This window comes from Semicossyphus pulcher, unplaced genomic scaffold (assembly GCF_022749685.1).
Source record: "Semicossyphus pulcher isolate SPU_LCO1_2020_fin unplaced genomic scaffold, fSemPul1.0.p SCAF_1, whole genome shotgun sequence".
In the NCBI taxonomy this organism is placed as follows: Eukaryota; Metazoa; Chordata; class Actinopteri; order Labriformes; family Labridae; genus Semicossyphus; species Semicossyphus pulcher.
In genome coordinates this window covers 3184532-3241071 of record NW_027211603.1, presented here as the reverse complement: position 1 = coordinate 3241071, position 56540 = coordinate 3184532, and the positions used below count along the sequence as shown (strand labels likewise).

General features: G+C 39.9%; 3 protein-coding genes and 1 pseudogene across 3 annotated transcripts in view; 3 read left to right on the top strand and 1 right to left on the bottom strand.

Annotated features, from left to right (window-relative positions):
• LOC138583493 (V-type proton ATPase subunit d 1) overlaps nucleotides 1–4142 on the bottom strand; it is a 6074-nt gene extending 1932 nt beyond the window's left edge. Inside the window, exons 1-7 of the mRNA XM_069655403.1 lie at nucleotides 3974–4142; nucleotides 2841–3012; nucleotides 2178–2356; nucleotides 1940–2019; nucleotides 1131–1208; nucleotides 641–817; nucleotides 382–459 (exon numbers count right to left, since the gene is read on the bottom strand). Of these exons, the coding sequence (XP_069511504.1) occupies nucleotides 382–459; nucleotides 641–817; nucleotides 1131–1208; nucleotides 1940–2019; nucleotides 2178–2356; nucleotides 2841–3012; nucleotides 3974–4100 (891 nt within the window). The 5' untranslated portion in view covers nucleotides 4101–4142. The remainder of the gene's footprint in view (nucleotides 1–381; nucleotides 460–640; nucleotides 818–1130; nucleotides 1209–1939; nucleotides 2020–2177; nucleotides 2357–2840; nucleotides 3013–3973) is intronic.
• Nucleotides 4143–7023: 2881 nt separating this feature from the next.
• Nucleotides 7024–15880, top strand: LOC138583333 (NLR family CARD domain-containing protein 3-like). The gene is made up of 11 exons (XM_069655390.1): nucleotides 7024–7112; nucleotides 7229–7322; nucleotides 7399–7503; nucleotides 7993–8103; nucleotides 9078–9156; nucleotides 9914–10133; nucleotides 10838–12641; nucleotides 12742–12915; nucleotides 13064–13237; nucleotides 13334–13380; nucleotides 14096–15880. The coding sequence occupies exons 2-11, from the start codon at nucleotides 7243–7245 to the stop codon at nucleotides 14677–14679; spliced, it is 3378 nt and encodes a 1125-aa protein (XP_069511491.1). The 5' UTR covers nucleotides 7024–7112; nucleotides 7229–7242; the 3' UTR covers nucleotides 14680–15880.
• A 5296-nt stretch (nucleotides 15881–21176) lies between these two features.
• On the top strand, nucleotides 21177–38376 carry LOC138589092 (uncharacterized). Its single transcript, XM_069659346.1, has 14 exons — nucleotides 21177–21230; nucleotides 21487–21517; nucleotides 21654–21701; nucleotides 22466–22597; nucleotides 24574–24694; nucleotides 26600–26778; nucleotides 27260–27341; nucleotides 27565–27723; nucleotides 34195–34277; nucleotides 34375–34464; nucleotides 36761–36887; nucleotides 37050–37228; nucleotides 37950–38031; nucleotides 38229–38376. The coding sequence occupies exons 1-14, from the start codon at nucleotides 21177–21179 to the stop codon at nucleotides 38374–38376; spliced, it is 1515 nt and encodes a 504-aa protein (XP_069515447.1).
• A 10138-nt stretch (nucleotides 38377–48514) lies between these two features.
• Nucleotides 48515–56127, top strand: LOC138589076 (hatching enzyme 1.2-like; annotated as a pseudogene).
• The last annotated feature ends 413 nt before the right edge of the window (nucleotides 56128–56540 follow it).

Genomic DNA, 56540 nt, shown 5'->3' with positions numbered 1-56540 from the left:
CCGGTAGCTGGCAGGATTGCAAACTCAACATAATGAAAACAGATGTTAGGCTGTAATTTGTTTGTTCTGAATGTGTTTTAAATGAAAATAAATCGAAATGGTGTTGAAATAGAAATAAACAGCTACAGAAAACCTTTTTCTCTCTGGGATACCCCCAAAATTACATTCCTTATATTCCAGAGTGACTTATATTCTGGACTTTACGGTGGGTGTTTGGTGAAGTGCTAAGCTAAAAATAAATCTAATCATCAAATAGGCTGAAAACGTTTTTTATTCTTGTAAAAAATAAAATAATGATTTTATAAGTTGCCTTTGTGTAGTCGGATACTGAGTCTTAAGACAGCTTGGGAGTTAGTGTGTGTGTGATCACGTGTGTGTCACCTCATGTTCGAAGAAACGGTCCTCCAGTGTTTTGTCTCCTGGGTTGCTTCCGGCACCTTCGAACAGCAGCTTGTACTCCTGAAGAGAGAACACACACCAGCAGGACAGTAGGGTGAACAACAGACAACCATCATTCAGTCATTCAGACATTCACAATCACAGGGATATGTCCAAACATGGACTGGTTAACATGTTGATGCTTACAATCCATATATTAATGCTGACGTGATCTAAGCGAGCCACCGGCTTTTGGACTTACAGGATAGAAATCAGCGACGGCCTTGACCTGCTCGTAGTCGTCTGCACGGGCCAGCTGAGCAAGGCCTTCTGGGTAAAGCTTTCCGCAATGGGGGAAAAGCTTAGCGCGGTCCTCCTTGGACAGCTCTGTGCCGAACGAGTTGATGGTGATGATGAAGGCTCGCCTGTCTGCCTCGAACTGCAGCAGAGAGAGGAGGAACAAAGAGTGAGCGGCTGAGCGGATACTTGATCCACGGTGAAAAACACTGAGCCTGTTTATATACATGCAAATTAACCAACCTCAACACATCAGCGTAATCATGCACAAACGTTTACCTCAATAGACCCACTTCAAGTCATTATAACTATTTAATAAATTACTTTAAGTCAGTACAATATACCAGGGTTTGCATTGTGGCAACATTTTCTGAAGCAGGGAAACAGAAGTGAAACTCCACATGTGGCCTGTAGCAGAACTTCCACCTTCTGTGTGTATAGAAATAGTGACTCACCTCCAGAATAGGACACATGGTGTCAGCTGTGGTTCCTCCGAGGTTGGAGCAGAACTTATAGAAAGCCTCCAGGTAAGCCTAATGAATAAAGAATAAATTTACAAATCATGACTTTAATGTCTTAAATTAAAAAAACAGAAACTAATTTCATAACATAAAACTAATCTCAGTGTATATTATCTTGCAATGTATACAACCACAATATCAAACATTTTTGTATTTATATTTTCTTCTTTTTTTAGTTCTTTTAGGATTTAAATGTTCTGCCTTCTTTACTAATTTCTCTCTGTTAAATTTACTTTGGTTTATCACTTCCAGATGTTTGATTTCCATCTTTATTCTGTCACACTCACTTTGTTAGATGATCATTACTGTCATGCATGGTCGTCAAAGCACTTTGTAAACTCTTGTTTTTAAAAAGGTGCTATACAAATAAAGTTATCTTTATTATTATTATTATTGTTATTGTTATTACAATCCATTACATTAAGGCACACTTTTATATTGCCTGAACACTGCACTGTTCTTTAATGTTATACTGTTAGCTTTTAGCACTCACCATTATCCTGCACATCTGTACAGTTTTTAATTACACTTGGTGTACATATTTTATGTTATATGTATTGTTTTTTATATTTTGATTCTTACTGCCTATGTTTTTATCTTATTCTATTTAAGTCTTTTCCTTCTTTCATTCTAGTTCTGTAATTATTGTTCTGCACCAAAACACCAAGTCAAAGTCCTTATATGTGTAAACCTACTTGGCAATAAACCCTGATTCTGATTCTGATCACTATAATATGCTTTACCTTGTAAAGTGTGTTACGAATGATTTCAATGTTCATCTCATCCAAGTCCTGTTCAGAAATGCAGTCCTGGAAGAAAGCAGCTGAAAGGAGAAGAGAAAGAACTAAGATCAAACCAACAGAAACAAATGTTCAATGTTTTCATCAGCTGTGGCGCCATCTTGTGTTCTTTAACAGGCATTACTGCACAATTTTCGCATCATTCTTCATTGGAATAGCTGTTTATGAAAGAGATACCCACCGAGGGGTGTGTCCACCAGGATGGCGTTGTAGAGCTCGGCGGGGGTCTGGGCAATGTTGACCGCCTCCATCTGCTCAAAGCTGCCGAGCGGATGGCACTTTGGCACCAGCTCAGAGATGGCCCGCTGGTGCAGGGTGCCCGTGATAAGCAGGATGACGTTATCAATCATGTAGCTGTACCTGAGAGTAGCAAGGCAGGCAAAGAGAGGTTATCATGACAAAGCAGAGAAAATAATCCATCTCTAAGTAATCGATCTCATAATGTTACCACTCTGTGAGAAGCCTTTAACTTTAAACCCCTTTGGTTTTTTAGGCAAATATGATCATATATGTCTTGAAGCAAGTGTAAGCCAACCATTTTGACAATCCATTAATTGTTTAATTCTCCTTTTCCAAGAGGAATGAAAAACATTTGCTTCTTGAAAGTGGATTTGATGCTATCCTTTGTCATTTATGGTATGAACAGTCGTTGGGTTTTAGACTGAGGGTTGGTCAAAGGATTTAATCAATAAATCCTGACAATAATCAGATTAATCCATAATGAAAATAATTGTTATTTGCAGTCTTAACAGTATATTTTCCATGGCAGGTAGACAGGGAATCTTTTGTTAGTTCAAAAGCATGCATTAAAACACAGATTTGAACAGAAGAGCTTTTTGCTTACGTGATGAAATCCATGAAGCTGGCAAGCGGCTCGTATGACTGGTTCCTCATGTGGCGGAACTCCACCACCATCTTCTCCTTCAGCTTGTCGTCAATAACGGACACGGTGAGAGGAGACGCCTCGTTTGCCAGGAAGCTGCCATAGTCTGTGCTCTGCAGGTGGAGCTTTAGATCTGTAGGGAAGACAGATGGACAGAGGGAGACCGCTTATTAGAAACTCATCAACACACTCTTGTGTCTGAGAACATCACTCAGCAGGACGATGCCACATCGTTTGTATGTTATAGTCAACTTTTTACAATTGTGTACTCGTTACAGAGCAGCTGAGCTTTCTCCAAAGGATGCAGCCTTTCAATGGATGATAACCTTTTCTACCCAGTTTACAGAAAAAAAAATCTCCGGAGTCCTTTTCATAGGTTTAATAAGATAAGGTAATCCTTTCCTGATCCCCAGGGGGGAAATTCGTGAGGGAAATATGGGGGGTTCATGCTGCCCCCCAATTTCCCGGACCCTCTGTGCAGATATTCCAGACGTATAGATAGATAGATAGATAGATAGACAGACATACGTCGTCAAAGACTCTTCACAACTATTACATTTCTGTTTGGCTGTTCAATCCAACAAGGTGCGTTTATTGCTATACAAACAGTTATATTGATGTTAAACGTTAAACCTGAAAATGGCTGAATCAGTCAGTTTAAACGCTACACAATTTGCCATTTTGTCAAAACAGTAGCTTTATATCTAATGTAACAGTGTAAAACCTCTTCCTACTGTAATTTCACTTCCTCTAAAAAGTCCATCATTGATCAATAGACGTCAAAACACGACAATTTGCTGGGCTTATGTTGGCTAGCTAGCTAGCTAGCTTAGACTAGGAGGGTATGAAGCTAAATTGACCAATTCTCGTATGAAATTTCACTTAAATCTTAGTACATTATATTGCGAAGTTTAACGATTAGACCTATTAGACAGTGATTATAAGCAAAGGGTTGGTACGCACGTTTATAAGCATCATTATCGTTGACGTACCCGAGCTTACTAGCTTTTAGACTGACAGCTTACTGCGTTAGCTAGTGACATTAGCCCTGTCAGCTAACCATTAGCCGTTAGCTAGCTCTGCTTGTTTCTCACCTTCCAGGGTCTCACACTGAACAAGGTTTAAATAATCCGCCTGGGACAGAATTCCAGCTTTAAATCCTCTGACCAGCCCCTCCAGGTAGCCATTATCAACGTTAAAATACAGCTCTGAGAAAGGCATCCTGTCTGACCGTCAGCTCCGTCTCTACAGCAGGAGAACCGTCCGTCCGGCTGGTTAGCGTTAGCATCAGCTGACCGAACCATGTGACCGTCATCTGATCAGTCATCTGCTCGTGCATGAGCGTGCGAGCTCACCGTTTGATAGTCCTGATGTCACTTCTCCTTCTACTTTCACAAAACTAAATATATATGAATGACTGTTTCTGCATCACATCACGCGCTTCTACTATTTAAAGTACGAGAACATAATATTTTAGTTTGAAAACTTTATATAGAGAGCAAGCACAAGAAGATAGCCTAGAGTATACAGTAAAATTACAGAACAAAAAAGAGAAAATGAAAGTGTGAGTTTCTTTTACATTGCTTAAAGGTAAAGATAGGGAATCTAAAACATACTGCTTATACTATTTATCCACCTACCTCATGTATGTTTACAATAATCAGAATCAGTTTTAATAACAATACACATATAAAGGAATATCAATTATTATTATAATTTTTCATTTTTATTTGTCATTTGTCAAGACAAGAAACTGGAGGAGCAGGTGGGGGGTGACATGCAGCCAAAAGGCCGAAGGCTGGCTTTAAACCGGGGCTGCTGCAGCAAGGACTATAGTCCCTGCCCATGGGGCCCACCCCCCAACAACTGAGCTAACCCATCACCATGGACGTCTTTCTGAGGCAAGCGAGAGCAGAGGGAAAATGTTAAGAGGCTGGTAAAACCCTGAATGTTTATGAGAAATACTCATTGTTCAGTGTTTTATACAGTATATGCAGCTAAAAGAATATGGCGTAAGCTGTCGTAAGGGATGAAATGGCAACACATTTGTTGTGTCCTGAAGGAATGCCAGGGGGGTCAAAACGTAGCCCTGGGGTGCTCCTGTGTTGAGGATAAGTATGAAATTCATGATTTCTATTGTTTGACAAAGTGAATACAGCACAGACTTAGTGAATCCACTGATATCGTCAATGACATTATCAGTGCTGTCCTGGAACGGGTTCTTGATTGCGTCATGTCGTGGGACAGGGCGGCCTCTGACCGTGCTAACCATTTCAGTTTGTAGACTGACAAAGATAAATACTATAAGTGTCAGTGAATACACTGAAGATGGACTTTGGGTTGAATGTTTATTTGTAAGAAGAGGATTCTTTGCAAATAAGAAAAGCTTGTGTTTTATGTGCAGTGTTTGAAATCAAAATATCCTATCACTTATCAAAATGCATAAAAGTTAATCATATAAGTCCCAATATTACACTGTACATACAGTCCTCAAATCCATTGATCATATCCATATCCAAGTTAAGTTAAGTTATATGTGGAAAGCAGTCTTTTCTCTTCAGGTCAAGTTTCTCTTTTTGAAATGAAATGAGTCTTAAAAATGTTTCTCATGAGGTGCGTCAATAAATCCTTGATATATTTTCAGGTTTTGTTTTGTTGTTGCAAAGAAAATACCTTATTTTCATTGGTTGGGCTGTTGAATTGCATTGTGGGAAAGTAAAATGAGTCTTTTATTTTCTCTTTGAAATCATTCAGGTTATTTCAGGGTGAGGAGTTGGTTTAGGTGTGAAGCTTTAGTCAGGTTTAAACATGTGAAAAATTGGTTTTAAGTATTTTTTATATAAATTAAATCATTCTTGACTAAAGCATCAATTAAAATTCACATTTTGAGGAAAAACACCTTTACACTGAAGGTATAAAGCATTTAAAAACGTTCTCTGTATGAAAAGGACTGTAAGTTTGTGACAAGACAGTTTTCCAATTAACCCCAAACAACCGGACGCCCACTTGGGTTTCAGAGGCTGTAAGATGTAAAAAGTCGGGGTATGAGCAGGCACTTTGGAAGTAAGGGTGCGGGTGGTGCAACAGCCCCTCCATCAACATCACCTGTTTGTCCAGGACTGACCCAGTTTCAAACTGCGAGTCCCAGCAAGTATTTGTAGAACACTAAAATAACCCAGTTTTTAACGTTCACTACCAAATTGTCCCGGTTTTCACCACAATTAAAACAATTATAATATACTTTTTTTTCACTTGTTTATCATGTTCTGTCTGTATGTGTGTTAGTTAATCAATGTGTTGTCATCAGGGCCGTTGCTATGATGCTTGGCAGCTCATTTTGGTCAGTGCGGGCAAAAGGCATAGTAGATTACTCGTCGAGTGTAAGATGTGCATGTGTGTGCATACAGTTGATCGGGCAGTGAAAGTGTGTACAGTTTAGGCTACTTGTCAGATGAGATCAATTTTTTTGCAAGAGCACAAAGCTCTTCATACATCTAGGCTCTTAAATCTGCTCTAAAAGTGCACCAGAGTGATGCATTTAACGCAGCACCCCCTCCCAGAAAATAGTCCCAACGTCCCTGCGTATGAGAAGTAACAGCAATGATTAAGATCAGGTTCGAGAATGTCCTCATAGATGCAGTCGTGGGAATGTTACACATAAGAGATGATGCAAAGATCAGGCTTGTGCATCAGGGTCTCTTTCCGTCGTAACAAACCCGCTCGCTGTACATTATCCCGCCCGATACATGGCAACTTAAGTTAACAAGAAGTTGACACAAAACATTGATTTTCCGCAATGGATATTCAAAAATAACTTTACTCCTTCTGCAAAAACATATATAGTCTGTCAGATTATACTATTGAAACTTCATTTATAGCAACTTTTAATCTTAAAAAGAGCCCAGTTTGCTGTTTTAAGTCACATTATTCTGTTATATCTGTTTTCATATAAAGCTGCCCTCACCCCTGTTTCTATGGTCGTGTAATAAATGTATATAAAATTATAGTAAATCAACCACTGGATTATGTTAATCATTGTCTAGACACAGTTGAGCTGCAGGATGTCATGTGATCTGTCATGTTTTTGGCACAGATTCGGCCACTTGATGGACTGGTTTGACACTTTGAAACCAAAGGAGAGTCTCAGAAAGAGAACAGGCGAACAACAGGATCACACGGAGAAGGAGTGTTTCCTCCTTTAGTGTTTTCGAATTAGATTTGGATGTGAGCAAGGTAAGTAATTCTCACCTACAAACTAATGGCATGTTGAACCGTTTGGCAGTGTGTGACATATTGCTACAAAGTTTGAGGTAAGTATATTTTAAAAACATCAGCTTGTTTGTGTAAAGGTGTCCGCTCCACTATGAATGTGTCCGAGGAGACGGAGGACGGGGTCTCTGCCTCTCGTGTCACTCAACAGGACAGCCGGACCAGAGTGAAGAGGTACCATTAACATGTCTCTGTTTATGGCTACTAATTATCTCAGAGCTCAACTATATAATCATATTTTGTGTTGAAGCCCAGTGAACCAGGGGAGACCAGACTCACCTGGACCCACTGGTGTATCTATGAAGAGCGACTGGTCTATGTTTGAGCCTATTGCTTTCAAGAATGGACAACAAAGGTAAGAATAGAGAATCCAGGTCCTTCTTAATAAGTTAGATCCACGCTTACAATATTTGTATATATTTCAAAGTGGGCTTGGCATTTCTGAGGCCCACTGAAACCTGTAATCACACAACTCGGATCAACACAAGAGACTAAGATGAAGTATTTTCTAACACGTTGTAGTTTCCTGAACAGGAAATGCTGTGTGAAATTGGGCTTAAGGAAACAGTGCAGGAAAATGACTCATCCACATTCATGTAACAAATTACAAAGCGAAAAAATATGTGCAATTTGTAAATTAACTCTAATTAATTAATTTATTTCAAATGACCCTTTTGCGGCCCAACTGCAGTACCTTTTACAGCCCACCAGGGGGTCGTGGCCTTGATTCTGTGTGTTGGTTCAATCACTGTCTACAATCACAGATTACAACTGTCGGAAAGAATGTCTGGGTTGGGGGTCTTCAAGTTCAATTTTAATGTTGAATATTTATGTTGTGTTGCAGCCAAGAGAACCAGGAGGGACCGGAGCCAAGTGTACCCGGCTGTTTGTGCATGAGGAGTGAGCGGTCTATTAGTGAACCTATTGAGTTCAAGGGGTGGCTAGTTGATTCAAGGTAAGAATTCAAAGCACAAGTATGTTGCATTATTAATCTACTGACCTGTATCTGTGCTGCAGGTTTGAGTGTCTTTTTGGACGAGTGAAAATCATGCTCATTCGTCACATCACAGAGAAACTTTCCAACTTTAGCAGAAAAAAGTGAAACAGACTTCTTTTCTTAAATTGCACGTACCTGTACATCATCCTCACTTTTACTGTGTAAATGACCTGACTTCTTCCTCCATCGTTGATAAACACTTCAATCAAGTCAATCAAGGAAGTTTTTTATTTTTCAACTTCAACAAGACATACAACATTCTTTTAAGGGGTGCCTGCATGCCCTCTCGATTGAGAGATGTGCCAGTTGGCTTAGTAGCCTGTAGTTATGAGCTTAAATGCAACTCTCAATAAAGGTCTTTTGGTAAAGACGATGCATTGTCATATTCAGGAAGTTAAATTCAACTAATCTTTGTGCAGGTGCTCTGCTGATTAAACATTACCTATAGAACATTTAATCCACAACATCTTCACGTGTACTTTGTTGGCATAAAGAGGTTCGCCTAAGGGATCAAACACAGGTTATTATTATTGTTAGAGCTATGTGGGCGTATGTTGTGGTTTTAGTTGGATAAAGATTAGACGGACCAGGTCAGAGCTTAGAAGTTAAGTGTTTGCTCATACAGAGAATTAGTTTAAGTTGTTCTCTCTGAACAGTTGTTTATGTCTGATGTTCTAATACTTACACAAATAACACAATCTCTTTAGATAGTGCAAGCACAAATTGTTTGTTTTGAGTGAGTTTGTTTTTGTTAATTTGTTTTTTTCGCCTTCTTAAGCCTTTATTGTGTGAGAGAGAGAGCAGTGGTCACAGGAGAAGAGAGGGTACATGGGACACGTGATTTAACCGCTAAGCTAGTCTTGCGCTCTGACTGGGCATGCTTTTTTGTGTGCTTGCATTGTGTAATGACCTCATGTATTCTGGGTCTTCAGACCTCACAGGAAGAGGTCAGAGGTGGTCAGTGATCGTCCCACTCTGAAGCAGCAAGAGAACCTGGACTCCATTTTCATGGTACGCCCAATATTTTACTTTTACTAATGAATGCAGTAATGGCTGGACTTAAACACTTTATAAAAAACTCACAAAGTCAACACTGACTTTAAATGTAACTTCTCGTTTTACCACACGTGACAAAGCCTTCTTCAGTTGTGACGCCCTGGAAAGTCCCACGCTTTTGATCATGACAATTACTAACACTGGCTGCATTCCAGATGCCTTACAGGCCATTTTGGCACATGACATACCTGTTTGGATATGCTGCAGGTATCACATGAAGCACTGGGTTTTTTTTTTTCTCTGTCAACTGATAAACAACAGTGTGTAGTTCAGTCAAGATGAGACTTGAAATAAACAAACTATCATATATAAAATGAAACGGTTAACAACAACACTATGTATGTGTAAACCCTCATGTGGTTACATATCTTGCATGTTGTTGGTCTCTTTTGATGACCGTTTACAAATGTAACTTTTGCCTCATCCTATTATGTAGTCACATACATGTTTAACAATGCTTAATAGCTTGAGCTGTTATCTGTCGCATTGTTGATACGAGGTACATTCATTTTATACAAAGTAGAAACAGAACTGTCTTTACCTTTGAAAAGAAATCATAATTCTACATAGGGAAATATCTGGAACAATATGCGCGGAACAATAAGTAGTTTTCATGTTTCAGTTTTTACACGAGTTGGCTTTTAGAAGAGGCAGGAGGATATCATGTACACTGGCATCATTACACTGATAATAATATGCTTTATTCATCCAGCTTCTTGAAGAGAACATTTTGACTTTTGTGAAGATGGAGCTGAAAAAGTTCAAGAAAGTTCTGGACGCAGAACGCTTAGAGAAGCTGAGAGAAGAAGATGACGTCGTGGTTGGTGAAGAAGAAGAGCCGAGAAGCAGCAACAGAGAAGCACTCATGAAGATCACATTGGATTTCCTCAGGAGAATGAAGCAGGCGAAGCTGGCTGACTCTCTGCAAAGCAGTAAGTTGCTTATATGAACTATGTGCCACTTCTAGATATGGTATTTATCTACTAGATCCGTGAACTCAGATCTATATTTAAATTAGCCTAAGGTGTTAATACTTCTTAAAGAAATATGAGGTTGTTAACAATGAATTTGACTCCTGAAAATGCCGTCAAATGAAGGTAATCAAGATGCACATGTCTGAGTATAACCAGAGCATTAGCAGAGTTATGTATTTGTTCCTCAAAAGTTGATCTGATTTCACACATTAAAGTCGAGCTGAAACGGCATTTCAAGAGTATCTAGCTTCCGTATCGTGACGTATTGTGAAACAGGACGTGCAGGCGGGACATATCATTAGAGGGGTTTGATTTGATCGTTGAGAAGTGGGCGTAGACAGACGTTCTCCACAGCGCAGTAGCTAGCTAACTGATCGAGCGTCCTTGGTGCTCTGCGGCTAAATGTTGCAGATTGATTGGTTGAAATTGTTTGGTGCTAACTTACGTAAGCACACGTGAAATTTAGTTTTACCGGAACTAGAAATGATCAGATTTTGATATAAGAATAGGAAGAAATGGCTTTTCTGTATTTTGTTTTGGCCTATATTGTCAAACACAATATTACCGGGGATGTGATCTAAAAGGATTAAAATGACATTTTTTATTTCACCTCGACTTTAACCTAAACATCCATTGACTGTCGATATTTGTTGTTTCCTCAGAAACCCTTGCTATGATTTGCCAACGTAAACTAAAGTCTAAACTGAGGAGGAACTTTCAGTACTTGTTTGAGGGAACTGCAAAAGCAAGAGACCCAACACTCCTGAATCAGATCTACACAGAGCTCCACATCACAGAGGGAGACTGTAGAGAGGTCAATGACCAACATGAAGTCCGACAGATAGAAGCAGTTTCACAAAAGCCGGCAAGCTCAGAAACAACGATCAGATGTGAGGACATATTCGAACCTTTACCTGAGAGAGCTGAACCAGTCAGAACTCTGGTCACAAAGGGAGTGGCTGGCATCGGGAAAACAGTCTTAACGCAGAAGTACATCCTGGACTGGGCTGAAGACAAAGCCAACAGAAATAAACAGTTTATCTTTCCATTTACTTTCCGGGAGCTCAATTTGCTGCAAAAGAAGAAGTTCAGCTTGGTAGAACTTCTTCATCATGTCTTTCCTGAAACCAAAGAAGCGGGAATCTGCAGATTTAAAGAGTTCAACGTTGTGTTCATCTTTGATGGTCTGGATGAGTGTCGACTTCCTCTGGACTTCCACAATCATGAGATCCTCACTGATGTTACAGAGCCGACTTCAGTCGAAGTGCTGCTGACTAATCTCATTAGAGGTAAACTGCTTCCCTCTGCTCACCTCTGGATAACCACTCGACCCGCAGCAGCCAGTCTGATCCCTCATGAATGCATTGACATGGTGACAGAGGTGAGGGGTTTCAGTGACCCTCAAAAGGAAGAATACTTCAGGAAGAAATTCAGAGATGAAGAGCAGGCCAGCAGAATCATCTCCCACATCAAGACATCACGAAGCCTCCACATTATGTGCTACATCCCGGTCTTCTGCTGGATCATTTCTGCAGTTCTAGAGGATATTTTGAAAATCGGAGAGAGGGGGGAACTGCCTAAGACCCTGACAGAGATGTACATCCACTTCCTGATGGTTCAGACCAAACAGGGCAATGTCAAGTATCACAGCAGTGCAACAACAGAATCAGTCTGGAACACAGAGACAAAGAAGACCATTCTCACTCTGGGGAAACTTGCTTTCGAGCAGCTGGACAAAGGAAACCTGATCTTCTATGAAGCAGACCTAAAAGAGTGTGGAATCGACATAAAAGCTGCCTCAGTCTACTCAGGACTATTCACAGAGATCATCAAAGATGAGCATTGGCTGAACCAGGACAGGGTGTTTTGCTTCGTCCATCTGAGCATTCAAGAGTTTCTGGCAGCGCTCCATGTCTTCCAGACATTCATCAACGATGGTGACAATCTACTGAGTAGACAGAACTACAACTCACTACAGCCTGTTCCACTGCTGCATAGATCTTACTTTAAACATCTCTACAAGAAGGCAGTGAACAAGGCGTTACAGAGTCCAAATGGACACCTGGACTTGTTTGTCCGCTTCCTGTTGGGACTTTCACTGGAGACCAATCAGAAGCTGCTGAGAGGCCTGCTAAAAAGGACAGGAAGTGCACCACAGGCCAAAGAAATGGTTGCGCTGTATATCAAGAAGAAGATCAGGGACGATACTTCTCCAGAGAGAAGCATCAATTTGTTCCATTGTCTGAATGAGCTGAATGACCATTCTCTCGTAGAGGAGATGCAACAATACCTGAGATCTGGAAGTTTCTTTGAAAACAAACTCTCTCCTTCTCAGTGCTCAGCGCTTGGCTTCATCCTACTGTCGTCACAAGAAGAGCTGGATGAGTTTGACCTGAGGAAATTCCCTGCCTCAGAGGACGGACTTCTGAGGCTGCTGCCGGTGGTCAAAGCGTCCAAAACCTCCCTGTATGTATACAGAAGCATGGATGTAGAAATATCATGTATATCATAACTACAGAGAACAAGGAAAAACTTCACCCTCCAGCATTTTCTCTTTGTTCTGCAGGCTGAGTGGCTGTAACCTAACAAGCAGAAGCTGTGTAGCTTTGGGCTCAGTTCTCACCTCCATGAACTCGACTCTGAGAAAACTGGACCTCAGTAACAATGACCTGCATGATAAAGGAGTAGAGTTGCTCTCAGATGGACTAAAGAGTCCGAACTGTAGACTGCAGATTCTCGGGTCTGTATTTGCTCATCTGTGTTGTACCTCATGGTAAACTTAGCTTAGCTCAAGTATAACCCCACAATTGAACAGTTGATTAAGCTATTTGTATCAAAATGATTGATCTATGAAGATGTAATTGTAACAGGAAGCTTTGTGTTTGCAGGCTGTCAGGCTGCCTGGTCACAGAGAAAGGCTGTGCGTCTCTGGTCTCAGCTCTGAAGTCAAACCCCTCCCATCTGAAAGAGTTGGACCTGAGCTTCAATCATCCAGGGGACTCAGGAGTCCAACTGCTCTCTGCTGGACTGGATGACCAACACTGGAAACTGGACACTCTCAAGTAGAGTACTTTTTATTGTTGTACAATCTTACATTATGTCACTATGTTACTTTTTTGTTCGTCTTTTCCTTTTGTTCACAACTTCCTCTTCCACAGGGTTGATCATTGTGGAAAGTGTCGACTGAAACCACCACCCCTGAGGTGTAAGTGAATCTATTTTTAAGTCATCGATCCGACTACTGACTGAATCAACAAGTAAAAAGCAAGAACAAGGAGACAGTGATCTTACCTTAATATAATGGCTGGAACAGACGAAAATAGCTATCTTGGCTCCACCCAAAGGAAACCTAATACTTACTAAGCTTACTAATAACCACCTGACACCTCATTTTCTAATCCATGTAGAAACTACGACACTTGGCATGTTAACCAGGGTTTGTGAGTGTGAATTTGTCTTTACAAAGTGTAGTAAGTTCCTGAAATCTTGTTCTATAATTTGTTATGAAACAAGCAACAATTGACTATTTGCAATAAATTCTTACTACATAACTTCATAGGCTTTATTTTTCCCTGAACTGGTCCAGTCCATTAGTTGTTACTTTACTTGCATTTTCTAAACAGGTAATGTCTTCCTGTTCAGTTGGTTGTCAGTGGTAACCTGGATGTTTGGTTGAGAAAAAATGACACTTATGAAGCCGTGAAGTAAAACTGCATCCAAGCTTATATTTATTTGATTGGCCATTGTTCTGTTCCTATTTTTATTGGATGTAACTCTGTAGCTAGCCTTTCAGGAAGATCACCATATTTAGTCATGCCTTCAACTGTGATGACATTAAAATAACATTTACCAAAAATGTACAACAGAACTGGTTAATCAGATTACAAACCTGCTGTATTGCATCTTGTTTCCGCCATCAGATTTCTGTGAGCTTTCACTGGACCCACACACAGCCGACGCAAACCTCCTGTTGTCTGACTGCAACAAAGGAGTGATGTTGGTGAAAGAGAAGCGGCTGTGTCTTGATCATCCAGGGAGATTTGACCCCTGGAAACAGCTGCTGTGCACTGAAGGTCTGACTGGACGTTGCTACTGGGAGGTACAGTGGAATGGAAGGGTTAATATCGGAGTGACCTATAGTGGCATCAACAGGAGAGGAGATGGTGATGACTGCTGCATTGGATGGAACGACAAGTCCTGGAGTCTGATCTGCTCCCCTCAGGGTTACACTGCCTGGCACAACAACACACCAACAGACATAGCTGCAAATCCGGCCTCTAACTCTAACAGAGTAGCAGTTTATCTGGACTGGGCTGCTGGCACTGTGTCCTTCTACTGTCTCCCATCAATAGCCTCTTCAATCAAACGGATCCATCTTCACACCTTCCACTCAACATTCACCGAACCCCTCTACCCTGCCTTCGGATTTGGACGAATGCTTGAGTTGGGGAATGAAAGAAAATTAATACCAGCCTCAGTTTATCTGACACAGATTGATGAATGATAAATGCCTCATGTGTAGAATCCTCTGATGAGACAGAGGTCGAAACAACATTCTTTTTTTTCCTGCTGCACAATCTTAACAATCACACAACTCAATTTGCTGTAGTCTGACAACTATTAATCATCTGGGGGCAACAGCTGATAATACAAGGCTGTATGTGTAGCCAGCAGATATACAAATAAAGGTATGTCCAGTCCAAGACTCCCTTTCCCTTGAGTTACAGTCTACTGGCAACTTCACATACAAGAATGGAGGTGAAGTTGAGAGACAACATCAACAAACAGATTGTAAAGAAACAGTCACATACAGATATCTGTAGAGATGAATAAAAAGCAAAAACGTTGTTTGATTGAGGATCATCTACGACAAAAAAGATCAAAATTCATGAGACTTTTGTTTCTGTCCCCAAAAGGAAGTCGAGTCCCCATAACGTTAACATGTTTAGAGAGCTAGGTCCCCACAATATCAGTTACACACAAACACACCCCCAGAGAGACAGAGAGAGAGGGAGAGAGATAGACATTTACAACCATTACAGAGACTTTTGTTTTTGTCCCCAAAAGGAAGTCGAGTCCCCATAATGTGAACATGTTTAGAGGGTTAGGTCCCCACAACATGGTGTTGTACAGGTACTCACACACACACACTGTCATTATGGGGCCTTATGTTTGTTATGTTTTCAAATGAAAATAGAACACCCACTATATCACATCCATAAAGCAAATTCACCTTTTAGAATTTTATTTATAATTTCACTTATTCTCAAACGGTTTTTAAACAAGTTTAATTTATTTAGTCTATTTATCAATTCTGTATCTTTATGGTTTATTGCTGCTGGTTACTAGTTGCCCTCTGAGTAAAATGATTGACTGTGTTTAATAACTGTGTTTAGCCTTGAATTGATTTTAGTGATTTGACCTGTTTTATTTGTTGTTAATTGCTTTACATGCTTTGTTCTTATTGTTTGAAGCATAACATGACTTTGTAATGTAGATTTTAAACAGGTATTATCAACACATGCAGACCAGAAAGCCTCTTGTTACTGCAAACAATCTGAACAAGTTAAAATGTGACGTATTTGTAAGCTGCTAGGCTGCGTATTTACTTCTGAAATGGCCTCTTTTTCGACACAAAAGCCTCTTGTTTGTCATGATGTGATTAAAGAACCGAAATACTGTATTCATATGTGGAATAAACTACCATCCAGTTTGTTTAATACTGATTCTATAGCTGACTCATAATGTTTCAGAACAGCAGCAGACATGTTTGTGGTGAACTGTAAGACAGTATTAACAGTATTAATGGGCTTGACACAAGAGAAAACAAACATTTTATGCCATGGAAAATAAAACATTGATTCATCTTGTGTCCAGGCAAAACAAAATAAGGACCCACTTGTAAAGATAATGCTCCATAGTGCAACAAGGATTCAAAATCTCAACAGCCTATACCTTTAAGCTTTTCAAGCGGGTTTACCTGGATTTAACCTCTCAGGCCACATACAGGCAGCTGTCACCCTCTGATTGGTTGTGCCTCTTTGAGCCAGCGACAGAGGTCCTGACATTTATGTGGATGTTACTTTGACATGTACCCCCTACCTTAACATTTTTGCAGACCAAGTCCACCCCTTCAGCATACAAAAACAGTATTCCCTAATGGCACTGGCCTCCTTCAGCAGGATAACGCGCCCTGCCACACTGCAAACATGGTTCAGGAAAGGTTTGAGGAACACGAGTTCAAGGTGTTGACTCGGCCTCTAAATTTCCCAGATCTCAATCCAATCGAGCAACTGTGGGATGTGCAGGACAAACAAGTCAGATCCACGGAGGCCCCACCTCGCTTTTGCTAAAACTTATTTTATTTTGTTTAAAAGCTTTTTTATGTCATAATGTTTTCAGAGATGTAAAGCCTTCAGTCAGCTTAACAATATTTCAGTACCTTATATAACATAATAACATAATTACACAACCATTTCACTCACACATAAACTTATTTTTAGACACTGGTATTCATAATATGTACACAATACATTTAAGCTGTTCTGTACTTAAAGAAAACTGCACACACATACTTTCTTTATTCCACATGTCAGTCACTGGCGACAGCTTACCACTTATAACCTGCTGAGCAAGAAACATCACTTCAGCTCAGACAGATGAGAAACTTATGAAGCTTCTTAAAGACCTTTTATTTGGAAGAAAACAGTTTCAATAGAAGAAACTCTCCGGGCTCTTTTTGATGTTTGTTCTAGACCCCTTACTTCTAATTAAAAGGAAATTGTAGTGCCACAACATATTGTCAATTAAAACTTTGGACATTAGGAATTGAACAAGTTAAAAGAGTTACATTAAGCTCCAGATACACTGAACTTCAATTACAAACAACTGCCATGAATACATCCATACATTATGAGACATTTAAAGCTGTCAGACAGCTGTAGTGATCATCTAACACAGCTGTCAGTTTAATAGTGGGGTATACAAGACATTTAACATTGGAAATCCCCAAAGAGTCTGTCTAGTCACCATACTACATTAACACATGCAGTAAGTGTTACAGGAGAGAAATATGAGACAGTTCTTTCCTCCAAAATATAAGTATCCTCGGATTTACATTGAAAACAAGGGAAGAATAAGAAATGCATGAAATGTTTTTTGTTCGAGATGTTTTGACTCTCCCCCTGATAATTCCCCTCGCCCTGTATCACACTACAGAATTTCAAGGTAAATCCCAAATCTCTGAAAAATTAACTGATAGTTACACACAGGAGAAAGTGCCAATTTTCCTGGGATCTGCAGCTTTGGTCTACAATCTCCAAAAGTTGCAAGTGGAAAACGAGGGTTAAAATGGTGTTAACTCGGCATTATACATTAGCTGATAACTTAAGATTTACTGAATAGAAAAAGTTATTTTCCAATTATTTGTAACATGCTTTCCAAAGTTTAAAATGAGAACATGATTTGATTTTTTTTTGAGTCAAACTTAAATTAAATAAATTGATCCGTCCAGTTCATACAACAGTGTTCTCTAGGGGGAGGGAATTTTGGGTACTGTTTATTATTATATTTGAAAAACGTTCCTGTTTTTAAATAAATAGGTTCTCTTTTTCAATTTTATATAATTTTACAGGTTAAGGTCAGGAAATATCTCACAAAGTCACCACTTTGAACTGAACCTGTCTGAACTGTTCAACAGGATACAAACCCAATTCCCTACCTCTTATAGTCCATATCAACTTTAATAGTTTTCTTCAAATGTAAAACATACTTCTGCATATGTGTGAAAGAAAAGGTACATATAAGTAATACAACATGTGCTTTGGCTTTGCAAGTCTGAACATCAAAGCACCTGGATGTCACATATGTGCACACATGCAGCCACACCACATTCCCTAGAACATGTTGTCATTCAGGTCCCATCATGGAAAGTTTAAATTTAATGTCAAGTGTCATTCTAAATCGTTTTTTTCTTTTTTATTTAATAAGATTTGTCCCACTGAGATCAAAGATCTCCTTTACACCAGTGATTTAGGTGGCGTATACATAAAGCAGGTGCCCCATGATACACACTATCCAGCATATGAGGACATTGAGCAGAGGCATTCATATACGATACATCACCAAAATCAATGATACATAAAAAGGTAGACTCCACCAGTTTCCGTTTTACATGGAAAGAAAAACAAGACTTGTTTTTGACAATAAAATCCAAGTAAGAGCTTCAGTTTTTTTGTAACATACTGAATATGCTCCTTAAAAGACAAGTGTTCATCAAATAAAAACCCTACATATTTAAAAGTGGATACCAACTCTATTTGTCAACCATTGCTGGTAACAATTTTTCCAGACGATGCTGATCTTACTGTTCTTGAAGATGTGAAAAACACAAGTTTTGTTCTTCATGCATTTAGAACAAGCGGCAGCTGGCAAAGCTTCTTCTTGTACTCTCTCAAATGCATGCTGAAGATACTCAAAAGCTTTAGCGGGAGTTGGTGCAAAGCAATAAATGACTGTATCATCAGCATAGAAATGAAAGGTACCCCCTTGAGGATCCTCCGAGGAGGCACCCTCTAATAGAATAGCCTTAGTTCTGTCTGCCAGGTAGTTGGCAATCCATCCAACAGCATGTTCAGAAAAACCAATAGCAATAAGACGTGTGATTAACGTGTAGTGGTCCACGGTGTCAAAGGCCTTAGAGAGGTCTATAAACAGAGAAAGACAACACTGCTTCTTATCTAGGGCTTCAGTAATGTAATATCAGCTGCATGCCGGCGGTTCTGCACGTCACTCTTAAGCGGTCAGTAATTACAGTTTCAAGCTGAACTTCATGTTTTAAACACACGCAACACATCAAGTCTCTTAGCTTTGATTAACAGTAAAATGAATGATGAGTGTCTTCAAGAGATGAATGCACTGCACCTGCATATTTCTGTCTGTTGGAATAACCTGCATGTCTATTTGTTGTGACACGTGAATGTGTTTCTTGTTAAATACATCGAAACACTTATATCTGCAACTTTTTCAATGTTCTCTTAATGCTGTGGCTAAGTTGGCGTCTCTATAAGTCAGCACACTTTCTCTTTGGTTGGCTTTTATATGTAAATCTCTGCTTGGGCTCATTTTTGCTTATCTTTGCAATACACGTGTCAATAAAAAGTATAGCCTCCGCTCTCACAACATCCTACACATCTTTGTCCCAGGAGTCAGGACATAATTAGGAAAGGAATAAAAAGAATATGCTGCCCCTTCTTCTTGGAATAATGTGCGTCAGAACTGAAAATATAAGATGAATGTTATGTGCCTGTAAACTTCTTCTGGACTGATCCTGAAGTTTCACAGAGAATACAAATCCTACAAACTGTATAGAGAAACATAGACATAACTACACAATGCAGAACACAACACAACATTTCCATGCAACATTTTGGACGTAAACATACAAACCCTCTGACAACAGAGACATATTTACATTTTGCACGACCCAACATTTTCATCAGAATGTGAGCTGGATCACACACCGTTTCCTGTGCCCAGCGGCTCTGATTGTTTGAAACGACGGTGCTAGACAAGCAAATTAGTGATTTTAACTGTCCAGTAAAGTTACTATACCAGGCTCTTATCCCAAATCTTATAGCACTGTGTAAGCCTGCATTGAAAAAATGTAACACTAACTTAAAAAAAAACATGTTTGCACAAAAATAAGTCCCTAATAGTAAAAGTAAAAATGTATTTAATTGTGATTTCTTCTCAAAAGAATGTGATCAAAATACAGTAGTTTCATAATCTTGCAACTGACATATAAAGAAATAACCCAAGAGACTGTTCTGTTACGCAAGTATTGTGGTGAGCAATACCAATAGAAGAGTTAGGGAATACATGTTGATGGAGCAGTTCTGGAGCAGTTATATTGAGCTTTGGACAGTACTTCATGCAGACATGTGTGCAGTTTAGGCTGTAATATGTTCTGGTCATATTTCTAAAGGCGGTGTATCTTAGCTGTACTGATTTGTGTAGTGCAAAGGCGTAGGGATCTCTGAGTGATGTAAGTGATTTGGTTGAGGAGCATCTTCTAGCCTTCAGTGTGGTCAGTCTTTTTTTATCAGTCAGATAATAACGCTGACTAAAATACGTCTTCGTAAGTCTGCACTTGAGAAGAGCACGGGCTTTGCCATCTAGAAAAACTAGTTTGTTAAATTTTACAGAGAGGAGACTCTGAACCAGAACGCTTGTTAAAAGCATTCCACACCTTCTCAAATGTCACGCTGTCTCAGATTAGTTTTCCCCAACTTGTCTTTCTAGCCATCTTGTCCTTTTCCTTCCTCTATTCATTTCTATAGGTGATATTTTGCTGATTTTCAATTAATGCTACTTCATACTTGCATTGGACTGCATCTTAAGATAAGGCTCTTTTGACTCTCGTTCTTCATTTAGCAGCGAGTTCTACCTGTTACATCACAAAGATAAAAACACAAACATATCGAATAGATTTATTTGAGGATTGCTTCAGCCGGCTTCCATTCATTATTATAATAAATAATTATCTCAATGTGGTATTTGGCGTTGCTTCTTTTACCTAAGTAGAATCAGAATCAGTTTTATTGTATGTGTGCACATACAAGGAAACACAACAGCACTTTGAGACAGGAGACAAACAGTACAATCGAGCTGAGATACTTATGTCATGGATTAAGTCCACCGCAGCATCTCAACGTGCTTCGCTGGGAAATTAGTTCAGTTTTTTTTTGAGCTGCTTCACATGTGTTTGACTGAAGACTGAGGATGTTGGTGAAAGTTTAGACACACCCTGTGAGCCGCCTATAAAGAGTGAGGAGCTGAGCACCTGCTGCATCCACCATCAGACTGCAGCTACAACAGGTAAGCTCGCTCATCTCTTTACTGATTAGCATTTATATTCAACTGAGTTATTTCTTTACAAACAAGCAGCTTAAATCAGACTCTGATTGTGTTTTCAGAGTTAAAGTTTCGAGGACCATCAGGATGACCCCGGTTTTCCTTTTCCTCGTCTTCCTCTCGCTGAGGGCCGTTCCTTCGGTAAGTCTCATTCAACACCGTGTTATGATGTGAAATTCTGCCTGCTGTCATGTTAAAAGCCAGAAGTCCGGAAAAACATAAACTTTTCCTGAACTTTATTTTTACTATGTTATGATGCTTTTTTTAAATGATTTTGTGTGTTTTTTTAAAGGAGGTTTAAGATGTACTCCTTTCATTAAAATAACAGTAAATAAAACAGATTTCAGTTATTTGGCTTTCACAGGAACATATTAAAACGTATGTCTTTGTCTGACAGGGCGCAGCTGAAAATAAAGCTAAAACTAAAGGTGAGTGGAATAATGAATTACCTAAATATTAAAATTGACTTTTCTATTCGTCTCCAAAAAAACATGAGCCTATTTTACTGTGACTCATAAGTTAAAGTGCTAATCGTTGTATCTTATATCCTCTTTCTACCTCTAGAACTATCAGACGTCTCTGAAGTCATCGCCAAAGTTAATGATGGCATAAGTAAGACAAATTCTGGGAACATAAAATGAGCATTTCCACTATTTTCTCTCATTTACAGACTGAATGAACAATTAAAGCTCCTGTGAGGACTTTGTAGCGGGTTATGGAACAGACTGAAGTTAATATTGATGCCTGTTTATAAGCCACAAAAGCAAACAATCAATGACAAGACTGATTTTATCTTTTTAGTTATTATTAATGCCTGTAAACACTGCCGGAGGGTGGATGTGGGATGAGCTGACACCTAATTTTCCCCGACAAAGGATCACAGCGAGTGATACGTTTGAATGTTAAAGAAAGCAGGAGGAGATCTTTTGTTAAAAAACACTTCTTACACATGAACAGGACAAGATCAGTAAAGAGAACACAGTAGCTTTAAATCAGGGCTCTCCAACCTTTCTTCATCTGAGAGCTACTTTGAAAAAATGAGAGTGGCTGAGAGCTACTTGCATCACATCGCTTTAACTGATGGTGGCAGCCCATGTTGATTCTTTTGTCGACTAAAACATTGGCACCACACATGGGGCCACACACTTGTCCTTCACATTCGTGAATAACAAGACTAGATGAAAACCTAGTGTGTGGCTGACCGCATCAGGAAAATGCACTTCTATGAGCAATGTGTTACAAGGACTACCTGTTAGAGACCCCTGCTTTAAATAATTGTAAAAAAAAAAAAGGACAGATTTACTCGGAATGAGAACTTAAAGTATTTTGCATCCTGAGCGCATTGTTCCTTGTAATCAAACGTTTTTGTTTTGCAGAAACAAGACTGGTGCACGGCGACATTATGCCAAATTTAAACAGGAATGCAGACCCCTGCACATCCAAAGGCTGCAAGTGGCCTAAACGTGGGAAATATGTTTACGTGCCCGTCATCATCTCCTCTAGATACAGTAAGTCTCAGCAAACATTTACCTTTAAACACCCACACAGTCAACTTTGCCTGGTTTTAGTCTAAAAATTGTTTTTTGAGCGGCAATTCAATCAGTAATGATACTATCATGGCTCTCGTTTTCAGACCATTTTAACGTCAATATTAATGTAACAAAAGTGTTTATTTTTATCATTGCTAAGGTCTTTAAATTACTTGCTTCCAAGAGCTGTGTGACACAACCACTGCTGCTGATGCAACTGTGGACTCTTTAAGGGTCATGGAGTTAGACTGCACTAAATAACTTGAAGAACACCTCCCTTTTTGTCGCGTCTTAACTCACAAGTCTATACTTCATAAAGAGATTATAAAACTAGAAAAAACATGACCCTGTTTTTTTGTAAATATTGTTAATCGTACTGATCAAGTCTGACCAAAACACTTAATTATTATTTATACAGAGTTTATCTGGATTCGGTTGTTAGTAGGTCAATGTGCACTCTATCAACCTCTAAATCACCAAAAGCCTTCAGCTGTTTCACAATAATGTCAACGGAGTCATTATCTGGTTGCAGGACCAGAAATAAGACACTCTTTGCAGTTGAACTCCTGGAACCAGTCGTACGAGTGCCGCTGTGTTTAAAGAGTTACGTTTGGTACTCAAGGAAAGAAAAGACGACAAAACAAAAATGCTGCTGAACCTCTCTGTCTCTGCAGCTGCTCAGTTATTCAGTCTGGAGGCTTAGAACGTCTCTACCTGCAGGGTGAATGATGGAGCAGGTGTAAAGGATTGGACGCTGTCCGTGGTGCTGAAAGAGCCAACAAAAGCAGCAGCTGACACATTCTTTCAGTGATTTAAATGCCTTTTGTTTTATGATTATTTAAAGCACTTAAACCTGGTTTCAACTTGAAAGCATTTTACAGAGTTGTTTATTCAACTGTGTTTTATTTTGACAGTGTAGTTTGTTGTGCTGTTACATTATGTTGCGACAAACTCACAGGTTTATTTCTCATCTCCTAACCCCTCAATATCAATGACGCTTAACTGACTAAGAGACACCTGGAAGCTTAAAGTCCTCCAAAATTAGTAGAATTAACTGAATTAACAATAACTGAACATTAAAACCTTCATGAAGGGAGCAACCATCGCAGTGTTTCAACAAATGCGTACCTTTAACCTGCCAACAGGATGTAGGTCTAGTATTGTAATGTTTTTATTTTGTATCATCACTTTTTATCAAGGGGCCGCACGGTGGTGCAGTGGTTAGCGCTGTCACCCAAACGGTTCCTGGTTCAAATCCTGGTGTGGACGTAGTGGGCCTTTCTGCGTGACGTTTGCCTCCCATAGTCCAAAGGCATGCTCGTTAGGTTCATTGGTGACTCTAAATTGCCCGTAGCTGTGAATGTGAGCGTGAAAGGTTGTCTGTCTCTGTGTGTCAGCCCTGTGATTGACTGGCCATCAATCCAGGTGTAACCCTGCCTCTCGCCCAGTGACAGCTGGGATAGGCTCCAGTCCTCTGCGACCCTGAACAGGATAAGCGGGTGGATGGATTTTTAATCAAAATAAATAGTGTATAATATTCGGTGATCCGTACGTGTTAATACAGGCAGATGTTTCTGTTGATGTGTAGTGTAAACCTAACAACACATGTTTCCCTGTATTAACTGGCTGATTATTGTGTCATCTCTAGATAACAAAGCTGGTTATTCAGTAAAAAGTTCAAACTAAGAGAAAATTAAAACTGTGAATCTTTCACTCATAATAGTGGCCAGGGAGACTAACGATATGAACATGGTAGCTTAACAATATTAATTTCAGGTTATCAATAACGCTGAGGATTTAACCAGGTTGAATGAAGGTTTGAAGAGTTCTGTGTGTCATTTTTAAATGAGAAAGAATAAGTGGAAAAGCTAAACATGTGAGCTTCTTTGCTTGAATGGACGGTGCGGCCTGTTGAAGGATAAGACTGCTCAGCAGCCTGTTGTTTGTCTCTGCAGCCAAAACGGAGCGCATGACCATCATCAAAAGCCTGGTGACCTTCCACAAAAGCACCTGCATTCGCTTTGTCTGGAGGCGCTGGTGGCACAGGCATTACCTCTTCTTCTACTCCGGCTCTGGGTAGGAACACACACACTCTCCTGTACTGACATGAAAACACACTTTTGGCCTGAACAGTTCTTTAAATTAAAATCCTCTGAGAAGTTTTGAACTGAAACGTGTCTTTGGTGGAACTACTCACAACTATACTGAAGCACGACTACACACTGCTTATTTGAGTTACAGTCAAAGCACCAGCAATAAGTATAATCCTTGAACTGTTCTACTTATAATCTCATGTGTTTTTATATGTGCACATTCAACACATTCTCACTCCCAGCTCGTCAAAGGCAGCTGGGTTCGGGGCTCTTTTTTTTTTCTCATTATGATTAGGTTTTTGGCTTTTGCCTTTTTGTGATAGGACAGATGATTGAGTCAGAAATCTGGGAGGAGAGAGTGGGGGTGACAGGCAGCAAAGTGCCGAGGATCGGAGCAGGACTCAGCTCCTGTGCATGGGATGTGTGATTTAACCTCTGAGCTAAACTGCATTTTTGGCATGTGCAGGGCTCTGGGGTGAAGTTAACAATAATATATATATAGATATATAGATATGCAACATCCAGGAAGACTTTCAAAATAAAAGCGGTCAAGTCAGCAATGATAAATAAATGTTATTTGGTAAGATTTTCAAAATAAAGCTTGCAAACAAAAATGTAACTTTTTATGAATTCTGGACATGAAACAATCAAACGTGTGATTAGCCCAACAGCTTAGCCCAAAAGGGAAAACATTACTTTTTGGGCTTTGTTTGTTGCATAACTTGTGTACATAACTAACATATGTAACATATAACTCAGCATATATGAAGTAACTAATGCAGGTACATTTTATAACTGATGCAAGTTGCATTACCGATGTACGTACGGACTGTAGTGCTCACCTGACTTCCACGCCACATCAGAATCACAATCAGTTATATTGTATGCGGTCACATACGAGGAATTTGACTGCGGTTTTTCTGAATGTACAGACACAAAAAACTGACACACTACAGGTAGCCTCCTGAGACCGGAGCTTTTGTTTGGTATTCATTTTTTATTTCTCCTACCTTTTGGGGATTCATAGGAACTAATAAGTATAAAACCTAAGAAGTGTCTTTGTGTTACATTGAAAAAGTCCCAACGTCCTCATGTGAGTACCTTGTCGTAACGGTGTTGTAGCTTGTTGCTGTTGATAAAATTAGTCAAATTTGTCTGCCATAACAAGCTACAACTGTTCATACGCAGTTAAGTTTCAATCATAAAATCTGAAGAGGTTTTGTACCTGGTTGAGTTTTCTGTAGAGACCGGCTGTAACACATTTTGGTCGGGATCACGGCCATCTTGAATACACCGATCAGTGTGTCAAGTTTTGCAGAATTAAATATTATGGTGCTGTGAAGCCAAATGTAATGTCCCCGTATGAGGACGCAGGGTCTCAGGAGGTTAAAACAAGGACAAGTTAGACAAGGTAACACAGACACTTCAACACTAAAATTTAAAGCTACTATATACAGGCCTATGGATACAAATATTTATTACAAAGTATTAATGTATAAATATAAATTATTTATAAACACAACATAAACAGGAGACAACAGACAATAGACAATAGTGCCATGAACAGTGCAAAGGTGTGGAGATAAATATTGTTATGAATCAATTGTTATGAGCAAGAGGACAGCATGCAGACATCATAGAGGTGCCCAAAGGGTCATATTTTGACGCACTGGGCGGCTGACCGAGGTGTGACGTTTGACAGCTCGGGAGTGAAAACAGAAAAATGTGTATGTAGTGGAGTTAAAAATACAGCATCGTTCAATAAACTCTTATTTAAGTGCATTATTATGTCAGACCCTTTGACATGGAACCCGGGGTTATAGTCATTTTAACTATTATCTTACTGAATGTGTGTGTGTGTGTGTGTGTGTGTGTGTGTGTGTCTCAGTTGTTGGTCCTACCTGGGCCGCCAAAATCGAGGACAGCCAATCTCCCTCAAGAGCACCGGTTGTTTGTCCTTGGGCACGGTGCAGCACGAAGTTCTCCACGCTCTGGGCTTCCACCACGAACATGTCCGCTCCGACAGAGACACATACGTCTCCATCCTCACCAATAACATTCAGCCAGGTACTCACACCCACTGAAATGCAGCCGTCTTAGTCAGAGGGTCTACTGATAAACGTATAAAAGTGTGTTTGACATTAGGATGACACATCTCTGCTGCATGTGCACAAAACGAAATAAGCAGGAGCCGGATTTGTCAACAGAGCTGTCAATCATGAGGCCACACCCCCTTTTTATAGCATCAAATAACTAATTAAAAATAAACTTGTCAGAAAAATGAACACTTGGACATAAATCAGCATGATAAGAACTATAATGACTATAATGATTTTATAGTTTGACTCATGTCCCATCTCTTAACATGGAGGGGGCGGGCTTTATGAGCTATACTGCAGCCAGTCAGCAGGGGGCGATAGAGAGGGTTTGGCTTCACTTTTAGGGAGCTGTCGTGTCGTCCATCCATCTATGGTGTAAACACAGAAACCAGTTTCAGTCCACTGTGACTGAAGGAGAAAGCATTAATGTAATGTTCTGCTCTCTGCAGGAGTGGAATCAAACTTTGTGAAGCAGCCAACGAACAACTTGCAAACTCCGTATGACTTCAAGTCTGTCATGCATTACAGCAAGTGAGTGTTGGGCTGTTGTTCTTCATATGTATACTGTGTTTCATCATTATATGGGACAAAAGAGGAATTGAGCAACTCGAAGTGAGTTCAGTTGAAACTACAAAAGTTTGTCGTCATTGCTGAATAATTTATTAAAGCAGCAAGAATACTGTTTTGTGTTTGTCTGGAGCCAGTGTGCGATTGTGTTTGTGTGTGTACCAATTATATCTTTTGTGTCCACAAGATACGCCTTCTCCAGAAACGGTCAGCCGACCATCCTGTCAAACAGCGATCCGAGCCTTAACTTTGGACAGTCCCCACAGATGAGCAAATACGACATCGCTCGTGTCAACAAACTTTACAAATGCTGTGAGTTAAACATTTATAATATGCTCTCTAAAACGTTTCTATGAAGCTAACACAGGGAAGAAAAACGAACATTTATTCCTACAGAAAGTTAAAATATTGCATTGAAATATGATAAATATGTGGTATATATATATATATATATATATATATATATCTATATACATCATATATATGATTCAGAATCTCTTTGTTTTTTGCAGCAAAGTAACGATGGATGGAAGCCCCGATCCTTCAACGCTCAGACTGATGCGACGAAGATGCGACGAAGTCCTTATAGAAAATTAGAGATGAAATGATTGATAACTATTATTTTACACTACAAGGAATTATCATGTCATAGTTTTAGTTGTAATTGTAATTGTAAACATTTAAAATGTGAATTGATAGTTTTTGTGCTGGTTTTGATCAGTTGGTAGAGCAGGCGCCCCTTATACAGAGGCTACAGTCCTCCTCATATTTCCTGTCTCTCTTCAGATATACTATAAATAAAGGCAAAACCCCCCCAAAAAAACTTTCAAAAACTTACAGTTTGAAAATGTTAAGCGACAATGAAAAAACGTTATATTTTAATTGCAAATAATCCAGTGGAAAAGCTCAAACTAAAACCTGAAGATGAAAATGAAAAAAGAAAAGGAAGACATCAAAATAGGAAATGGAAAAAGCTGAAATGTGTACACTTAACATTAAAGATTAAAAAGCTTTTGGATTTTACAATCTGGCAATTTCATTTTCCTATTTGACATTTGTGCGTGTAAGCTAAAAATGAGGAGGTGGCCTAAAGGCTGAAAGGAGGGTTTAAAACGGCTTTGGAGCAGCATCACCCTATGGACAGCAGGGGGCGCTAACTGCTAAAGATTCCCCTGCAGTGAAAAAGAAAAGGAGGATTGGCCTGGTCCAAAAATGAGTAACAAAGTTTACTGCCAAGAAATGAAAACCGAACTTTAAAACTGTTTAATACATGTAAATGTCTAATTTCACTGTCAAAAGGTTAAGATGTGTTTGGTTTTTAATAAGGTGAATAAAGGTGAAAAAATAATGATCCAACCAATGTGTTATTCTTTGTCACTTCTGGCGTATCCTTTTATTGATGAGGTGGACGAGTAGAACAGAAGTAATGTTGCTTAGTTCTTGTTAGAGCAGCAGTGATGTGAATGAGCTGAGTGGAAAAGGCCCACCCAGCAGGGATGTATCGCCAGTCCTCTCTTATGATCTCTCTTCCCACCTGGACTCTGCCTTAGAGGCCTTCACGGGTCCAAAATGTTAGGGAACCCAAAGAGACCCGGAACCGCACCCGTCTATTATTTCAAAGCTGGGATCCAGACCCTGGCCAGGCGAGACAAACCTGATCAGCACCGTCTTTACAGCTGATTAATATTAACAAGTTACCGTTAGTCAGCTGTCAAAACAAACCTTTTTGTCCTACCTGTGTGACGCAGCCTTCTCCCCTGTACCTGGCCGTGTATATAATCCATCCTCTGCCAAGAAAGTTCATAAAACGGATCCAGGTTTTCTGTTATCCGTGTCGTGTTGATAAAAACAGCGATGCTAATCCACTCGTTATTTCAGAATAAAGTCCGCTTGCTGTCACGCAGACGGATGACAAATGCGCGGCTCGTTAAGAAGCAGCATTGACTTTTGTTGCATCTATAAATATTTATTTTGTTGCATAATAAACATAATTTCGACTTTTTCTCCTTTTGAACAATGATAATGATTACTCTCTGCCACAGCTGCTAACGTTAGCATTTCCAGTTTGTTATCATCCGTGTTGTCCGAGTCTGACCTGTGATTTGACCCTTCACCTCCTGAACAAAAGCGGCTGGAGCACTCGCTCGACCAGGTTAATCTTTTTCCTTTCATAAAATATTAGAAAAATAAAAAAGATCAAGTTGGACATGATTTGTTTTGTTTTAAAGATGTGGCCCCTGACCTTCATCGTAGAGCTACAGACTCATTTCCAGTGAAACTCCATAAAACAGTAAATTGGACGATTCAGAAGAACTGATAAATTCCTAATAAACAGGTTACAGCCTGTTTACCACCAGTTAAACATTAATCTCCAGTCTTTCTGTTGGCCTAGTATTACAGAGTGATTTACAGCCTCTGGTGTTGGTGTGTCGTCAGGTTCACATACATGTACACACGTGTGAGTGTGGTTGAAGGTGTTTGGGCAGAGTATCAAAATCTGCATTGTATGTGGGTGATAGGTCTGTTAATGGCCAAAGATGGCGTCCTTTACACCTCTGTCAAACCAGCGCCCTTCTCTGGCCAGGGTTTGAACTTGGCTTCAAAGGAGTACCGTACCTGCTTTACACAGGTTGAAATGTTTTGACCTTTTCTGTTTTTTATTACAAATAAAATTACCCTCAAATAGGGCATTGTGTGTGACACTTCACAGTAAAGTAACAAACCGAAAGACGTTTCATGTCTTAAGGAGACGAGGGAAACAAAAGCTTGCAGTCTGTCCCATAAACAACTTTATTTCACTGTATCTGCAAATACACTCCATTTTCCTTATAAGTAGAAGCACTGCTGTGCATCCCTGTTTGCGTTGCCAACTTGCCAATGTATGCCCATGATGCGCCCTTTCAATAGCAGAAACAGACTGCGCCATAGACTTTAGACCAGGTTTTTGTCCATGGCGCAGTCGCTTCATCAAGATAGCAACGCGCCACCCGTTTACCTGACCACACCTCATTTAAACACCAAAACACCCATGGGCGTGAACAGGGGTGCAACATCCCTTGCTATTTACACAACGTGCGCTGGGTGTGAAAATGACGACTGCATCGGGTGGAAAATAGCAATGACACTCGCACAACGTGCTTTGCATTGGGTGTACGTTAGGGCACAAATACTTTTAATCCTCTTGTTGTGTTGACCTTGGCTTTACTTCCTCATTGTTTGGAATCCCATTTAAGGTTATGTAGATTTACCTCAAGAACAGTGTTGTGTCACGTTACTTTCAAAATAAACTCGTTACATTACTGTGTTACCTTCTGAGAAAAGTGTTAGATTACTTTCACGTTAACAAAAATTAAACCCCCTTTGCAACTCGTTATACATGAGGGTTATGTTGTCAGGAGGGCGTGTAGCCTACTGTATGTCTACCTTTAAATGTATCGACTTCACCGTCATTACATAGCCTCGTGTACGGCCCATAATCTGTAACTCTGCAGCCTAATAACAGGAATGACGGATGCAGTATAACCTAAGCTCTTCATTATGCTAATAATCTGACAGTGAACTGGGCAGAGGCATACAGTATTAGACACAGCTGTTTCCATGGCAACAATACAACACAGGCTCTTAGTCCCACCAGTGTTGTGGAGCTGTGTTTAGCTGCAGATGGTTCTTCACATTTGAAGTCGAACGCTTCACAGCTGACGAGCACTTATCCTCCAGACGCAGCTTACATTTCACCGTCGTGTTGTTCTCGTTCCTTTTACCCAAACATTCAGAATAATGTGAATATTTCCACAAAGTAAACGCTATCCTCTCCATCTTGCTAGTTGAATTAGCTAGCTACACATGCGCACTGACACAGCTGTAACCTTCTGCTGGTGCGCAGCTACCTGCCAAGAAGGAGGAGAGAAACAGAAACAGTGCTTCCGGGATTTTCAGTTTTTGTGGCGACAAAAGGAAAAGAGAAATACAGCGATTTATTTTCCAGATTATTTTTTCTAAAAAAGTAACAGATTACTTGAATTGCAGAACGAACACGTCACGTTACTCATTTCAACAAAAAAGTAATCCAAGTACTCCAACATATTACTTTGCAACATGTTACCCCAACACTGCTCAAGACTAAGCCATGATAACAATGACTTAATGTGACTCTTCAGTAATCATCCAGTATATTGCACCACTTTACTTTAGGGGGAACAAAAAGAGTAAGTATTCCCCCCTTTTATACAAGCGCTGTTGAAACAATGGATGGATGAGTGGAAGGATGAGTCCTTGAGCATAACTGATCATTATTCAGGTCACGCCCTGTTTCTTCCTCACTTGTTTATGAATAAACTAATAATTAACCAACCTCCTCATTCTTCCTCGGCAGCTTCCCAAACCGGCTACCTTATCTGAAAGTCACACCAATAATTTATAGGAGACCGGGCTGTCAACATGAGCATCTGTGCCAAGCAGATGCTGTGCCGGTCAGTGATTCTACTTGAGCAGCTTTAAAGAGTTTGATGACTGAGGATCACTTGAGCCCATCCTGAGAAATCCCACACACCCACTTCTATGGCGCAGGGAAAAGCGCAAAATTAAGATTATTGAGAGGCAGAAGGAGGCTATAGCCTTGTCGAAGCCAGCTACTGTTCTGGCCAATGATAAGCCAGCACTGGTAACTGAGAGGCAGGCGGTGTTAAATGAGAAGCCGCCTATTCATTCAACCAGGGTCTAACATAGCAACCTATTGGATCGGCTGCTGGCTAGGCCGGTCCTTAGCTTCCGAGGCTGGCGACTAGCAAGCCGAAGCTAGGTACAATAGCCATTAATTTGATTTGATTTTGTATTTTATTGACGTATTGGAGCCAAATGCGCCGCGTGACCGCCACCACTCGTAGGATTATCTTATCACTTCATGGTCTGTAGGTCATCCAGCAGAGCACGTTCAGTCACAGGCTGATTCCACCGATATGAAGGACTGAGCGATACACAAAGTCCTTTCATTTAACAAGCAGTTATAAAAATAACATTTCAGTTGTTCAGTACTCATACATGAGTATACACAACTCAAACGTGGTTGTTGTCAGACACACATCTGCATCTCCAAGAACCTTCAACTTGTGTTGATCAAAACTTTTGAGCAGGATTGGGAAAACTTTAATCCAAAAAATATCAGGATAATCCTGATCACATCAGACGGGAGGATTCAGGCTGGACTACAGAATGTTATAAAACTTTAAAGTAGCTCAAACAAAACACAATTTTTACAATGAAGTTGATAATTTGATACTTACGACATTTTCTTTTATATTTTGTTCTTGAGCAGCTGAATTGCTACTATGACATAGCAATGAGGTAGACTTTGGCTCTTAGAGCTTCCTCACCAATAAATTACAGGAACTTTTAATCTTTTTCCTTTAATAAAATATTAGAAAAATAAAAAAGATCAAGTTGGACATGATTTGTTTTGTTTTAAAGATGTGGCCCCTGACCTTCATCGTAGAGCTACAGACTCATTTCCAGTGAAACTCCATAAAACAGTAAATTGGACGATTCAGAAGAACTGATAAATTCCTAATAAACAGGTTACAGCCTGTTTACCACCAGTTAAACATTAATCTCCAGTCTTTCTGTTGGCCTAGTATCACAGAGTGATTTACAGCCTCTGGTGTTGGTGTGTCGTCAGGTTCAGATACATGTACACACGTGTGAGTGTGATTTAAGCTGCTTGGGCAGAGTATTAAAATCTGCATTGCATTTGAGTGATAGGTCTGTTAATGGCCAAAGATGGCGTCCTTTACACCTCTGTCAAACCAGCGCCCTTCTCTGGCCAGGGTTTGAACTTGGCTTCAAAGGAGGACCGTACCTGCTTTACATAGGTTGAAATGTTTTGACCTTTTCTGATTTTAATTACAAATAAAATACAAATACATTTGTATAATGTATTATTTTATTTATATTGCACTTTTTTCTAACTAATTTTCCACAATGTATTTTTTATGACATTTATTAAGTATCCTTTACTGTATCATTCATAATTTTGTAGTGTTGGGAAATTTCTTAGAGCCTGTAAAACCATCCTGAAGGTGAAAGTGAACTATATTATCAGAATGAAGCATCTGTGTGAAAAACATATATCAAGTAGAATGACTGAAATTAATGAGCTTTATGCTAAAAAGTGATTTGTTTAACTGATTTTTTAAAACACATTCTGACCTTTGGTCAGAGATAACTGTGTAACAAGTCAGCTGTTTCTCAGACAATAGCAGGGTTTTTTTTTACACAAGTAGAAACCAGACCCCAGACAACACCAACACTTGACATTTAATGGGTAAAGGTCAGTTTCGTTGACACAGTTAAAAATGATCAGAGAATAGGCTTTTATTAATAATAGAATATTGAAAAAATGGCAGTTTCTGTGCATCTGTGAGCCCGCACCAGGCGGGGGCGTCCTTAGGGAACACAAGATCATGCTCTGTGAATGTCTATTCCGTCTCTATTGCCGGGGCTTAGATTCTGGTTTTATTGTGGTTCTGTTTTTGGACTCAATAAACCTGGTTGCATCAGATCCTGCTTTTTCTCATCTCATTCTTCAGTGGCTTCAGTTTTAATAGGTTTTTGTGTCCAGATTTTAGATCCGTATAGAGTTTAAATTGTCAGTGTTTGGAGAGGCCCAGGCCTCACCTGCCCCCTGGTCTGAGGCCTTTTCTGACACTACAGTAGTTTTGTTAAGAAACTGATTTTTGGTATTTTTATGCTTAGCTGTTGTTGCTGTGACAGTGTAATGTCCTGTAAAGGATAAAAAAGTATCTCTCTATCTCCGTGGTCAAAGATCAGACACACCCTGTGAGCTGCCTATAAAGAGTGAGGAGCTGAGCACCTGCTGCATCCACCATCAGACTGCAGCTACAACAGGTAAGCTCGCTCATCTCTGACTTTACTGATTAGCATTTATACGCCAAACTAACTCCTCGACAACCGAACAGTGTTCAGATTTTTTACCATTTTTCAGATCTGTTTCAGAAGTTCACCAGAGACGACCATCATGATGACTCCAGTTCTCCTGTTCCTCCTCTTCCTCTCACTGAACACAGCTCCTACAGTAAGTCATGTAACACTGTGGCTATGATGTTAAACACTGTCTGCTGATTGTATCCAGTAATGACGCAACAACAAAAACAATTCAATTCAATTTCAAATGAGCCTTTTTGTGAGCTTAGTCTCAGTGCATTTTGGTTTTAAAGGATTTAACAAGATGGTTTTCTTACATGTCATGTTGTGTTCTGTATTGTTATATCTGGTTTATTGTTGTTGAGTGTGTTTCGTCTCTTGTGTATTTGTTGTTGATTTTATATATCTTAAAGGTCCATCTAGGGACGGGCATTGCAAATTCGCTAAGGCTATAAATGCTGTAGTGTGTGGCATCAGTTTACTTGCTTCGTATGCGTCCCTATACAAAGAAACATAAATAAGTTAGATAAATAAATGGAGAATTGCCACAATGACAGTAATTCTTTGATTTGTATGAATAAAGCCATTTTAAGACATTTGGTTCTTCCAACAACAACATTAAAAAATTTGTTTTTTAAAACACTAGATCCGCCAATGGGTAAACTTTTTTTCCAGGAAATATTCAAACTCCCCAGTCTTTGACTTTTCTTTAAAGTGTGTTCGGTAGCGCCCCCAATTGTTAAAAAATGTCAACATAAAGCCGGATTTTAAAAATGGCCATTACCTATTACCACCGGCAGGGCAAATAGAACGCCGTCATTTTCGCGCTATTCATTTCGCACGTCTAGATTGATACATTGTATGTTGCTGTGGCAACGCCTTTTTTCTACTACTGTGTGTCAAGTTGCTCATCAAGTAGTTAATTCCAATTCAACATGGATAAGAGAAAGAGATGCATGAATGTAAATCAGGCATTAGATTTACTCCTCGAGTGAAGGTGAGTCTGATGGTGGGAGCTCTCTGGACTGTCTGCTGTTCGTTTTCTGCCGAGCACCTTGTTCAGAAAATGCTTTGCAAATAAGGTTTATTGTTTTATATATATATATATATATTTCATTGTCATGTTGTCATTTTGTAAGCTGCATAAATAAACCTTGTACCTTGAAAATCAATACATTCTAATAGCAGGTGAATCTTACCTGTTGGTGGTTTTAGGTATACTGTGACCCCTGGCAGTTCTTGTGTTAAATGTCTAATTTTGTGCTTTGCATAACAGCGGGCAGCTGATGAAGTTCTGACAGGTGAGTTGTATAATGAACGTATGATTAAATCTTTAAGTGTTTTTTATTTTTTCTTTTTTTCTTTCAGTGTAATTAAATGGGACCTGTGAGTCGCTCACAGGTGAAGCTGCTGCTTGTTTCTGATGTCCTGTTTTCTCTGTTTGCTTTAAGACGATCCTGCAGACGTCTCTGAAACCATCGAAAGAGCTAATTCTGACATACGTAAGACACAAGATTTATATAATTAAACTCTTCTGGCTTTAATACAAATACAGTATGACTTATTGAATAAAAAAATTCTACAAACTGTATGTGGCAGCCTGAGCTCATAAGTCCTTAGTGTGTGTGTGTGTGTTTATGATGTTCTGCAGAGACCAGACTGATTCACGGAGACATTCTGCCAAACACACTGAGGAACGCAGACGCCTCGTCGTTATCTCATCCTCATACAGTAAGTTTGAGTGACCTTTGACCCCTAAAAACCAGGTCATAGTGAAACAGAGATAAGTGTAAGTAAACAATAATATAACAACAAAATAATTATATATCTATTGAATGACAGTCGATGTATTCTGTATATAGATTTAAAGTTTGACTATACTGAATTATAAACAAAACTTTAAATACATATAACAAAATCTTAGAGCAACATTTGTATGGAATAAGATTACACACGGAAGGCCCCAGATTTAATTACATAGTCTCAACTTTCATTCAACATCTTCAATCTTTGATTCCATATTCAGGCTTCATTCAATGTTTTATACTTTCATTAATTATATTTTTCCTTTGGTTTGTCAGACCATTGGTTCTCAACTTTCATCTAATACATTCTAACTTTCACTCCAAATATTCAAACCTTAAATCCATATCTATATGCACAAACTTTTATTCCATGTATTGAAGTTTAATTCATTTATCAGACCTGAAAATTCAATACATCCAGCTGAGATAGAAAAACAAAGCTCCAATCAGCAGAGGTTTCAAAAGAAGGCTGTCTTGTGGTGGTAGTGTCAGAGGACGAATAGTCGTTTCTAAACCCGTTCATAGGAAGAGAAACATGGCTGACCTCGCTCTGCATTCAAAAGCTGAAATAAGAGTTGACATTTTGAATAGATTGAGAAGGATTGAAAAAGCTGAGAGGAAAGGAGTGACCTGTTTTTTTTGTCTCTGCAGCCAGAGAAGAAATGAACTTTATCATCAGAGGCCTGCGGACCTTCCATGCATCCACCTGCATTCGCTTTGTCTGGCGCAAAAATCACAGGGATTACCTCCACTTCTACTCTGGAAATGGGTAGGAAGAAACACAAACACATCTCAGGCTGACATGAACAGACACTCTCACACACTCTCTTAATAGTTAATGTTCTTTTTAAAGGAGGGGGAAGATGACATGAATGGTGTGGCGTGCCTCTTAAGCTCTTTTTAAACCATAGTTTCACCGTGTGTCTCTCAGGTGTTTCTCCTACGTGGGCCGTCAGAGTGGTGGACAGCCCGTCTCCCTGAGGAAAAGAGGTTGTTTGACCTTGGGCACGGTGCAGCACGAGGTGCTTCACGCACTGGGCTTCCACCACGAACAAGTCCGCTCCGACAGAGACACATACGTCTCCATCCTCGACCAGAACATTCAGCCAAGTATTTAAACTGACCAAATTGTTTCACAGTACTGGTTCATGTGTTTAAAGAATATCATTACTGAATGTGTGTTCAGACTAAAAGTAAAGACATTTTAGCACAGTGGGATTACATACAAAGTCAATGCAAAGATGTTCCCACCAGGTGATGCCGATCACAATCAGGTTTTTTCAACCTGAGCAAAAACTCATGTAATGCTGTGTCATGAAAGCCTGTCAGTGTTGAGACGTCCTGAGATGTATCAAAAATACTTGATCCAAACTCCATCCAAAAAACAAGCACAAGCAAGGGGGGCAATTGCGCCTGATCAAAGCACGTCTGCTAAAAGTGCTTGTTTTTGCCACTGACAGATTGTTACCCCAGGTGTGCGACAACATTACAGAAATGACCCTACAAAGATCGTCCTTTTTGTAAAGAGTAAGATCCTTTTTGTGTAACCAGAAACAGAAGTCTCGCTTACTGTTGTTCGGAGCTAGAAATATAAGCCTCTGTAGGTCATTTAAAAATAGATGTGTAATCATGGGTCACCCTCGATTACAGTTTAGAACTGAAGAAGCCTTTCCGATGAGAGGTGAAACGTCTTCAAGAACTTCAACCAAGTCCTGTTGCCTTTTGGATTAAGCTTAGAATTAACACGATGGAACCATGGACAAACAATTAAAAGCACTGTTCATGAAAGACAAAACAGGTCAAAATTTTCTTCTGTTGTCTCTTCCTGCAGGAATGCTAAAAAACTTCAAAAAGGAGCGGACCAACAACTTGGGAACTCCCTACGACTTTGACTCCGTCATGCATCACAGCAAGTAAGTGTTTGTAGGACGTAACAGGTCAAGTTCACGGGTAACTCAGAGAGTCAGGATTCACTGAGAAATGTGCATAATGTGCAGTTGCATGTCAAACCAATCTGTTCTTTAATTGTGCATCTATAACAAGTGTGTGCCTGTGTTTGTGGGCGCACAGCTCTTTATACTGAAAATGTTGCGTTCGTGTCCTCCTTAAGGTACGCCTTCACCAGAAACGGTCGGCCTACCATCCTCGCCAGGAGAAATCCTAACCGTGTGTTCGGACGTGCCAGTAGGATGAGCAGAAACGACATCAATCGTGTCAACAGACTTTACCAATGCTGTAAGTTTATCACAAATATTTAGGGATGCACAACATTATCAGCACGTTATCGGTATCTGCAGATAATGGCTTGAAAATAACATATCCGCATCGGCAGATGTGTTATTTTTCTGCTGATATTTTCCGCCGATAAAACAACGCTTTTATTCTGCCTAAATGCTCGATTCCCTAAAAAAGCTTGACGTAATACAAATAAAGACTAAAGAGTCACAGAAACTCGAGCAGATGAATAGAAGTTAAACAACTTTCACAACTCTGAACTAGCTAACAGTTAGCTCACATTCGGCATTTTACTGGACTTAACATCAAACACGCCGACAATACACTCACGGCCAAAGCCGATGCTAACAGAGTGTAACATAAACATCAGTGCAAAACTAACTCACATATTCATGGACGCACGCACGATAAAAAGAGTCTGTCGGCGATCACTGATGTCTCCGTAGTAGGTGCAGTAAACAAGTCCGGGCATGTCTCCCTCAATGCCGTGTTTCGGGGGGATGCTGCATTCAGGTGCGCTCAGAAACGTGAGTGCTTCTTCTGCCAAGCGTGAAGAAGCATGCGGTATGGCAGTTTTTAGCCATGACAACAAGAGTAGGCATGATATCAATTCAGCTACAGGGGAGACTTGATGTTCTCTGCAATTAGGTGGAAAAAAACGTGCCTAATATATCGGTATTGAAATCAGCAATCGGCAAAAAAGGGCTGGAAAATATCGGCATGTCGGATATCTGCAAAAAATCCAATATCGTGCATCCCTACAAATAATTCATATGCTCTAAAGGTCTTGTTTAAAGTCACTGTTAACACGAGAGGACTGATGGGAGAGGAAAAGATTGCAGTTGGAATATGATGTGTCTGATTGCTTTCTATTGATCCCAATCTTATTGTTTTTCCAGAACCAGTTACTGGCTGAAGAACGCCCAGGTCTGCTGTGCTGTAAGAGTATCACCTCAAAAGCCTCAGGAACTTGTAATATCTGTTTATAAATCTGTAATATATTATTATGCTGCATATCTGTGTGTGCGGGGGTACAGAGATCTGAAGTCCTGCCAAACTTCTTTGTCTTCTCTTTGCATTCAGTTTTATTAAGATTTCACTGCAACAGTAACTGAAAAACTGATCACAAAAAACGTTCTAATTAACTCAGGTTGAAGCAAAACGACAGCTTTGAGTCAAATTGAGCCGAGACGCAACAAGTAAGAATGTTTCCTAAAGCTTTAACATGGTCAGGATTTAAATAGGAATCTGAGTGAACTACATCGATGTGTAATCAGTGCGGCTGAGCTGAAATATAAAGCAGCATGAAATAGAAGTACTCAAGTAAAGTACACGTAATCTAAATTGTACAAATTGAGTTTTATAAGTGTGCTTTATGCCAGGGCCAGGAGGAAGATCAGATTGGATCCGACAGTGATGATATCTGACAGAGATAAACACATGACCCGGTTCATTTCAGGCTCAGCTGCTCCAAATGTCTTCTTTTTTTATGGTTTTATACTTTCAGAGTTTCCTTCTTTTGTTCATATTTAATGATGATTTAATGTCTAAATCTTTGTACTCATCTCTATAATGACATTTCTTCAATAAAGTGAAATAGATAAATGAACAAAGGTGTGATTTTATTTCATCACCAGCAGGAGGCAGTGTGCCTTCATTTATCAGACGTGTTGGATCATCCTTTGCTTTTCAATGTAAGATTCATTTTACATTCAAGAGTCTGAACTTCAGATGGGTGCAGTTTATAGTTACATGACATTAGTTACACATAGTTAGATTAGTTACATAATTACATAGTTTCAGACTCAAGTCACAGAACATAAGAACCATAAGAGCAGTATAAAGAATGTTAAAAGTAGTTTGATTTTAGAGGCTAAATGGGGCTGAAAGTACCACTGATCCTTCAAACACTGAGGCATAAAGTCAGTGGACAGCTGACCGTCACATCTGTGTGCCTTTCAGACTTGTTTCTACAATAAAAGCTCCTGTGAGGAGTTGTTTGCTGGTTATGAAACAGACTGAAATTAATTGTGATTACTCTATATGACTTACAAACGCAGACCTGAAGATTGATTATTTCTACACAGTTATTTTAATGCCTGAAACTGCTGCCAGGGTTGTTCAACTCTAACAAAGACGGCCTCCTCCACACCTCTTTCAAACCAGCAGTATACAAAGGAGTACTGTACCTACTTAACCCAGTTCAGAGTGTTTTAATGTCACTACAAAAATACCAGTTATATGTCTAGTTAGCATGTGCAGCCTCCCCACTTAAAGAGTATGAGAATCCACCCGAAGATATTTAGTGCCACTTCATCAGCGTATTTGCACATAACATTTCTGTACACTGTAATGGCACATTAACAGCTTGACTCACTGTATTTGCACATTAACAACCACTGTAATTGCACATTTACTGTGAAGACTGTATGGTACATTAACACCTCTACCTCCCTGTAATGTTTGTTTACTTCTAAGTTATAGGTTAGTTTTATATTTAGATTTACTTGAGTAGCGTTACCTTTCAGATATGTTTATATTTAGATGTGTTAGAGGTCTTCACGGGTCCAAAATGCTTTGCCCGAACCCAAAGAGACCCGGAAACGTATGACCCGGAACCGAACCGGACCCGTCCATTATTTCAAAGCTGGGATCCAGACCCATGCAAAACCGAGGAATGTCGGACAAGACCCCGGGCGGGCGAGACAGACCCGATCAGCACCGACTTCACAGCTGATTAATATTAACAAGTTACCGTTAGTCACTTGTCAAAACATAACTTTTTGTCCTACCTGTGTGACGTAGCCTTCTCCCCTGTGCCTGGCCGTATAATCCATCCTCCGGATGCAGGTTTTCTGTTATCCACTTGCTGTCACGCAGACGGATGCCAAATGTGCGGCTCGTTAAGAAGCAGCATTGCCCTTTTGTTGCATCTAGCATAATAAAGATAACTTCGACTATTTCTCCTTTTGTACAATGATAACGATTACTCTCTGTCACGGCTGCTGACGTTAGCATTTCTAGTTTGTTATCATCCATGTTGTCCGAGTCTGACCTGTGATCTGACCCTTCACCTCCTGAGCAAAAGCAGCTGCAGCACTCGCTCGACCAGGTCATTGGTGCCACCTTGTGGCCAAAGCTGCACATTGCTTGCACTTTCTCTACACCGTCACACAGACACACACACACGCGACACTTTCATCATGACCAGCGCTTTCTAATCACGGCTGGGTCTTCCCGGATCCACTCGGGAATTACATATGATGCTGATCAGACCCGGAACCCTGGGTTATAGAACAAGTTCCGACCCGGAACCAGTTACCCACATAAAACGTTCCGGTGGACCCGTGAAGACCCCCTGGATGTGTGTGTTTATTTTCTCCTGTGCTGTAGGCGCTTTGATAACCTGCTGCTGTAACGCCACAGTTTCCCAGTTTGGGATCAATACAGTACATCTATCATATAAACTTCACTCAATGACCAAACCACAAACAGCTTTTCTTTTCTCCTCTTTTTATTTCCAACAGATTAAGCAGGTACGTTTCCCAACACTTCCATTGACTCCATCAGTATTATTAGTTATTTGTTTGGTGGTTGATTCAGTAGAGGTTCATTAGTTCATTAAGTCATCAGTTGATTGGTTCATTAGGTGAAAAACGTCTAAAGGAAAAAAAACCCTAACCCTAACCCTTAGAAAAATAAAAATATATATTTACCTACGTGCTGTGCAAATACAAGCAACAGAAAACATCTATAAATATATATTAATATTCTAATAAAGCAAAGGGTAAGTTATTAACTTTACTAAAAAATGTTCACACATCAATTCATCAATGAAATGCAAATTAACTCAGTTCTATCTTTTACCTTAGAAAATAATCCTTCATTTATTACATTTTAACATGAAGCTTTATCTCGTTGGATTTTTAAACTTAAAGTTATATCAAATCATGCAGTATTTAAATTATTTTATTAAACCACCATATGCCGCCACTTCTTCCCCCACGTGAACGTGAAACAGGACATTCACTGTAATCACGATCTCTTTATAGCTCACAAACATCAGAACATCATAGAGTCTTTTAAAACACTTGAGCCACGTTTAAACAGTCCTCTGTGGCTAAGCTACAGCTAACAGTAATAATCCTATGGCGGCGGCGGTCTCTGCTGGTCATGTTCATTTAAAGAGCCGGATCTTCTCCTCCTCCTCACTGTACGTGGATCAGGGATATTTTGTATTTTATTAAGATGGAAAAAATAAGATGTGTTACAAGAGGATCGACAAAAAGATTTTACAAAACATGGGATCTCTTTTTTACTTTGTTAAGGGGCTGCACCTACTTGATGTCTCATAATGAATGAAATCTTTTTACTTATTTCTGTTGACGGGGATACTGTATACATGTCTCTTTTTTTTAATCTATTTTACTTCTTTGTATTATTTCCTTTTCATTTGACAGGCAGCCAAGCTAAATGTTACGTTGTGTTCTAGTTGTTGCCTTAGTTTAGGCTATACCTTACATTACATTAATATTCCTGTACAGCTTACTACACTTTATTGTATCTCAACATTTTCAATAAACAAAATTGTGGGGGGAAAAATCATAATAAAAAGAGCCGGATCTTACCGGCTGCCTCTCCGGACTTTGTGGACTCCACATTAACTGCAGTTGATCACTTTTGGAGTATTAACCACTTTCAACTCTTTCCTTGTTAAATGACGTGCATGGCAACACTTGCTGTTTGTGGCTTTTATATGCAAATCACCTAATAAATCACATTTGTCAGCATTTTTATCTTTTATCTTTATTTCTTATTTATTACACTGAGTGCACATATTTTATGTATTTCTTATACTGGATGCACATTTTGTTCTTATTGCTTATATTTTATTACCGATTTCTCTTTATATTATGTTGTATAATTGTATTGTACTTATAATTCCCTTGTATTTATATTGCCTTTATTTCTTCATGCTTCTCTCTGTAGAAGAGCGACTGCAATCCCCCCGGGGATGCATAAAGTATGTGTGATTCTGATATGTCCCAAATATGTTCACCCAACAATCTCACAGCAATCCCTCAGCCCTCAGAGAACCTTTTGTCCACGTATGTAACATCCTGAGTGATGAGCTTAAATGTAAGCATTAAATCCACTGAGACGTCACTGTGGTGCAACAAAAGTTTCTCCAGCTCAGTCTGCCAAATCCTGAACATCCTGGTGTCAACAGTCTTTAAGACTTTGCTGTTTGTAATAACAAAAATGAGTGAGGAGTGTCTAACAGCAGCTGCATATTTCTGTGTAATGTCTCAGCCAAAGTCTGTTTGTGAACATTATATAAGAGAGACAAGAATGAGCTTCCTGGTGAACGAGAGCGGAGGAGCTTTGAGTGTCTGCGGTGCTTCTTTGACTTTTAATCCTCTTGTTGTGTTGACATCGGCTTCACTTCCTCATTGTTTGGAATCACAGACTGCCGTAAAATAAGAATGGAAATAAGATCACTTAAGATTACATAAAGAGTAAATAGTAATAACACTTAAGTAATAAGACTCCTCATTAATCTTTGCACCACTTTGCAAAACGAGTAAGTAATCCCCCCTCTTATGTAAGCGCTGTTAAAATAAAGGATAGTTGAGTGGAAGGATGAGTAAGACTGACTCATTATTCAGGTCATGCCAGATTTCTTCCTCACTTATAAAATAATAATTAACAAACATTTAGCTTCTCTTTAAAATCAATGAGGAGCGACTCATTAACTCATTAAGTCTAATAGCAGATAGTTCCTTATTTTCTCCTCATTGTTCCTCGGCAGCTTCCCAAACACCGGGCTTAAAAAAACACACCCCTCCGTTACTTTATCTCCTGCTTCAGGGTTAAAGGGATAGTTCCGACTGAAGTGGGGTTGTATGAGTTACTAATCAATAGTAAGTGTACGACATACAGTGGATAACAGTCAGCTCGGCCCCTGTCAGGAGAAGCCGGCTGGAGTTCCCACACAGAAGCTAAGCTAAGCACCGCTGAAGTCAGGGTCAGGAGTACCACCTTCTTTAGCCACTTAAAAGAGTCCTAAAACCAGAGATGTGGACTCAGTGACTTGGACTCGAGTCGACTTGCGACATGACTTGACAAAAAATAAAATTACTTCAGCCTCGACTTGGACTTGAGGCATGATGACTCGGATGACTTGCGTGTGTTCATAAGTTTGAATGTTAGCTGTTAAATATAAAATGATAAAATTCAATGTTGTCAAGTTTCTGTCTATCAAGTATGTACGCAGCGCAAACATCATGATTGGACGACTCAAAAGGCTCCCTGTATGTGATTGTTATGATTGGATGAAACTCGTCGCTATGGCAACATGCAACATCAAAGCCCCCAAAGAGAAGCCTCATCAGTCGTACTCGTTACTCCTTAATACTGTCTCAGAGCAGACCATCATCATGGCTTCGTCTGTGCCAAGATAATACAGATACAATTCATTGTCATACTTTTTGAACAGGTTATATAAATTGGCCAATAACATCATTATTAGACGGGCTGCTAACAACTTGTCTTTTCTCTTTATAAAGACCGGATACTACAGGTAACAGTGCTGGATGTTGGGTGAAAAAAAAAGTGACTTGACTCGGGATTTGACTTTCCTTAACTAAGGACTCGACTCGACTTGACATAACCTGTGACTTGACTTGACTTGCCCAAGAAAAAATGACTCAAGACTTGCTTGAGACTTGGACCAAATGACTTGCGACTCTCTTGGGACTCGAGCAAAGACGACTTGGTCACAACACTGCCTAAAACAAACATTTCAGTCTAAGAGTACACTGTATTTTATTTTCAGTCTGTGCTAGTCGCGGCTCTTTCTGACACAAACAGCTGGTACATTACGACGTTATACATTTCACAGCATTCGTAGGATAACAATATCCTATAGTCCCCATCGTGAACGGCACGCCGTCGTTTCCATAATATTGTATTTTCTTTCATTTGTTGTCTCTTCAAAAAAACTGAGTGAGACACAGTGCTGAGGGAAAGGGCTGTCTGGCATCAATGTGAAGCTTAGTTTAGCTTCTGTGAAGGTTCTCCGGCCGGCTTCTCTAACAGGGGCCGTGCTGACTAGGGGTGGGAATCGTTGTGTAACGCACGATACGATGCGATACACGATACGTGGCCCACGATAACGATAATATCACGATACAGCGATAATTTATGTATTGCAAGACAATCATATAATGATACATCAGGATATCTGATTTAGAGGTCTTCACGGGTCCAAAATTTCGTACCCGAACCCCTAAGACACCTGCAATTGTGCGACCCGGAACCGAACCGGACCACTCTATTATTCAAAAGCTTGGACCCGGACCCGTGCAGAACCGAGAAAGGCCGGACCTGTCTATTATTTGAAAGCTTGGACCCGAACTGAGTTATGTCGGACCATAACAGTCAGCTGTCAAAACAAAACTTTCTGTCCTACCTGTGTGACGCAGCCTTCTCCCCTGTGCTTGGCCGTGCATATGATCCATCCTCTGCCAAGAAAGTTCATAAAACACATCCAGGTTTCCTGGTATCCATGTCGTATTGATAAAAACAGGGACGCTAAACCACTACTTATTTTAGACTAAAAGTCCACTTGCTGTCACGCAGACGCATATCAAATGCGCGTCCCGTTTAGAAACGACACACACGTGTTACACTTAACTGCACTTTCTTCTCGTCTTTGTCCACAATATACATAAACGAGGTTTTACCGTTTTAAATTGATTTTCTTTTAGCTTTTTTGTCCACATCAGCGAGGAAGGTATCCATCTTTACGGCTTTGGCTTCAACCTTTAACTGAACCTGCAGTCACGTGACATGTCACTCACCTCGTTGTTGCTCTTTCTTATTGCTCTTTTTTTCCACTTTATTTCCCTCACGTTCTCATGCGAATGACACATTGTCACAAGTTAAAATACACACACAGACGCACACAGCATTTTAATCATGAACGCTTTCTAATCACAGCCGGGTCTGACATTATCCTGCTGCCACCTTCTTCTTTGGCCAATTGATTTCCGTTCACGTTACCCTCATTCATGCCATACTGCGAGGAGTCATGAAGTCGTGAGTCAAAATCGTGGGGAAATCTGAAATCAGAGCGCCAAATATTTGTGAATCAAAATATAGATATTTGGCGCCATACTAATGATAACTGTACTGCACGCGTCAGGAGAAGGATTGCTGTATCAATATGTGTCCCACCCCTAGTGCTGACTATTATCTACTGTATGTAGTACACTCAATAATAAGTTCCTCATACAACACCACTCAAAGCTGAAACGGCATTTCGAGAGTATCTAGCTTCCGTATCGTGACGTATTTCCGAGTGCAACAGGACGTGCAGGCGGGACATATCATTAGAGGGATTTGATTTGATCGTTGAGAAGTGGGCGTAGACAGACGTTCTCCACAGCGCAGTAGCTAGCTAACTGACCGAGCGTTCTTGGTGCTCTGCAGCTAAATGTTGCAGATTGATTGGTTGAAATTGTTTGGTGCTAACTTACGTAAGCACGCGTGAAATTTAGTTTTTTCTGGAAGGAAAAATGATCGATTTTGATATAAGAATAAGAAGAAATGGATTTTCTTTTTTTTGGCCTATATTGTCAAATAGATGCACAATATTACCGGGGATGTGATCGAAAAGGATTAAAATTACATTTCATTTCACCTCGACTTTAAAAAACAAACAAACTATCCCTTTGAGGAGAGTACAAGCAAATGAGGATGGATGAAACAGATCATATTATGATTCGTGTGTTTAATAGAAACGTTCACACATCAACATACAGATACTGACAACACACAAACTCTCCCAGCTAACAGCAGCATCGTGAGGCCTTTTGTATCCGTCTCCATCTTTCACAAAACGTTGGAGCTAAAATTGTCTTCCTTTCACTCTTTCTTGAAGCAAAGGGAATCTTTTAATGAAGTTTTAAGGATCTTTTAAAAAGCTTTAAAATAAATGATTGTTTCCATCTTTGCAAACGTCTTTTGTCTCAAGTGAACAATAAGACACTGGACGGTTTGTCACTTGAAAATTACTCAACCATTCATATGAACTCTTCTGTGTGTGCAAACAAACTGCTTACCTAATGCTGACTGTTGACAGGTGTTGTGCAAAGCACCTATTGAGCAAAGTGTTGATTAAGAACTTTAGTTTGGGTAAAAATAGCTCCGTCTCTGCCCGAGAACGCGGCCTCACGTGGAGGAACGAGTTTGTTCAACTTTACAGACTTTAAGCTTTAACTAAACTTGTATTGTTTCTGTAACGACTGTGGCTTCAGTGGCTTCCGAATGTCAATTTGAGATGTTTGACTTCTTACATTTCTCATCTTCACTGACTTAGTTAATGTAGTATTAATTTATTCCCTCCCTGAGCTGATCAACTCAAACAAGTATTACTCTCATTGCTCATGGTTATACAACATTGTTTTATACTTTTGTTTTTAATTGTATCTTATTTTATCGTTATTGTTTTGCACTAAACCACCAGAAAAGTTCCTCGTGTGTGTGCGTGTGTGTGTGTGTGTAAACCTACCTGTAAATAAACCTGATGATCCTGATGTAATAATCTTATATATATATTATTTGAGTCTTGTCATTTAATGCCGCCTCATACCTTTATTGCGCTGCACGTCCAAAAGAGAAAACATATTGTCCTTTAACTTTAACACAATTATGCAGCAATGTTAACAAGTTACGATCTTACAGCCAAAGTATTTCATCAGCTTACAAAACACATTGTTCTCATATCGATCGAACTAACAGTATAAAGCACTTACATTTATAATATTATATAACATGACTTTCTCACTGTTTGTTTTTACTCCTGTCAAATATTTCGACCTTATGTAAAGATTTAAATATTGCTTCAACACTCTCGTCTCCGCTGACTGAGGATGTTGGTCAAAGATCAGACACACCCTGTGAGCTGCCTATAAAGAGTGAGGAGCTGGGCACCTGCTGCATCCACCATCAGACTGCAGCTACAACAGGTAAGCTCGCTCATCTCCGACTCTATTCAGCATTCATTACTCCGAACTTATGAGAAGACCAAACAGTTAAAGTTTTGTCTGTTTTTTTCAGATCTGTTTCAGAAGATTACCAGAGAAGACCGTCATGATGACTCCAGTTCTCCTGTTCGTCCTCTTCCTCTCGCTGAACGCAGCTCCGACAGTAAGTCATTCAACACTGTGTTTATGATGTTTAATCCTACCTGCTGTTTGTATCCAATAACGAATCTACAAAATGTCACCGTTAAACGCAACTACATTTTTGGAGCTTAGTCACAATGCTTCATTCGGTTGGTTGTTATAGGATTTAAAGATGGAGAACTGTTGCAATCATAGAAAATGTGTATCAATTAGAATAAAACAATAAACAAAACCTTTTTAAAAAATGTGCTTCTTACTGGACAGCAACAGAAAAAAAGTGTTTTTTTTAAAGGTCTAACTTGTGCCTTTGCTTCACAGCGACCAGATGATGATGTAGTTCTGGAAGGTGAGTTGTATATTCAAGTTACACCTGAAAGTTCAAGAAAAATTAAACCATTTTCTTTCTGTGTAATTAAATGGGACCTGTGAGTCGCTCACAGGTGAAGCTGCTGCTTGTTTCTGATGTCCTGTTGTCTCTGTTTGCTTTCAGAGGCTCCTGCATCCGTCTCTGAAACCATCGAAAGCGCTAATCGTGGCATCAGTAAGACACGTTTTATATAATTAAACTCTTCTGGCTCAAATACAAATACAGTATGACTTTTTTAAAAATGAACAGATTCATTAATAATTTCTACAAATTGTAGAAAAATGAAAGTCATAAGTCCTTAGTGTGTGTGTTTATGATGTTCTGCAGGAATCGGAGACATTCTGAGAAACAGACTGAGGAACGCAGACGCCTGCACGGCCGTCGGCTGCAAGTGGCCCAAAACTGGGAAATATGTCTATGTGCCTGTGACAATCTCATCCGCATACTGTAAGTTTAAGTGACCTTTGACCCCTAATAGTGCGTATTGTAAGTGTATGTAAACAATAATATAACTATAAAATAATAATATATCTATTGAATGACAGTCGATATTTTCTGTTTATAGATTGAAAGTTATGAACGAAACTTGAATATATGTAACAAAAGAAGACGAGTTGGAATATTTAGCTTTAAAGTTTGAATACATGGAATTAATTAAACTTAAATATAGCAAATAAAAGTTTATCTATTTGGACAGACAGTCAGAATATATAGTTTTACATTTTAATATGCAACCTAAATACAAAGAATGAAAGTTAGGACATTACAGAGGCCCTTAGTGGACACGCATCCATACGTTTCATTTACTCCGTTTTCCTGTGATAACGAGGCATTTCCAGTTGTTTTAACAAGTTAACGTATCTGATGTTACGGTGGTGCAGATCTCGAGAAACAACCATGAAGGTCCTCGTTGCATGTCCGCTAGGGGCTTCCATGGGGATTAAATGAAACTGTACTATAGAATGAAATTTTGACACTGAAGATATATAATGAAAGTCTGAACATATAAAAGAAACTTCATTGTATGGAAAGAACGTTTGCAAAAATTGGAATTTAAGGAGAGAAATTTGGGGACGAGTAGTCGTTTCTAAACCCGTTCTCAGGAAGAGAAACATGGCCGAACTCGCTCTGCATTCAAAAGCTGAAATAAGAGTTGAGACTTTCAATAGATTCAATAGAAGGATTGAAAAAGCTGAGAGGGAAGGAGTGGCCTGTTTATGGTGAAGCCTGTTTTTTTGTGTCTGCAGCCAGAGAAGAAACAAACATCATCATCAGAGGCCTGCTGACCTTCCATGCATCCACCTGCATTCGCTTTGTCTGGCGCAAAGACCATACGAACTACATCAACTTCTACTCTGGAGCTGGGTAGGAGGAGACACAAACACATCTCAGGCCGACATGAACAGACACTCTCACACACTCTCTCTTTTATTAGTTATTGTACTTTTTCCCCCACAGCCTGGAATTAATAAAAGGGAGGGGGAAGATGACATGAATGGTGTGGCGTGCCTCTTTTTAAACCATAGTTTCACCGTGTGTGTCTCAGGTGTTTCTCCTACGTGGGCCGTCAGAGAGGTGGACAGCCAGTCTCACTGTCGACAAGAGGTTGTTTGTACCAGGACACGGTGCAGCACGAGGTGCTTCACGCACTGGGCTTCCACCACGAACAAGTCCGCTCCGACAGAGACCAGTACGTCTCCATCCTCTACCAGAACATTCGGTCAGGTATTCAAACCGACTCACACATTTGTTTCACACAACTGGTTCATGTGTTTAAATAATATCAATACTGAATGTGTGTTCGGACCAATTAAGACATTAAAAACCTTTTCAGTCAGACAACTCATGCTGGTAATAGTTTGAAATGTTTATTGCAGCAGCAGAACACAGCTTGTGTTTGGCGTCTCGGCTCAGACCTCATCACTCCTCGCAGATTTATTTTACATGCAAAATTTTGAGTAGTGACGAGATAATATCTTAAAGCCCCTATTCGGAGCCTGCAGGTTGATGCTGGTTGGTGGTGGGGCTAAGTGAAGCACTGGTGCAGGGCAGCGGTGGCAGTGACAGAGCAGGGGGAGAGACTGGAAATCTTGCAGCTTAAATAGAGCGCGACATTGAGAGGAAGTGTTTGTCAGGTGACTGTGGAGAATGACACATGTCAAGTGTGAAATCAGTGCAGCTCCAGTTGCCTGCCTGAACTAGCTCGCAGGCGTTGCTCCACTTATGACACAATCTGTTTATTTAGCCCTGGAGCAAGCCAGATTGAAGCAGACGCTTGACGTCTCAGGAACAATAAAGCTCCCAGACGGCTGCACAGGCACTCCATAGATTAAATGTTGATGTAGTTTAAGTCTAGCCAAGCCTGACCTAACTAACAGGTCTTCAGACTGGGCTCTGGTGAGCCTCAAGTAGCTGGAAGAGTCAGTAAAATTAATCTAGACACACATACTGAAACAGAAAACTGAACTGAATGAGTCTCTGTGTGAAGTTATAAGCCCACACATGGGAGGGAGAATATTCTCAACACCAAGGCTCCTTCAGGGGCCATGAAGCAGCAAAACACAGCGTAGTGTTTCTGCTAACCAAAACACACACTTAAATGACTGACTCTAACAGCAAGGATCCCGCACGTCAGCGTGTTTAACAGCAGAACAGCTTCTTTGTGTCGGTCTAAGGTTAAGGTTCACAGGTATGGAAACTTCACTGACTGTCGTGATTGTTTTAGTTACATTTCCTCTCGCCGTTCGTCCTCCACTCTGCTGATCCGGAACAGAATGGCTGCAGGAGCCGGACTTGTCAACAGAGCTGTCAATCATCCTTTTTATAGCATCAGATAACTAATTCAGTGGTTCCCAAACTTTTTGTGCCCAAGGCACACCAAAGGACAAGTAAAAATCTCAAGGCACACCTATTGTGCAAATAGCCCTTATAACACGTGTTATCACTCATATCATGTATAATATCTGTAAATGTGCATAATTATTTACTAATGTCAAATAAAATGTGACAAAGACAACTATATTACTCATGAAATATTTATTAACGAAATATTTCAAAAATGAATTTGAAACTTTATCAAATTAGGCTTCATCAAAGCAGCAACTCACTCATTCAAACCAGACAGGTCACAAAATTAAAAATGAGGCAAAGGAAACTCGGCAGAAATTCAGCACAGAGAACTGTCAATGCAAGGAAGCTGCACTGTCCATGGTTCTGAACTACAAAATATAAATGTAACATTTCAGCAATCAGCATTGAAACATGTGCTATTGTAAATATTTTTGCCTACTTACAAATTCGTGAGATACATGTGCCTGTCGGGGCGCGCAGATTTTTTTAATCCTTGGTGGCCCTGAGGAGAGGGCCACTCGCAAGTCCTGTTCAACAGAGAGCCATGACCTCCTGTTGTTCTTCATGTAAACCAGCGTAGAGAACGCCAACTCACACAGGTAGGTAGTGGGGAAAAGAAGAAGTTGCTCAATTGCGTGGTGGGAGATGCTTGGGTACTCTGATGCAGAAGCCAACCAAAACTGATCCAGTGGGAGCTCACTAAATTTGAGTTTCAGTGTGCGGTCCACACGGAGCTCTGCGCACTCCTCTCTCTCTTTCATAGTGAGCTTCTGTTGAGGATTCCTGGTTGAATGGGTCTCGGATCCAGTCATAGTCCTCGATGTCAGCCACACATGGAAAATAGCGCTCAAACCTCTTGTTTAAGGTCTGAAGGTGTTCGGCATATATAGCGCGCTCCCTCGCTGCCTGTGGCGCAGCTGATGCCAGCGGGAACATGTCCATGCAGCCACACAAGAAAGCGCTTCATTTTCCCTCTTTTTTTAATGTTGTCCTTCAGCCTTTGATGTGTCACAGTCTTATAATTCCCACTTGTGCAACTGCGTTAACAGCGAAATATGGGGTTCACTGAGGATTTTTTTTTAAATAATTGTTTTTAGGTATAGAGTTTGCCTCTGTATTATGAAATGAGCGCATATAAAGTACTGATATAGTAAATTAAATTTTTTTTTTTTTTATGTAGTTGTATATTGCAATAATAACGTATGATTGCCACAACACCGTTTGGGAACCACTGAACTAATTAACCTATACTGCAGCCAGTCAGCAGGGGGCAACAGAGAGGGTTTTACTTCTTGCTTCACTTTTAAGGAGCTGTCATGTCGGCCATCTTTTTGTACAGTCTATGGTTGGAAGTCAATTGGCAACAAACTGTGATATAACTGTCCAACATTCTGAAAGCTTACAGTCGAACAGTAAATGGCTCATTGGAAAGAACCCTACAGTAACCTCATGGTTAGCAGGACGTACTGCCCAATAAACTAGAACCAGGTCGTGGTGCATTTCGAGTTACTAAGCTGCTTAAACAATTCGTCTCTGTAGAAGATTCTTCGCTCACAGGAAGCTATTAGAGCATCTGGAGACAGTTACTCTTCAAAGCTGTTAAAGAACATCATGGAACCATGGGCAAACAATTTAAAGCACCGTTCATGAAGGACAAAACAGGTCAAAATAGAGCTCAGTATTTTGTCCTGTTGTCTCTTCCTGCAGGAACGGAATCAAACTTTCAGAAGGAGCGGACCAACAACTTGCAAACTCCCTACGACTTCGACTCCGTCATGCAGTACGGCAAGTAAGTGTTCGAGGGACGGCTAACAGTTTAAATCAATGTCCAGGGCAACTAAGAGAGTGAAGTTTCACTGAGAAATACGCATAATGTGCAGTTGCATCTTGCTATATCAAACCAATGTGTGCTTTAACTGTGAGGCTCGCTTAGAGTGGGCTTATAATGAAAACCTGTTTGTGCTCCCTTAAGTAACGCCTTCTCCAGAAACGGTCAGCCAACCATCGTCGCCAGGAACAATCCTAACCGTGTGTTCGGACGCGCCACAGAGATGAGCAAACAAGACATCGATCGTGTCAACAAACTTTACCAATGCTGTAAGTTTATCACTTAAATATTACTGTAGTCATTTGCTTTAAAGGTCTTTTTCAAAGTCAGTGTTAGACATAAGAGAGGAAAAGATTACAGTTGGAATATCATGTATCTGAGATTGTTTTCTATTGATCACAATCTTAATGTTTTTCAGGAACCAGATACTGACTGACGGACCCCGGCCCGGATCTGCTGTGCTGCGAGAGTATCAGCTCAGAAGCATCAGGAACTTGTAATATGTAGAATTCTGTAATATATAATTATGCTGCTTACCTGTGCAGGGTACAGTCCTGCCAAACTTCTGGCTTCTCTTTAAGATTTCACTGAAAATGATCACAAAGAGCTTCACTCATGACCTTTGACTGATGTTCCACCAAAGCTCTAGTCAGCTCAGGTTTAAGCAGGGCAACAGCTTGATGTTAGGCGAGGGACTGATGGTTCTGTAAAAAGAACACAGGAAGTGATCGCTTGGTTACATTGTAACCTTGGTTCTCTGAGTGAAGAGACCTTCTCTCCACTCCGTTACTTATGTGTAAAAGAGTGGAGAGATAGTCTACAATAGAGAACAGGCAGGACTTACCCGCTTCCTTTTGGGACCAGCGGGTCCAAATATCTTCTTTTATATGGTTTTCTATTTTCTGGGTTTCTTTCTTTTGTTCAGACTGAATATTTATCAACTAGTAATTTAATGTCAAAGTCTTTGTATTCCTCTCTGCAACTGCATCAATAAAATGAAATAGATGAACAAAGGTGTGATTTTATTTCATCGCCAAAAGGAGGCAGTGTGTCGTCATCATTCAACACATTCAGGCTCAAGTCACAAAACAAAAACAGGAGCAGTATAAAGCATGTTCTAGTTAATGGTAGATTGATTTTATTGGGTAAATGAGGCTGAAACTAGCATTGATCCTTTACAGTAAGGTACACAATAAGGCACAAAGTCAGTGGACAGCTGATCATCACATCTATGGGAGCATGTCAGACTTGTTTATCACACTTGGTCAACCAACTGGAGCCTGAGCTGACTTGGTCCAACATGTTTCTACAATAAAGGCCTTTAAAGCTCCTGTGAGGACTTTTTTGCTGGTTATGAAACAAATTAATTCTGATGACTCTATATGAGCTACAAAAGCAAACCAGACCATCAGCGACAAGATTGATTATTTCTATATAGTTATTTTAATGCCTGAAACTTCTGGTGGGGGGGGGGGCTAGGTGTCAGACGAAGCGATTAACTGCACGCTGCACATTTTTCAGGGCAAAAATTTAAAGTTAGTGATATGACTGTTAAAGAAAGCAGGATGAGATTTTTTGTTAAAAACCACCACTAAAGCATGAACAGGACAAAATCAGCAACGAGATCAGAGGTACAGCTTTGGCCACGGGGGTGCCAAAATCACGGTCTTCACAGGAGCTTTTAAGTTGAGCAGGGCAGATGTAGTCAGGCAGAGATTTTGCAGACTGACTTCTGGCAAAGGTTGCATTATATTAAAGTGCCGTACATTAAAATGTTAATCTCAAAGATTTCAGTTTCGTTCTCTTTGGCGCCACCTGTGGTGATAAACGGTAATTGTGGGAGCACACATCCCAGATATCCAGACAGTGCTGCATGTGTAACGTCCACGGTTGGCTCCGGTTGTAACTCTTGATTTTCCTGGCTGACGGTCGCTTTCCTTTTCAGACTGTTTGCTTCATCTGAGCGTCGAGTTTGTTTCTTGTTCTTTGGACTTTCACTTATTTTTGAAGTTGTATCTGTAGTCATCCATCTTTTCTTTTGTTGTCAGGAACTGGGCGCCGCCTGTGAATTTTTCCACAATAGTCACCAAAGACTCCCAGTCCACAATAATATTATATACTGCAAATGCAAAGGCTTTCATCAGTGGGTCATAGGCTCAATCACCATTGTGTTACCTCATTTGGTGATAGATACTTAACAGACATTTATTTAAATGAAAATCTTCGAGATTGTAACTTTAAAGCACCAAGCTCTTTACTGCGGAAATCCCGCATGCATCCATATATTTTATTTACTGTTTTCTTGTGACAATGAATAATTTCAGTTGTTTTCTCGAGATCTTGACGTATTAATCTCGTTATCTTGAGATAACAAAGCTGGTTCTCTCGTGATAACAGGATAATTTTATGTCTCTGTGACATTACAGACCAGGACATGCCATGCTGCCAATGCCTACACTAATACGGTAAGTTAGGCCTGTTTCTATGTTTGTTTTGTTCTTTTGCAGCTCTGGGGATACGAGTTATGATCATGTGACGATATGGTGGTGCAAGTGAATCAAAGATAAGTAAATGAGTTGAGATCTTGAGAAAACAACAAGAAAATGGCCGTTATCACAGGTAAAAGGATAAAATAAAATGTTTGCATGCATGTCCACATCCGTACTTTACAACAACTTTACAACATGTCCACGTCTGTACTTTACAACCACTTTACAACATGTCCACGTCTGTACTTTACAACAACTTTACAACATGTCCATGTCTGTACTTTACAACCACTTTACAACATGTCCACGTCTGTACTTTACAACAACTTTACAACATGTCCACGTCTGTACTTTACAACAACTTTACAACACGTCCACATCTGTATTTTACAACAACTTTACAACATGTCCACGTCTGTACTTTACAACAACTTTACAACATGTCCACGTCTGTACTTTA

What these genes read in the sequence shown, in the direction of transcription:
- LOC138589092 (XM_069659346.1), top strand. Translation starts at nt 21,177, where the DNA reads ATGACCCCGGTTTTCCTTTTCCTCGTCTTCCTCTCGCTGAGGGCCGTT. An exon ending in TCAGACTGCAGCTACAACAG is followed by an intron (nt 34,278 to 34,374) that starts GTAAGCTCGCTC and finishes ACCATTTTTCAG; the next exon opens with ATCTGTTTCAGAAGTTCACC. An exon ending in CACTTCTACTCTGGAAATGG is followed by an intron (nt 36,888 to 37,049) that starts GTAGGAAGAAAC and finishes TGTGTCTCTCAG; the next exon opens with GTGTTTCTCCTACGTGGGCC.
- LOC138583333 (XM_069655390.1), top strand. Translation starts at nt 7,243, where the DNA reads ATGAATGTGTCCGAGGAGACGGAGGACGGGGTCTCTGCCTCTCGTGTC. An exon ending in GGCTGACTCTCTGCAAAGCA is followed by an intron (nt 10,134 to 10,837) that starts GTAAGTTGCTTA and finishes TTGTTTCCTCAG; the next exon opens with AAACCCTTGCTATGATTTGC. An exon ending in AAAGCGTCCAAAACCTCCCT is followed by an intron (nt 12,642 to 12,741) that starts GTATGTATACAG and finishes TTTGTTCTGCAG; the next exon opens with GCTGAGTGGCTGTAACCTAA.